This window comes from Amaranthus tricolor, chromosome 5 (genome assembly GCF_026212465.1).
Source record: "Amaranthus tricolor cultivar Red isolate AtriRed21 chromosome 5, ASM2621246v1, whole genome shotgun sequence".
NCBI lineage: Eukaryota > Viridiplantae > Streptophyta > Magnoliopsida > Caryophyllales > Amaranthaceae > Amaranthus > Amaranthus tricolor.
In genome coordinates this window covers 18,986,357-19,058,445 of record NC_080051.1, presented here as the reverse complement: position 1 = coordinate 19,058,445, position 72,089 = coordinate 18,986,357, and the positions used below count along the sequence as shown (strand labels likewise).

General features: G+C 32.4%; 6 protein-coding genes and 1 long non-coding RNA gene across 13 annotated transcripts in view; 4 read left to right on the top strand and 3 right to left on the bottom strand.

The window, feature by feature from the left end:
- The window catches only part of LOC130812887 (U2 small nuclear ribonucleoprotein B''-like), a 9,950-nt gene extending 1,561 nt beyond the window's left edge, over positions 1 to 8,389 (bottom strand). The window contains exons 1-4 of the mRNA XM_057678523.1: positions 8,127 to 8,389; positions 7,467 to 7,639; positions 6,116 to 6,200; positions 582 to 667 (exon numbers count right to left, since the gene is read on the bottom strand). Coding sequence (XP_057534506.1) covers positions 582 to 667; positions 6,116 to 6,200; positions 7,467 to 7,639; positions 8,127 to 8,202 — 420 coding nt within the window. The 5' untranslated portion in view covers positions 8,203 to 8,389. The remainder of the gene's footprint in view (positions 1 to 581; positions 668 to 6,115; positions 6,201 to 7,466; positions 7,640 to 8,126) is intronic.
- A 3,847-nt stretch (positions 8,390 to 12,236) lies between these two features.
- Positions 12,237 to 18,289, top strand: LOC130813236 (PHD finger-like domain-containing protein 5A). Of its 3 annotated transcripts, XR_009042187.1 has the most exons (3): positions 12,237 to 12,450; positions 17,354 to 17,461; positions 17,545 to 18,289. XR_009042187.1 is itself a non-coding variant. In XM_057679022.1 (2 exons), exon 2 carries the CDS (start codon positions 17,380 to 17,382, stop codon positions 17,710 to 17,712), a length of 333 nt encoding a protein of 110 aa, XP_057535005.1. In that variant the 5' UTR covers positions 12,237 to 12,450; positions 17,365 to 17,379; the 3' UTR covers positions 17,713 to 18,216. The 3 variants fall into 3 exon arrangements, 2 of the variants coding, with proteins under 2 accessions (XP_057535005.1, XP_057535004.1); XM_057679022.1 differs by having other exon boundaries at positions 17,365 to 18,216; XM_057679021.1 differs by having other exon boundaries at positions 17,354 to 17,992.
- Positions 18,290 to 19,155: 866 nt separating this feature from the next.
- LOC130812933 (short-chain dehydrogenase reductase 2a-like) lies at positions 19,156 to 21,083 on the top strand. The gene is made up of 2 exons (XM_057678585.1): positions 19,156 to 19,332; positions 20,087 to 21,083. The coding sequence occupies exons 1-2, from the start codon at positions 19,241 to 19,243 to the stop codon at positions 20,919 to 20,921; spliced, it is 927 nt and encodes a 308-aa protein (XP_057534568.1). The 5' UTR covers positions 19,156 to 19,240; the 3' UTR covers positions 20,922 to 21,083.
- Positions 21,084 to 29,051: 7,968 nt separating this feature from the next.
- LOC130812816 (uncharacterized) lies at positions 29,052 to 34,842 on the top strand. The gene is made up of 7 exons (XM_057678428.1): positions 29,052 to 29,522; positions 29,663 to 29,823; positions 32,895 to 33,106; positions 33,258 to 33,512; positions 33,642 to 33,728; positions 33,900 to 34,072; positions 34,633 to 34,842. The coding sequence occupies exons 1-7, from the start codon at positions 29,152 to 29,154 to the stop codon at positions 34,742 to 34,744; spliced, it is 1,371 nt and encodes a 456-aa protein (XP_057534411.1). The 5' UTR covers positions 29,052 to 29,151; the 3' UTR covers positions 34,745 to 34,842.
- A 320-nt stretch (positions 34,843 to 35,162) lies between these two features.
- On the bottom strand, positions 35,163 to 38,182 carry LOC130812817 (protein LURP-one-related 7). The gene is made up of 3 exons (XM_057678429.1): positions 37,638 to 38,182; positions 35,616 to 35,816; positions 35,163 to 35,509 (listed from the first exon to the last, which is right to left on the bottom strand). The coding sequence occupies exons 1-3, from the start codon at positions 37,869 to 37,871 to the stop codon at positions 35,327 to 35,329; spliced, it is 618 nt and encodes a 205-aa protein (XP_057534412.1). The 5' UTR covers positions 37,872 to 38,182; the 3' UTR covers positions 35,163 to 35,326.
- An 8,398-nt stretch (positions 38,183 to 46,580) lies between these two features.
- Positions 46,581 to 62,284, bottom strand: LOC130813277 (uncharacterized). 4 transcript variants are annotated; one of them, XR_009042203.1, is made up of 6 exons: positions 61,993 to 62,284; positions 61,831 to 61,910; positions 55,827 to 55,884; positions 54,709 to 54,859; positions 54,433 to 54,554; positions 46,581 to 46,968 (listed from the first exon to the last, which is right to left on the bottom strand). It is a non-coding gene; the product is annotated as an uncharacterized LOC130813277 (long non-coding RNA). The 4 variants fall into 4 exon arrangements; XR_009042202.1 differs by having other exon boundaries at positions 54,709 to 54,929; positions 61,993 to 62,168; XR_009042200.1 differs by lacking the exons at positions 54,433 to 54,554; positions 54,709 to 54,859.
- LOC130813275 (protein NUCLEAR FUSION DEFECTIVE 4-like) lies at positions 47,786 to 50,515 on the top strand. 2 transcript variants are annotated; one of them, XM_057679078.1, is made up of 2 exons: positions 47,786 to 48,992; positions 49,467 to 50,515. In XM_057679078.1, exons 1-2 carry the CDS (start codon positions 47,842 to 47,844, stop codon positions 49,885 to 49,887), a joined length of 1,572 nt encoding a protein of 523 aa, XP_057535061.1. In that variant the 5' UTR covers positions 47,786 to 47,841; the 3' UTR covers positions 49,888 to 50,515. The 2 variants fall into 2 exon arrangements, with proteins under 2 accessions (XP_057535061.1, XP_057535060.1); XM_057679077.1 differs by having other exon boundaries at positions 49,464 to 50,515.
- Positions 62,285 to 72,089: the final 9,805 nt, after the last annotated feature.

Genomic DNA, 72,089 nt, shown 5'->3' with positions numbered 1-72,089 from the left:
AGACTCACAACATGAATGAATTAGAATAGAGGGTTAAAAAGCTAAGAGTGATAGGCCTTCTAATTTTTTTATTAAGCTATAGTGGCGAAGTGATCTCTTAATTAATCAAGTGATGTTGAATAGTGAACTGGAAAACGTTCACAGGATTAAATTAGAAAAAGTAGGCAAGCCAGAGACTAGCAAGTGGTGCTAGTGAAAGCATATCAAGGACATAGCTTTCCGTATTATCATCAAACCTTTCAAAATCAGCAACCTGAGACCCTGAAAAAGCTTTAAACGAATAGTATATTAAGTAAACTAGCACATAATCTGATAAATATACACAAATCTGAAACTGGGGCCCTTCATTGAAAACTTGAGGAATCGACATATTAAAATATTTCATGAACACAATATCCTATTTGTTATTGCAAAACACAAGCTGTAACAGTTTCTCTTATTAGGGAAGTATGACATAATTGATCCATACGATAAGCAGTCCAGAAAAATATATTTCCTCCAGTCTTCACTGAACTAAGAACAAATTGAACATATCCAACAGTCACAGAAAAGACTCACAAAAGAGCATAGTGTGTACTTACAGATGGGCCACCATTGGTTTGAGAAGCAGTACCATTAGGTGCAGCACCAGTTTGTTGAGCTTCTTCTGTACGTCGCTTCTTTTCAGCTGATCAGGGAATAAATTATTATTATTATTATTATTATTACTATTATTAAATCAAATCAGACTGAAACTTGCAACTTGCAAGAGCTTCATAAATTGTGACACAAAAGTAATCAAATGAATAACACGTATTTGGTCTGATTGAACTTGCCGATAGAGTAGTAAGAACACAGATACAACTAAAACAGCAATATTGAAGTTAACCTCAAATTAATTAGACACTGAAAGAAATTCCTGAGTCCAGAGCACCACACCCAAAAGCCAGATAGTTACATGTTGATTGAGCAAGGTTTGTTAATGCTAGTTTTTCAGACAGACACAACCCAAAAGCCTGATTTTTACATCTTTTACATTTACCAAAAAAAATTAGCAATGGTCAAACACTCACTTCTGTATTTCATAAAGCTCCGAAGGGCAGATATCACATGTAGATTTTAAAAAAAAGGCTCACAAACAGATCATAACCAAAGGTCTTGCTCGCAACCCAAGTTTAGAGGAAGTGTTGTTTACAGCTCATGTCATCAGGGAAAAAACGACAAGCCTTCCCTTCAGATTCTATCAAAAAATTTGAACATCGCCTCGAATGTATAATTGGTTGTGACTAAGAGGGACTGAGTAGGACCATTTTCTATAATGAGTACGGAAAGAGACTTTTAGACCACTAGAATATTTTAACAACCATTGCGCACCAAGAGGTTTTCCAGTTTTTCGACATATCCTTGGTTTCAAGAAGGTTTTCTAAGCTCAAACTAATAACCTATTACTTTCATATGGAAAGAATAATTTCTAACTTATTAGAACTATAGGGTTTCTGGGAGTATGACGTCTCATCAAAACTGTAATAAATGAATTGCATGATACACATTACCATAGTCCCATCACTAATCCATCGCTAATTCTTCCGTTCCTTTTGATCCCTCATTTTATTGGACATGAGAAACTTTGTTCCAGGTGGCACAAAATCAAAGAGACAGAGGGTGTACATAAAAAACGAGTGATAGCAAGCATAACTCAAAGCCTCTAACTGGAGCAAGTATGATCGTACAATATAATTTAATCAAACCCTCATAAAAGCAATATTTGGCTGGACAATTGTCATATAACTCAATGCAGATGCTCAAAGACCTCAAGAACCCCAAGTAGATGTCGTATATGATCTTCATGAACACCTAGCAAGATGTTGATTGGGATCTATAAGGATTTCTCTTTACCTTTTCATGTAAGTTCTCCGTGAAAATCAGTATATAGTCTTTTAAACATAGCTTCAATAGTAACACTAAAAGTGAATTCCCATCAAATTATACCTTTCCAATAAACTGACTTCAAAACTTATCTTATTTAACCTTCAAGAAGAGGGAGTGGATTCATAACTTGTAGCCTTCAAAAAGAGTTGAGAGTCCTAACAATTGATACATGCACCAAATTACTAATGACTAGTGGGACACTCGAGAATCATATACACTCATTCCAAATGCCCCAGTAGCACCAACCAGCCACAATAAGCTACTTAAAACTACACCAAAATAGAAGGTGCCCCCTACTTTTTGTTTAAGCCAGTAATTTGAATTGAGCTACTCAGTCTTTAATGGGGTACTATAATACAACATAGGAGGTAACCCTTAAATATCTGTCAAGATTTCCCCTTCTAGTGAAAGGGCCAAATGTGTTCCAATAACATCCTCAAAATCTGTTCATGGCAGTCTAAAACCCCTCATTGTGAACATTTTACTCTCCTTCATCAATAGAGACCCCAGATGTAATTTAAAATTTTCAAATTATATTTAAAAGATAAAGTCATAGATTTATTGGCATGAAAATGATTTTTTTAGTAGGAAAGCACCAATTAAATATTTAGACAAGCAATACAGCTTTATTCCCTTACATAGAAATACATGTACATATTTTATGCAAACAGTTGCACAAGATACAAGACAATTCCACTTCTATGGCTTATTAACTAACCCTGTATTTTTGCTTCTTATTTGTACCTAGTCTATCTTTTGAAAATAATGGTCATGAAGCAAAGTAAATTTTATGCTCAAGGATTGATACACGAGTGGACACGACCTAAACGATAGAGCTTGAAATAAAGATACAATGGTCTAGGAGTCGCAAATATTAAAACAAAACGAGAGGAAACATTAGTCATATACAAAGATGATCAAAGGAAGCACTAGTTAAATGCATGTTTGAAATTTTGAGAAGCTTAGAAGATAAAATATAGAGCGATGACATGAAAATTAAATATTACAGTAGCATATGACAATAAATAGGAATGAATGGAAGAAGAGAATATACGTGAATGATCATCAAAATTGATTTTCTTAGTAGTAGATTAATATTAGATAGGGACAAGTGAAGTATAATCTTTATTAGCAGCAATTTCTAACATTGATGTGTTTTAGCTTATGTACTTATCCCATATTATTGGGATTAAGGCTTAGGCATTGTTGTGTTATCAAGTAGTGTTGTGTTCTCAAGGATTAATAAATAAACCAAATACTGAAAATGGTTACCTGAAGAGCAAGTTCATGCAGCTCAATAATATATCTATATATATATCACACTTTAGACTTAATAATCAAATGAATCACCAGACACTACAAGTGTAATAAACAATCGAGAATACTAAATGCTACTTCGATTCAAATGCCAAATACATTACCATTGTTCTAGTTATCATAAATCAAAGAAGAGCCTTCAGGATACCTTAAGTTAATCCAAATACCCAAACTGAATCCTAAACTCATGTGAAAGCATAACTTCTCGTCTAACTTTGGCATACCGACTAAAATATTAGATATATTTCAGAATATTCACACTTGGCCAAATATTAACCAATTTTTTCTTAAAATGACTACACCCTTATGACTCAAGTCTCATGATACTCCTTTTCCTTTGTGTGAACATTTCAGTCATTTAGCTAATCTAACTTTTACCAAGTATTCAACATGCTAAAGCGACGACAAATTCACAAAGAATACACACACGAGAGCATATAGCCCATACTGGCATACCCTACATGACAATACAACAAACTTTAGTAGTAGTACTGAAAATTGCTCCAAATCAAGTTTTTTTAAGTGGTCCCTCATATGATAGCATTGGTTTAGGGGGACCCAATCACATAATAATTTAGAGGTTGCTCTTCATTTTTGTCACCCAAATTTAATTCTAAGGGTCACATTTGTTGGATAACCCCACCACTCTAAAATATGGACCCAAGTGATTTAAAGCATCAATTTGGAGTGATTTCTTTCTCCCGAATTTATAGTGTCTCTCCTAATCTCATTTGTGTTAACGTAACACTTCATGTACTCTATCTTATTTCGATTTAACTCACTCTGTAGTCTCATTTACTAAAGTAATGTCACAAACAAACATGTACCAACGCACATCTCCTTGGTATATAATGCTTAAATATATTGAGGTGTTTGGCAATTGGTTGATTCAGTTGGTTTATTAAACCCACTAATTGAATTGTCGTTTTTGTTGATTGTATGAAATTTTTGGTAAAATTAGTTGTGATCATTTGTGTTTGTTTTAAAAAGCACGCCTGCATGAGGCGCAACAAGGCATCAACAAAAACGCCTCCATAACTTAAGGCGCAGCGCAATCCTTAAATGTGCTCCAAAAGCGCACTTTTTTGCGCTTGTGAGGCCTCACTTTTTCGGCTTTTAGTGCCTCTTGCATGTTACATTATATTCTTGATTTCTTTTCCTTACAGCCGCAATTTACCGGCTTTGGGATTGTCGTCTCTTTTTTTTTTCTTCTTCCGAAATTTATTCCTTTTTCTACCTCAATTTTCTTCTTTCTTTTTGTTTTTGGTGGTGGAGGATCAGTGGGGCAATGGTGCTTACTATTTTCTCTTTCTTTTGGGTATTTGTGATTTAGAGATGGTGGTGTTCTTTTAAGGTGTTTGTTGACTAGCCTTTTTGATTTTTTTACAAAATCACAATATATGGTGGTATTGTAGCTGATAGGACAAGGGTAATTGATGTGCCAACGTTTTAATATTTCACCTTTCTAAAGTCATTTGTGCTACGATCAACGTTTTATGTTTGCCAATCTTTCATTTTTATTTAAGCGAAGAAAAAAATGTTATTTGGTCTTTAGATTGTAGGAGTGAGGAGAAAATTGCAAAAATATAAGGAAATCAAAATCGAGACAAATCGCATTGAGGCAAAGTTAAGTGTACAAAAAAGTAAACACCAACTTTGATTTAAGCGAAGGTAGAAAGATCTTTAAAGAATGACTAAAAAGCGATAAGAGGTTAGAAAGGATTATAGAGGTTGAAGAATGTTACGGATAAACAACAAAACATCCTTTTCCAAGATAAAGTAATATAAATTGACAAGTTTTCCAATGGAAGTTAAGGAATACAACCAACTAAATCTTGATAAAACGAGTGAGCGAGAACAGATATTCATGAGACCAATAAAAAGTAGAAGTGGAACAAGTTTGGACATGTAAAATGGGATATGAAACAATAAACAAGCATCTTTAACCTTGAGAAAAAAATAAGTCTTAAAAAATGGAGGAGCATCATAGTGAGTACTGCAATTCATAGGGCATGCACAATATTAATGTGCCTAAAAGGGAAACAAAATTTATGAGCCACATTATGAAGTTTTGGGAGGTCATAGATTAACACCTCAAAAGATGCATAAGCAATTATGAAAATTGGTTTTGATTTATGACAAAACGATTAACCATTACAACAATCAAGTTTTGAAGAAAAAATAAACTAAACAAAAACTATTGAATGGTTCATAATGTTGGACTTCCAAAATTGATTAAAAGAAGATATAGATAGCTAAAACGTGAAGCATTTTTTAAAAAGTAAAATGAATAGGTGCACATATCATAAAGAATGGAATTTGTAATGAACACATAAAGACAGAATGCACAATAGTTGTTACATTAATTTGGTAATGTGCAAAGAAGACTTAAGAATACACTAATTAAAATGTGAAAGTTTCGTGCTTTAAGGAGCTTAGAAGAAGAAAAGGTACATCAAATATGACAAAAGATTAGTGACAAGAAGAATTCGAATTGCACGAAAGAATAATATATGTAGATGATCATTGGAATTAAGTTTTTTATTTGTAAATCATTATTATTATTAAATGAAGTTGAATTAAGTATAATCTTCGTTATCAATCAATTCCATATTAATGGTTTTGTTTTGTTTATGAAGGCGACCCTCTCCATGCATATAGCACGGATTAAACCTTTCGCTTTATTGTTACAGTAGTTGAAGAAAATAGAGAAAAACTTGTTTCAAAGCTATAAGAATACTAGTATTATCAACTGTGGTCAAGAAAAAAAATGCAACATTGAAATTGATAGCTACAAATTTCTCAATTGTTGGTTTCTTGTCCTCCAAACCACATATGAGACCACAGAAGAATCAAAAAAAAAAAAAAAAAAAAGCACTAAGATTATTACCTTTTTCATCTTGTTTTTTCTTCTTTTCATAAGTCCCTTCAGCTTTAGCAATACAATCTGACTTGGTTTTCGCATATTGTATCCGCTAAAAGAAATCATCGAGCATTAAAGGCAGCATCAAACAAGATAGCATGCATAAAATTCTCACGGGTACAAAACATGAAATCTAGATTGAGTCTCAAGTAAGGTAAAGCACGTGACTAGGATAGGGATTGTCATGCAAACTACAAATTGAGAAGAAAATTAAGATTTTTGGTTACATGTCTAAACACTAAAATATGATGCAATGCTACCATCTCAAGATGATTAAGAGGTCTCATCCATTCTCTGGAAATAGTCCTAAATGTCTTCTTTCATAAAAATATGAACAAATCAAGTGCCATCAAAGCACTCATAAATGCCTATACGATGGAGTTGTCCAGTAACAAGTTTGTGTGGTAGATTTTTTCCTTTCTTCTCTTCCCATAAATTGAAAAAGTATAAAAGGAGAAAGATGCCCCATGCATACCAAGAAGAAAATAGGTTGTTCTTGATTGATTTTGTACCACCAATATGAAATATTATTGAAATAGAATTTAGAAGACTTTCTTAGCCATAAACTAGACTCATATTGTTTAGTGAGAATGTTTGATATCCTGGAAAAACTAACACCTTTTTAATGCCAGCGCCATTAGATTGTGGATATAACTTGGGCATATATTTATTCTACCGGACGCAAAAGGCTTGCTCTCTAAATTAGAGGCTTATTGAATAAAATATTGTGAGTCTTGAAAGTTGCATTATCCAAATTTAATGCTTGTTATCACACAAATTCCAATGTAGTCCCAATGATATATAATGCTAAATGAAATAAAGAGAGAAGGAATTAACACTACATACATCTAAACAAAACACATGTCAGCATAATGTTCGGCTAAATACACTTGTTGTTTGCCATGATAGTCTACAATTCAACCCCAAAACCGTACTTCATGGCAAGCAAAAACTTAAAGCGGTCAAACATGGAAATCAAGACAAAAAAAAGATTTTTTTTTAGAAAAAGCTAGACTAATGAGGAAGGGATATGCATGTAAACACCCTCCTTTTCTCAAATAGAAGATTATGTACTACTAGAATAAATGAAAATAACAAATAAGAGTAAGAGAGTTCATTACTTATTTAGGGAGGAGAAAGGGAAGTGATATAGTCATTAAATATTATAAATATGTGTAGCACTTCAGTCTTCAATATCACCTATGATAATTCTAAAATCTAGATAATCCCAAATAGTCAAAAACAAAACAAAGTAAGCAGAAAAATCAAAATACCTAGCATATGACGACCAAAGCAGCCCAAAAATAAATTTACTTACAATGGGTTTATCGTAGAAAGGAAAGTTCTGCATTTGCCGAACAGCATTACTTGCAGCAGTGATTTCACTAAAACATATCCAAGCTTGACCTCGAAGTTTAGGCGTCTTCAAAGCTACAACATCAAGAATCCTCCCAAATTGAGAGAACAAGCAGTATAATGACCGCTTCAATTCTGCTAACATCATAAGAAAAAATCCCACATGCTCAAACGCTAGGATTACCAACTGAAAAAAAAAAAAAAAAAAAAAAAAAACAGAAAACGCATAAAACAATCCAATGTAGTAAGGGAAATTAGTAATCCACTACTTTCTTTTGGCACTCCCATTGATTTCTTTTGTGACAGTAAATGGCAGTGCCAAAATTAATGGTAAGAGCGCCTAAATCAATTTCAATTAAAATGTGATTACAACCCTTGCACTTCTCAGTTATAATCAAAAATTAATACAATTATCAGATTGAACTCACTACAAAACAGCACGTAAAAAAATGAATTAAACAGGATTGTATAATGTTTTGCGACATAAATTAATAAATACAAAAAAATTGCACAAAGAGTAGTTTTAAATCTAAAATCGCCAAACAAGATTTAAATGGTGAAAATAAGAATAAATTTTGCGACATTGAAGCTTAAATTAAGTTATGTTAAAATTAGGGTTTACCTTCTTTCTTGACCTTTTCATTTAGATTTTTAATGTAGATGGATTGATTAGGAGGCACATCGCCCGATATTATCATTTTCGTCGATTGCAGCTGTTGAAGGAAAGAGAGAGAAGTGCAAATGCGAAGAGAAAAAACGGGAAAAATCCCCAATTCTGCAGGAAGGTAGTAAAACTAGACGCTCTCGAACTGGGTTTTTGTTACTGGGTTTTGTTGGGGCGGACGGGCGGTCACGTATCCATTCAAATAGTGCATTTTATACGAGATGAGTCTTAGTGGTCGAAGGTATTATAATCAGAGTTTGATTTTTCATTATACGCATGTTTTTACCCATAAAAATTATATAGTATAACTTTAAATATAAAAAATTGAGTCGTAAAATTCAAAAAACTATAAAAATCATGTAAAGTTTGACTTCAATTCAAACGCAATTAATGATCTACTCAAAACAAATGAAATTGTATTGTTGTTGGTCGAAAATATCTACAAAAACTTATTTTGTGAGTAGATCGTGGTAGACCTTCACCAACACATAGCCCCACCCCTAGTGTGTACTATGGTGATTCGTTGAATCTTTATCATAGTATATACGTATATTTTCCTTTATTTTGGTCCTTAATGTATCGGCTTCGTTGTGTTTCTCTTGAATTTTAGCTAAGTTAGTGACATAATTTTTTGTATTTTAAAATTTTTTATTTACTTTTAACCTTGAAAACACATGCCAAGAAATTTTGGAGGCATCCAAACTAAAGAGAGGAAAAGAATGGACATGAATAATGCAAATGAAAGGTTCAAAGCTAAGCTCAAAAGAAAAAATGGAGAAACCTAACAAGAAATTCATGCGCAAGGTTTCACATAAATTGATCATAGTTACCACCATAATGGCAAATTAATGGTTTAATGGTTGCAGATCGAAGTTGGGTTTCTTGGGGTCGATTCGTCTGGTCACATGTCCAAAATCGATTATTTACGAAAAAAGTTAAAACACTTTCTCAAGACACTGTTAGAGGTGTTGTACATCTAACCTTTCAAACTCGTTAATCGTTTGAGATCTTCTTTCATCTTTTGCACATCATTTGAATGTATCTTTTCTTCTTGCAACGGTAACCCTCCGTATAATGGTTCCCTTTTTTCCTTTAAACTTGCCCACTTATTTTATTAACATACTTGTTATTTGTGTTATTTCCTAACGAGAAATTAATATTTACACCTTTATTAAGAGGTGAAAATTAAATAGAAAGAGGTAAGTAACATATGTTTGTAAATGAAAAGGACATACATTGTACAGAATACATAATCATTATTTTTACAATATCTTATTATACTTTGTAAATCTCGCTTATAAAAATAGTTTCCGAGAAGGTAAATGAGATACAAACCATACACGTACTCTCTCCTATGAAAGGGCAGGAGAAATGCGATCAGTTAGACCCCAAATAGTTAGCTAGATTATATTTTTACAATAATCACAAAAATTTCAAAATTATATTTGATATTTACCTAGATTACCAACTATTATGAGTTAGAATCACCTCATAGTATTGTTAAAACCCATCTAAATATTAAACATCTAATCATATTAGATTAGAGTATTTTAAAAAGAATTATCTTCTTACTAAGTAATTTAAATGAAATATTATAATTGATTGAAAGATTTAATTTTTTTATTAGAATCTATAGCAATTATATTAAATCAAACTCCATCATAGTTCGGAGGTTAAGGGAAAAGGATCCATACAAATTAAGGGGCGGAGCGATGAAAAGGTAATAGTTAACCTAGAAACAACCTACTACTTTATTCGTTGGTTTTAAGAAATTATTTTTTTATGATTCCATCTTTGAAAGATTATATACTTTCCATTAATATATTATAATTTAATTTAATTTGTAGATTTTATCATGTATCATTAATTATTAAAAAATTTTAAATGAATTATATAATATATAAACTGAATATAACATACTACTATAACATAATTTTTGAGCTTAAGACTTAAGATTGTGTATATATGAAAATAGAAAATTAATATTTTATTTTTGTCTTATTTTAATTGGATCACTTTAGTTTCGACAATGGTTTAATGAATCAAGTTTTGATTTTCTGTATGATTTGGGATAAAAAAAAATTATAGGTTTACATAAGAAAATATAGTGTATTAATAGATTACATGTATTTATAGCCAATCAACAAATATCACATGTTTAAATGTTTTAATTGTTTCCTTATATATGGAGCTAATTAGTTTCAAATATTTCCATGTCAATGATAGAAAATAGATGGGAAAGTTTTTTATGAGAGTGTAGCACGTGTCCCTAGTCGTTTCTTCATTAGTATATTTTATTGATTATTGATGATTATTGATTATTGATTATTGATGATTATTGATTATTGATTATTGATTGATTGATTATTGATTTGGGATAAAAAAAATTATAGGTTTACATAAGGAAATATAGTGTATCAATAGATCACATGTATTTATAGCTAATCAACAAATATCACATGTTTAAATGTTTTAATTGTTTCCTTATATATGAAGCCAATTAGTATCAAATATTTCTATGTCAATGATAGAAAGTAGGTGGGAAAGTTTTTTATGAGAGTGTGATATGTGTCCCTAGTCGTTTCTTCATTAGTATATTTTATTGATTATTGATTATTGATTATTAATTATTGATTATTGAAGGTTTAAATGAATAAAGGAGCATCTTGTGAAATCGACGATATCTAGCATATGATTCTCGCTACTTCATTTTGGATTGAATTTTGAATTTTGATGAAATCGGCAAACCGTACTACATTTTGGATGCTTTAGTTAATTACTCATTAATCTCATCAAATTAATTATTAGAAATTATTTTAATTTACGATTAGTTGTTTTGAATAAACTAAACATCATCAATATAATAGGATTTTTTTTGGATGCTGCTTACTACCACTTATATACCTTCAGCCCTTGCATCCTTCACACCTTTATAACACATTGATATTCTAATAATCCTATTCGTATCATCGTTAATAAAATTGTATAAATTAATATTATAAAATTTAATCGTGTAACTTGGGAGACCGGGTGCATAGCACTCTGCTCCATAACTAGTAATAGACAAAAATGAGAAGGGACAAAATGAGTTTATCTAAGAATAAGGAACATTTCCGAGCTATAGCTTCATGGAGGTAGCTGGGTAGGCCAAACAAATAGATTAGCTTGGGTTTGGTTTGGGTTCACATTATATATAAAACAAGTCAAAAATAGAGATGGTTATGAGTTCAGGATCCTGTTGGATTCGCTCCGGACCCACCCTTATTTTTAGGGTCTAAATTTCATTTTTTCAACAGGGCCGGGTCGAATCTGAATCTCAAAAAATTAAACCGAGTCTGGGTCAAGACCCCTAAACTAGAACTCTGACTCAGACCCTACCTCTAAACCTAGACCCTAGACCTGCCCGTTAAACCTAGACATGGGAATTTCTTAAAGATTTGTCAAATTATACAATTTAATAAAAGAACTAAAGAACAAAACATGACGATTTCTTAGAGTTTTTCCAAATATATAAGTTTTAATCTAATAGGACTATAATTGATTGTGTGCATGACAATTTATTTTTCTAAATCATACAATTTAATAAAAGAACTGAAAAATAAGAGTTTTGCCAAATCACACAATTTAATAAAACAACTGGAAAATAACACATGACGATATCCTAGAGTTTTGCCAAATCATACATCATTCAATTTAGTAAAATAATTGGAAAGTAACACATGTCGATTTCTTAGAGTTTTGCTAGATATTAAAGTATTAATCTAATCATACAATTTAATAAAATAACCTAAACGCAATATGTTACGATTTCTTAGAGTTTGCCAAATATTGACGTATTAATTTGATAGGACTATAATTGATTATGTGCATGACAATGTATTTTTCTAAATTATACAATTTAATAAAAGAACTGAAAAATAAAAGTTCTATCAAATTATACAATTTATTTATAATTCAATTGAGTAAATTAAATTATATAATATCATATATTTAAATATGTCATGCTAAAAAATGCACTAATTTCTACGCTAGTACTTTTAAATTAAATAAAAACCTTAAAACCTAACAATCAACCAAATATGCCTCCTCTCAAAGTCAAATCCGCCCCCCCGCCCCCTTTGGCCTTTCCCCATCTCCTTCGGCTTCTCAAAATCAAACCCTAAACCTAAAATCTCCTTCTCCTTCTCAAGTCCCCTTGCTTCTACTTCTCAGTTCTTACCGTGTCGCCAGTTCGCCAATTATTCCTTGACGATTAGTTCAACTGTTCTCCACTCTTTCTTTGGTATGACTTATGAGTTTTCATAGCTTTTTCTTATCCATTCATGTTGATTAAGTTCTATGTGTTATGTGATTCATGAGTCATGATGTTTTACAGAGGTATTGTTTGTTTGGTTCAACTATAGCTGATCACCTTTTCATTCATATAGATTTTTAGATTTGCAAACAAGCCTTTTTTTGATCTGGATCCTAAAAAAAGTCTGAGTCCGGGTCTGGACAGACCCGCCCCATGACCATCTCTACTCAGAAACCCTAGATCCAAACGTAACCTGTTAGTTAATTGGATTGAAAATCACAAGCCTAATTTGATTTGCCACAAATCAAGCCGACCTTATTTCTACCACTTAACGGGTTTAGAGTTTTTTGATTCCATTTTAGGGTGATTTCAAAATTGACTATATCTTATTTTTGTAGCCCTTAATTTTAAACTGTTTGTTAATGAGTTTATTTTGTATTTACTACTAGAAAAATATTAGATGAATTAAGTTCATGTTACACATACTGATTTTACTCGGAATTTACTCGTTTAATAAAATGGTTTATACATGTTTATTTCTAGTTTAAAATTTTGACCTTAACCTAACTCATTTAATAAACATAACTCATTTAATAAACAGATATGTTAGATCACCTTTAATTTTTGTATCTCTTGAGATTCTTTTCTAGGTGGGGGAGGGGTGCTGTGAAGTGTGAGTTATGGCGTATAATTGAAAGCGCTATTGTGTTTTGTGACTTTTGTCCTAGTGATCTAAAGATTCAAAGACAGTGAATAATTGTAGATTAGCTATGGGAAAAGCAGTGAGTTAGTGAAGATAAGTTATGTTGTGAAAGGATTTTGCAATGAGGGGAACATCATGTTGGGTCATGTAAATTTGGAAGAGGTTTAAATTATTTATCATGATATCCTTTGTTATTTATTTTATTTTTTTGGTTGGGCTGATGAGAAAGTGTTGAAGAACTAAATTTATTACTTAAAAGAATAAAAGATATTCAAGATTTCTCATTTTGAGTGTAGAGAGGTTGTGAAATGTGAGTTATGGTGCTAAAAAGATATATTTTAGTAATTTTCTGCTCTAATAGGCTATTGAATATGTTGAGTAAACAATGAATGGGAATGAAGGATTGGATTAAGATGCTATTGTTATTCAATAGCTAAATTTTCCAAAGTGGAAGCTCATGATTTTGTGCGGGAAGAACTAAACAACGAAGATTCGAGTTTGAGAAGTTGCAATGGGCTCTTTTAAGCCAAAGTAAAATTTAGACGAATGATCATGTTTCTTGAGTGATTGAGAACTGAAAATAAATTTGTGGTATCTAATTAATCTATCACTCATACAATTAATGTAATATTCAAGCTTTTATGTCGTTTAAGTTATTTAAACAAGTAAACAACAATCTGTTAGCCTTTTAGTTAATTTCACCCACCACTTTTATACAAGTTGTTTAGATGCAATTGTTATTTAAGATCTAAATTTTCCGAAGAGGAAGCTCATGATTTTGTGTGGGAAGAACTAAATATTGAAGATTCAAGAGTTTGAGAAGTTGTAATGGGATCTTTTAAGCCAAAGTAAATTTAGATGAGTGATCATGTTTTTAGGGTGATTGAGCATGGCGTTGGACATGGCTTTGATGTACAAAGAGGTTCCGTAGTGCAAGAAAGTTTCTTGGATGAGAATGGTGCAAAGAAATGGCAAATTTGTTTTCAAGACTAGATTGCTCTAAGGAGGGCTGCTCGACTGAGAAACAAATGTGCTCAGACAAGCTATGTGAACTGCAGAGGACACATAAGGTAGCATTGGTGCTGCTTGACAAAGCCAACACCATGCTTGGCCAAGCAACAAAGTAATTGAGCATGTAGGAGTTATGGAGTCTTGGTGAAGCTTGCTTGGACAAATATGTGTCATGCCCAAACAATTAGTAATGCTAGGAACAAAATTTGTTGATCACAAGGTTGTTTTCATGATTTACCTTTGATTGTTGTACTCTAGAGATCATAGTGCAAATATACGGTAATAGTAACAACCGACACATTTATACGGCAATAGGGTGATGCGGTTGTCGTGCTGCCAAATTTCGGCCTAAACCATGAAATATCGTGTGAAACGCTCTAAAACGCAGTTTTTTACACCTTTACGATATCAGTAAAATCAAATCGGTGAATTTGAGAATCTTTTCAATACGGTCGATACAATACAATACGACCTTGTTTTTGCACCGTGCTAGATATTCTTTTTTGGGTGTGGGAGGGTTGTTGTGAATTGGAGTTATGGCGTGTAATTGAAAGGTTTTAGGTGTTTTGTCCTCGTAGTGACGTAATGTTTCAAAGGAAATGGCTACTTGAAGATTAGTTATGTTGTAAAAGGCATTCGCAATGATGGAACTTCTTGAAGGTTATATTATTAGTAGAATTTTTAAGTTTTCTTTATGATACCCTGTTTTTTTGTGGTTGGGTAGGTGAGAAAGCTAGTAAGTATATCTTCATATGAGGAGCTCATGAATTTCTAGCTTCTGTTGGTATACATCTCTAGGATATTTGGTTTGAAACCAATTTCACCTCTGGGATGAGAGATAGGAATGCATTCGCAAACTGTTGGCATGTTGCTATTACTTATAGATGGGGTAACAGATGTGTTCATTATTTTATCGTAACCTGCCAAATCGTGCGGCGTTAGCAAGGTGTAAATAGTTTTCATTACAGTGTTCTAAAGATTTGGAGGTTGTGAATAATTGAAGATCAGTTATGCTGCAAAGGGAGTTGCAATGCGGGAAACATCTCGAAGGGTTTTTTAATAAGCAGAAGTATAAATAATTTTTTTTATAATTTTACCTTTTTTCTGGTGGGCAGGTGAGGATGTATACAAGAGGTAGTTATGGTGCTTTTATACTAAATTCTAGTTGTGTTCTATTTATTCTAAGCCAATGAGCAATTTGTTTACTTATGATGGGGTATGAAGAAGGGATTGCAATTAGGGTACATCTTCCAGGTTTGTTTTGTAATAAATGAAAGTTTAAAATTTTCATTAGGACACTTTGTGGTCCGTTGGGTGAGTGATAAGGTGCTATAATACTAGTTTTGTTGCTTAAAGATACGTCATTTTTCTGAGGATATGAAGAATGTTTCAAAGATTAAAAGCAGCAAAGATAATTCACATTTTGGAGAATATTGTTCTCAAGAGTAAGGTTTAAAGCGTTTTTGATGAGTAAAAACTTTCTGTCTCCTGTTAATATAGTTTTGTTTTCTTTGTTCTCGAAAGCTAAGGTGGATGATAGTGTTAGAACCATTTGGTTGTTCATATCATCTTTGTTCTTGGATGCTAACTCAGACGATGGTGGTAGATGATTTGGTTGTTCACATGTGGGATGTCAAGTGCTTTCACGTGCAGTGTGCTATATAATGTTATGCAAGTTCGATTAGCCTATGTTCTTCTATCAATGCATTCAGAGTTTCTGATGTCTTTTCGATTTTTGTGTATTCAGCTTGATCACACCTTATCTACATGTTTCCTCTGTCTTTTATCCTTCAGAAGGGTCTTTGAATTTTGAAACTTTTATCACCATATTGTTGGTGTATGATCCATTTGGTTGTTTTTCTGAGTTGATTATATGGTTCATGTGTTGTATCATATTTGGAAGTTCAATACCTTGTTTTCTATAACTTTTTAATGAGTTTCTGATGTCATGGTGTGTTAGTATATTCTTTGGGCATTCTGTCCAATCCAATCTCACTCTTTATCCCCATGTGTCCCTACCCCCAATCTGTAAGATAGCTGTTTTGAATTTTAATTTGAAACCATTATCATTGTACATTTTTATCCAATAATTCGATTTTCTAATTAGGTCTCTGAAAACTCTATCTACGTGAGTCGACTTATCTTAAGTATGAATCTTTTTGTAATTTAAGGTTTACTTGACTTGTTGTCTGAGCATAGGGTTTTGTCAAGAGATTATTTATCTCAGCTAGCCAGAGACATGCCTTTTATATGTCTTTATATGGGGAATTCATGAATTTCCAGCTGTCAGTGTGCAACTCTAGGATATTTGTTCCAATGGCAAATATTTGGTTTTAAACCAATACCAACATGCACCAAAAGGATGAGTTTAGGACACAAAGCATAGACCTGTTGCAAGTAAGTATAGAAGCAGCAACAAATCTGTTCAGCTTTGTATTATAGCCTGCCAATACTTGGGGCGGTAGCAAGGGTCGGCATACTTTTCTTCTCCTAGTGTTCTAATGATTTAAAGGCATTGGATGAATGATGGAATGTTAGCTTTGTTGTGAAGGGAATCACAATTATGAGGAAATCTTGTAGAGTTTCATAATGAGCAGAAGGTTATCTTTTTTTCATTATGATACACCTTTTATTAGTTCGTGGGCAAGTGAAATGTGTTGAAGAGCTATTTATGGTACTTAAAAGATACTCGGCTACCTTTTTTTGGGTTTAGAGAGGTTATCTACTGTAAGTTATGGCATCGAATTGATAGATTTTAGTAATTTTAATGATTCTAAGGCATTTTCATCATGAAACCCTTTCTTTTTGCGTGCACAGGTCATAAAGTATTGAAGAGCTAGTTATGGTACTTAAATGATACTCTTTCAGGGTAGGGTTTTGAAATTAGTTATGGCGTCTAAATCATAAATTTTTGTAGTTTTTTGAAGATATTAAGGCGGCGAGTAATTAGTTTAGTTATGGGTAGGTTTTGTAACGAGTGAAGTTTTAAACTTTTCGTCAGGACACATTTTTTATTTTTGTGGGTTGGTCGGTAAAAAGTTATACACCTTTCTGGGTGTTTTAAAAAATTTGAAAGAGGATAGATAGGTTATGTTTTGGAGGGATTGTACTACTTGTTCTTGTTTCTTTGTTATGCTGCTGCTTTTTAATGGACCCTTATGAGTTCTAATGTTGCAGAATTACCTTAGGTCTTTGCAGAAGCCATGGCAAAGCATCACCCGGATCTTATTATGTGCCGGAAGCAACCAGGGATTGCTATTGGACGGCTATGTGAGAAATGTGATGGTAAATGCGTAATCTGTGATTCATATGTCCGCCCTTGCACACTTGTTCGAGTATGTGATGAATGCAACTATGGATCCTTCCAGGGTAGATGTGTTATCTGTGGAGGTGTCGGCATTTCAGACGCGTATTACTGTAAGGAGTGCACTCAACAGGAGAAGGATAGAGATGGGTGTCCAAAAATCGTCAATCTAGGAAGTGCTAAAACAGATCTCTTCTATGAACGGAAGAAATACGGCTTCAAGAAAAGATGATTTAGGCTGATTTCTTTAAGACGGTAGAAGGGACTACTTTCTTAGATTATGTTCTACCTTATAGATTAAGTGATTGGTAAATAATGTAAAATTTGAGATGAGACATTCGAAGATGGTAGAAAGGACTACTCATTATTTGCTAGTTTAAAGGATTTGGGTTAATTTTTCGCAATTAAAATATGAAAAGCATTTGGTATAAAATTATAATAATAAACGTCGTTAGGTTGAGTCAAATTTCAGTGATTCAGAACGAGCTGATCATTGGCTTTCAAGTTTGCATAAACTCAATCTAACGTTCTGAGTTTTTGTTAGCTATAGATCAAAACTTTCAACTTTCAATTAATTTCATGAAAAATTACTTAATTCCAACTTTAAATGATTTAGTTCTAAAAATCTTGACTTATGATTGATATTTAAAAATTTAAAATGTAGGGATTGTGTAATTTTAAAATGGTGGACTCCTTGGTAACAGGTAGTGGGAGTTAAACATAATACGGGGTAGTATCCTATTGGTCTACCGCAACTCTCTTGAGAGACTGTTTGTTTTTATAAGAGACAACTCTTAGGTTCAGTCTAACAAAAAAGAGAAAAACCTAAATATTGATGCGCGGGTTTGAGTCTATTTGGAGTTGGTGTTATAACCTATTAAAGTTTATAATATAACCTATTAGAGTTGGTAATATAATCTATTAAAGTTGGTTTTTGGAGTTGCTGTTATAAACTATCAAAGTTGGTATTTGGAGTTGATAATATAATTACTTGGAGTTGGTGTTATAACCTATTAAAGTTTATATTATAACCTATCAAAGTTGGTAATTGGAGTTGACGTTATAACCTATTAAATTGTTTTAACATTAAGTTGTTAACATATTGAAGTTGGTGTTATTATCTATATAGTTGATACTTTAATCTATTAAAGTTAGTGTTTTGACCTGTTATAGTTGATCAAAACGCCAACTTTAAAAATCAACTTCAATAGATAAACATACCAACTTCATTAACACTTTAAATATATAGTTTTCATAACAAAAATTAAATATATCCTTAAAGATAGTTTTCATTAACTTATAAAATATTTTAATAACTTTATTCAAACTAAGCATCATAGAAAAGTACACATTCACTTGTGATTGGGGTGGCATATAGAATATAGATAGTCAAATACAACATTGGACTATGGTGCAAACAAGTGAAATTCCAATTGGTAGCGGCCAGTAATAGCATCCCGAATCTAAATACTAGTAGTTGGTACAACCCCCATTCAACAGACGGGTCTATTAAAAATGACCACAGATCCCTGTAAAGTGGGAGTGTTTACACATAATGTACGTAGTATTCCACAAGGAAGGTTCCTCATCTAGCCAGCTTGTATGAATTTGACCTTCTATCTTTCCTTAATTCTCAACAATGTCTCATTATAAATATCACTTATACTCTCATTTCCTCTTCTTTGTAAATCACTATTAAATTCCTTTTTTTTTCCTCCTTTATATAGTCTAGTCTAGTTTGCTCGTACGTAATCGTGAGTATGCCTGCTACTGCTGTTCTATCGGAAAAATCCCTTCAAGGAGTTCATCTTATGGGTAAAGATACCATCAATTCTGTTCCTTCTTTTAAAAGGTATGCACTTGTCTTTGCAACATTCGTATTACATAAGATTTTTTTTAAAGAGAAATATAACATAATGAAATTTAATAAGTAACACTTAAGTAGTACAATAAACATATGGTTCATGTCCGAGTATCAATGATTTCATGTTCAATCAAACAACACCAAATTACTAGCAATTATGCATGAATTCCTATTCCACCTATGATATTCCCAAAAGAATCCCTTGATTTTATTAGTTTTAATTATGTTATATAAATATTAAAAAGATGCTTCTTAATTAAAGTAATAGTTATATAATTTTGATATAGAACAACTTAAGAGAGTACATTAATTGCTTATATGAATATGCATGTACTAGTTCAATTTCTTGCACTTAGATAGATTATTATTATTATTTGAAAAAATTGATTAATAATCTATTATTTTGTTCATGCGTCGTGAATAATTTTACCTTCGGATTATTTTCTAATAATTTAACCATTGTTATACATTTGCTCATAACATACCATATTATTAATAATTAGTAATAATAGTGTATGCTGTCAGCAAATTAAGACAAATGTTGAATTATTCTTAGCGAACTAAGGACAAACATTATATTATTAGAAAATAATCTAAAGGTGAGATTATTTACAGTGGACAAGCAAAAAGTTGAATTATATTAATGTCAATTTTTCATTATTATTATTATTATTATTATTATTATTGTTTTTATTATTACAAACACCTTAATTAATTAACAAATGCTTTTTATTTGGTATAGGTTGGAGGGAAAAGTTGCAATAATAACGGGAGGAGCAAGAGGAATAGGAGAAGCAACGGTAAAATTATTTGTGAAGCACGGTGCAAAGGTTGTAGTAGCGGACGTAGAAGACACATTAGGCAAGGCATTGGCCGATTCTCTTTCACCATTGGCTACCTTTGTGCATTGCGACGTTAGCCTTGAAGACGACGTCATTAAAGTGGTCGACACGGCCATTGCCTTGCACGGTCGTCTAGACATACTCTTTAACAACGCTGGTGTATTAGGGTCACAAAAAAAGTCAAACAAGAGCATCCTTAATTTTGATCCAAATGAGTTTGACCATATCATGTCGGTCAACGTTAAGGGTGTAGCCCTAGGGATAAAGCATGCAGCCCGTGCAATGATTGCACGGGTTGGTGCTGGTGGTGGTGGTGGTGGTTCGATCATCTCAACCTCGAGTGTGGCGGGTTTTATGGGAGGACTTGGGCCACACGCCTACACGGCCTCGAAACATGCTATCATAGGCCTAACTAAGAACACCGCGTGTGAGTTAGGTCAGTTTGGGATACGAGTTAATTGTATATCTCCATTTGGGGTGGCTACTTCAATGCTTATTAATGCTTGGACAAATGAGGAAGATGTGATGGATTTAGGTTTACCTTGTGAAGAAGAAGTGGAGAAAATCGAGGAATTTGTAAGGGGCATGGCTACTTTAAGAAGTGCTACTTTGAAACCAAAAGACATTGCTGAGGCTGCCCTTTACTTAGCTAGTGAAGAGTCTAGGTATATTAGTGGTCATAACCTTGTTGTTGATGGTGGTTTTACTACCTCTAAAAATTGTGTTGGCTTGTAACATTTGCTACCTAAATTTATGTAATCCATAACTAAAAAGTGTATGTGTTACCCTAATTCTTTTTTTCTCTTTATTAATCACTAATTGTACAACACAAATGAATTAAGATTTGTGGATAATTTGATGATCAATACCAAATTTTATTGCGACTAATCATAGTATTTGGCCCTTATTGTTTCTTCAGCTAGTCTTTTGAGAGACCGTCTCTTTGAGAGACCGTCTCTTTGAGAGACGTATCTCAAGTTCAGTAAGATTAATATCTACTTACCATATTTTTAATGCCTACTTATATTATCCTTAGTGCTTACTTACTATCCTTAATGCCTACTTTCAATATTTTAAATGTCTACTTGCATTATTTTTAATGCCCATTTAGAAAAAGGTCTCTCAATGAGACCGTCTCTCACAAGAATTTGTGTTGTTTCTTTCGTAAAAATTGCTACCCAAAATTTTAAGGTTATATGTTGATGATGGGAAGAAAGAGAGGTACACATATATTTGATTCATACCTCTTTTTGAAAGAATTTTTTGAAAGAATTTATGAGCATTGGTCAACTTTAGAGATTTGAGTCACCTACTCATTGAAAGCACAAGGTTTGAAAATTCAAGGTTATTAGCAAATCTTTCTACGTTTAGATCGTCCTTTCACCAAGTGTTAATGAAAATGTAATCATTATATAGTTTGACTTTTCCACTGTCGAGACATTTGTATGGATGACATATGTGAAACAAATTTTCCATGACTGCCCTACTCGTTTTGAACAACGAATTGGCAAAGAAATATTCAACTATCTCTATATTGCACAATTGTTTGAGGTTTGAATTTTGACTTTGAAATGTGTTCAAATCAAAATTACTAAGTATATGTTGCCTATGTATCAATGAAACTGCAAATGTTTTTTTATGGTTCTATAAAAAAATATGACCACTAAACATTATGGGTCGGATCCTACGAATTATTACATGTATATCGTCTATGTATTAAGTATTTTGAATGGTGTTTAAATCAAAATTATATTAAGATTTAATCACAAAGAAGCTGTTTTGAAGATGATTATAAATAATAGGCGAGTTTATTTTTAGCAAATATACAAATAAGATTGCTTAGTTAAAAATAAACTATAAGTGAATTTATTTTCAGCGCACCAAGTAATAAAAGTTGATTTATTATTGACAATTTCTCCTTTATTTTATTATTATCCATCAAATTATATATCTTAAGCTTTAGAGTATTAATTAATTATGTTCTTTACTAGATTTGATATTAAGTACTCCTTCTAATTCACTTTAGATTTTCCATTTGATTTTGACACATTTACTAATGCACGTTTTCAATCTTAAATATTTCTAATTCTGCTTGAGTAAAAATTACAAAAAGTTGATATTAATAACATTTATATTTATACGAATCAAATAAGATCCCACTTGACAATGTTTTAACTTATAGATTAAAAATAAAGTACATAATAAAAATGATTGATGAATAGTGGCGAAAAACCAAATGGGACATTTGAAGAGAATAAGAGGGAGTATTAAGTAGGAGTATATAATAAAGCTTATAATTAAAGGTAAATTCTTAATAATAAACCAACATTTACTTGATTCGCTAAAAATAAACCCACATATTATTTATTTTTAAATAGATCAATCTATTAGGTATATTTGCTAAAACTATACCGACCTATTATTTATAAAAATTTTCATGGTTGAGTTTATTTAAATAGATCAATCTATTAGGTATAAAAATTTACTCAAAAATTATAAATAAATAATAGTTGAGTTTATTTTCATCTAATCAAACAAAGATTGGTTTATTTTTTTTTACAATTTTCCTATAATTAATAGGGCATAAATAATACCTTAATTAGAATCATATAAGCCTACTACCACTTGCTCACTCCTAGCTAGTTAGTGCTGTGTACAACTGTATACTGTATAGCCAGTATTAGTATAGTAGTCTACTTAATCACTAATCATAAACCAATTTGGCTGTCATTGCAATTTGCATGGACGTTGACTTTTTATTCTACCTGATCTACGAGCTTTTCTTTGACAGTTTTGACTGACTATCTCTATTTCTCCAAATGTCGTCATGAAATAATCCCAATTATTATATTACTTCTAAATTCTAATTAAATTTGATTATTAAATTAAACCTCATGATTCATGATATCTTTTATTTTAAGAGCTATAATAGTTTACAGTTATGCTCCCACCTACGTACGTTCACTCCGCTAATTCAACCATATGTTTGACTTAGCTCACTGTATTGATGATGGTAAGAAAATCATATGTATAAATTTGGTTTACACTATTTTAGCATATACCAATTTAATTATAGTAAGTATTCCTTTCGTTTCTTAATGTTCTTTCTGTTTAGAATATTTTATTGTTGAGAGAGAAATTTGTTTAAGATTTTTTAGACATATATAGATGATAAAATGTATTTATGTGAGATCTCGTTAGACTCGTTTTAATGTATACTTTTTTATTATATTTTTTATAATTTATTATGGTGCGTATTTAGCAATATTAAGTTTTAAAACTTACCTTGAAAACTATGCATAAAGTAAACGAGAAGAATATAAAAAACGGAGAAAGTATTTCACAGTGATTGCATTTTATTGTAATTGTCAGGTAAAAATGACTTTTAAGGTTGCCATAAAGAACTTTCTCATAGACGATTCAAGTTTAGGTTTTGTTTTTTTTTTAATTATTTTATTTTATTTTATTGTTTTACATTTTATTTTAATTTTCCTTTTTTGAGTGAATTACCTATAATTATATGTTGTTAAAAAACTTAATAATGCCGGTGGAAAACATACCTTAAAATTTTGTTATTTATAGTTAATTAATAGTAGATATTTATTTTAAAAAAATTAAAAGGTTAAATTATTCACAAAAGTTTTGCTTAATTCTTTTATAATACACTCGTTATAGAATAGTATGTCACTTGGTTAACTTCTCAGGTAAATGCACGAAATATCATTAGTGTATCATTATTATTCGCTTCTTATTGGAAGCAAATTTTGTTAATTATTTTTTGAATTCTTATTTGTTTTATACTAATGACTGTTGGCTGGAAAAATTATTATGTGGTGATAATTTATTGAATTTTTGTTGTAAGTGTCTATAATATCTCTTGACATATATTGTTAATGCTTAATTTAGTCTTAATGGAGAAATATTTTTTGATGTGCTTGTTACACGTGACAATGAAAGTAATGGTTTTAGTATATATCAGTATAGAAATTCGTGCAATGCATAAATTTGTTATTATGAAATATATAAAATTATAATTTTCAAAAGACGATGAAAATATGTATTATTGTAACCAAATTAAATACATGACTATTTTGAACCAAAAAAATAATTACTTACGTTAATTAAAAGTATTTACCAAATATATGACATTCAATTAAACATATTATATTTAAAGTAAGGTAAAGAGAATTGCATAATAAATTGTATAAAATACTTTTTCTAATTTACCTCCAATTTTAAACCAAAAATCAACTCACTTGTAATTAATTATTTTTTATTAAAATAATTCCTTTTATCAACGCTCTTAAAAGATTGGAGTAATATTTGTTATTTTCTAAAACTTTTATTATTATGTAAGATAGTAAGATAGCTGAACATAATATTAAATCCATCCATCTTCCTATCTTACATCATGATCATCATCATAATATTTTGCGGCATACACTAGATAATGATGATGTATGTAAGATAAATAGATTCAATATTATGTTCCACTTACAATAGAATATAAAAATAAGTTGAATTAATTATTAACTTAAATGTTTGGTCAGTTATTATGGTTTAATTTCTTTACATGGTTTTACAATTGCTCAGCATATAAACTTTGTGTGAAATGTATTATTATTATTATTATTATTATTATTATTATTATTATTATTATTATTATAGCAAAGTTATTTTTATAAAATGCAAAAAAAAGCCGAAGTTTTACATGTATTATTATTACTTATTAATTATTATTATTATTATTATTATTATTATTATTATTATTATTATTATTATTGTTATTATTATCTATAATCTATAACTAAAACTAAAACAAAACATTGCTGACATCATCACTAATTAATATTGCTTACATGTCACAACCTCAACAAAAGTTTTCCCTTTAAAACTTAATGATGATGTCATTGTTATTATGACTAATATTCATATCTTTGACTTTATTACTTTCTAACTATGACTATATTATTATTTATATTGATTGATTTTATACTTTTTAAGTCACATCATTTAATGTATTAGAAAACAATGTATTTATTTTATTTATAAAATCTTATTAATTTTATTTATTAAATGAGTATTATTTAATTAGTGCATTGGATATTTTGAGATGGTTAAAAGAGGAGTAATATACTTTTATTAGGATCTTTTTATTTATACTATTGGTTATTTAAATGCAATGTTTTATTCTAATATACTTTAGTTTGTGACTATATTTATGCAAGTCACTAATGTTTTTTAGGTTTATGACAAACACTATATTTTTTTTGTTTATACTTTTATAAAATAATTTTACATGTTTTTATATTAAAATTTGATTTTGAAGTGTGTTATTAATAGTTGTAACACTTTATAAGAATGATGTAATATTTTATTTTGTTAGCATAAATAGGTCGTATGTTATTTTTTTTTATTAAAAATACTCATAATTTTGTATTGTATACTTTATGTACGAAAAATTTACCCTTTTACATAAAAGAAACAAATAAGGGTATAACTGTAATTATATTAAATGTATATAATCAATTTTTTTCTCTTTTGTTTGATTTATTTGTCCTAGACTTAATTTTCACAATCATCTGCACGTACAATGCAAAGAATGATACAAATTATACAATGTATGTAATGTATACAACTATTCAAAGTGAAATGAGATATAACTATAATATAAAATTTATCTCTTAAAATTTTAATTTCTTAAATGATACAAATATACTGAAAAATTTAATAAAACTGTGTATCGCACGGGTATTATCTGGTTATTATTAAATCAATATTGAAACTTCTTCTGATGAAATATTTCTTGTGAAAATGAATCAAATCTTCTTCAATGACCTAAATATACTAAGGACTACTTGAGCTCTTAAATTAATTAGTACCCTTTGAGAGTATTTAAGGTCAGATCTATTTATAAGATCCATGCTGATTGCAAATTGCAAGTATAAAAAAACACAACATTATTATTTTTGTTCATGGAAGATTGTATGAATCTTCTTTTATCAACAAGAAGATAACCTTCAAATCTGGTTAGATGCTACATACTGTCAAGTATACTACCCAATATATATATACATACTTCTATAAAATCTTTTTGTATATAATTTTGGTGTATTCCATTGAAGATTCTTTGCTATTAATTTTGTTGGTATATTAGATAGCTAATTAAAGTGTAGATCCTTATTAATCTAATAAGAGATTGTTTTCTTCTCTTGAAGCTGATGAAGCTTTTTATTTTACAGAAAAAGACAATTCTACCTAAACAAATAAATTATTATTACTATAGTTTGTTATTTGTTGGACCATCAAAGTAGTTTAGAACATTTAATTCAGTCTAATTAAAAAAATATAATAATATTGTTCAATGAGGTAGATAAGAGACAACAATGATAGAAAACAGTTTTATTACTTTTCTCTTGATCAGATGTTACAACGGTTGTATGTTTTGCGACTAATAATAGTCACATGAAGTGGCACGCCAAGTATTATTCAGATGATGGAGAGATATGTCACCTATCAGACGCGGAAGCCTAGTTAACATTCAACGTTCTATCTCTTTTAGGTATGAGTCTAATTGTGATTTTTTTTTACCTTGAAATCTACAAGTAGGGTATAACTAACATAATCGTCTAGTAAGTTATTATGGTCAAGCCCATTGTTCAAAGGACCGGTAGGAATGCTCGACTCGATTTTATTCCTCCTTCGAGACCTCCAGGGTTTAGTAATTATCGTCCCTAGCATGCTTTGGTAGTTAGACTGCCATTTTTCATTAAGTAGCAAAATTATTAAATAGTATGATTGAACAAAATAAGCTTAAAAGAAACTCAAAAACTAAGCTTGAAAAAAACTTATTTATATTTACATAATAATGACGTTATTACGCAATTTTAATTATATTTACTTGTATTATATAACTTGATGTGGGAGCATATTACTTTTTGCGCTCCTGCTGTCCCAACTCGACGACACATGGGAGATGTCGGGAAACTTATTTTCCTCCATGTTGAGCCGGTGGATCCCACAAAGGACGAGCCGTATGGATCGAGATTGCTCATGCCTCTATCGATGCATCCTCACACCTCACGAGGTGTACATGCCTTACGCGATTAACTCAATCACATGGCCAATGTATAGGTACTTTGATTTGTTTTCAGTTCACAACAATTTATTACGTTTCTCACTAATCAACTAATCATTGTTTTATGTCGTAAATGATATGGAGTCTGTGTCCCACATATAAGGGTAAGGAAGATGAGTGGCGTGTACGAACGCCTGTGATATTCATTGACGTGATTGAGTTCCACTACCCTAAACAGGTCATGCGTTACTACGGTTTGCGCCAGACGAGGCTTGACTCACCCGAAGATCATCACATGTTGCACGAGGTGGATCGTAGGGGGAAGGTCGCGGTGAACTGGGCTGCATATCACCAGGGATACATCAAGGGGTGGGATGAACGTGAAGATTACGTAGCTTAAGGGGACATGATTGATTAGCCGATGAATTACTACGATGACTATCTCATTTGCTAACATGGTATCACCAAACAATTCAACAGCCAAGGATGTTAACTAGAGCGACCACTCCCTCTGAATTACACTCCATTTGATGTGCCATTACATGTCATGGTGAGTCATTTATTTTAGTTTTATATAATTAATATTTAATGTTAACCTAATTTTTAATTGGATTTGGTTTTTATAGACGCAACAAATGTTGCACATTCGTGACTACATGCACTCATAACGACATGTATGGTATGAACAATCAAATGAAGTGCTCAAGATATCGGAAGTGTGATGGTGAGCCTTGGATATGAGCATATGCTTCAACCATTATCGTAGGACAATGTTCCTGGTTCATCCACACAAGTAGATGCTTTGAGGACATCAATCGCCATATACACTTAGTGTACATCCGATGACTCCTAGACCCTCTTAGGACGACTGTTCTTATGTATCTCTTGTTCATCCTACTAACTTTAGGGTTCAAGAACAATCAAATGGTGAGTGTACCCTTGTAGTTTATCCTAGTTTAGATACTATTTATGAGGACGATACACGCACTACTGATTCTTGGACTATGTATATAACTTTGTATAACTTTATATATGTAATGTTATTTATATTGTGTAACTTTTGGGGTTCAAGAACAATTGTATATATTATTTTATCTAATGTTATTTAAATTGTTATAGGTTGGGTGTTGGAATTAAAAATTGACTAAAATTGGTACTTAGATTTGATTTTGCCCCATATACGCATTTATAAGGTGTTGTAAAGCAAAAATAAACATAAGATAGAATAACGTTGTCCTAACCAATATTTTCCTTGTCAATGGCATGGTTAAGATATAGGAATTAAGCTCGAGAAAAAAAATTAAAAACACTGACAAGGGTAGCGTTTTTAGGTCAAACTCTAAAATCAACAGCAGCCCAATGGAGCCTAAAAACGCTGTCTAAGACAATATTTTAGCTACATGATTAGTTTGGGATATAAGATTTTTGTGGCTTTGTTTGGGGAAGTTTTTTTAAGAGAAAGCTTCTTTTGTTCAAGTTTTCTATTTAAATAGAACTCTTATTCCGCCCAATCCTTTCAAAACCTTCATGAATACATAAATTCTTGTATGAGACGGTCTCATCGTGAGACATGTCTTATTTTTAGGTTAAATAGCCCAATAATACAAACTTTTAGTTTATAAGCTTTTTGTTTTGAGATTGTCTTACCGTAAGACGGTTTCATACAAGACATATTGTAATAACAAATTAAGGGCAGGACTAGGGTCCGTAATGGGCCCTCGGCCCAATGCATTGGCCTAATAAGATCCGCGGTAGCAACAAGGCCCAATTCAACTATTATCCCAAAAACCAAACCTCAATCACTGCAATTTGCAGTCTCCACTGCTCCCTCCTCGTTCAGCGACACCATTTCTCCGACGCTCTTCAGCAAACATCTCCGACGTCCAAATGTGGCGGCGCTTCCTTACCACCGCGTCAACAACCACGCGCCACCATCAGCTATCCAATCTCATTCCGATCGTCGCTTCAGTATCAAACCACGCTTCATCCTTCTCACGGTTCTTCTCTGGGAAACACTCGAAATCATCTCTCACAAAATCGAAGAAAAAACCTTTTGACGTAGTCGATGACGTCACTGCAGGTTCATCAGCTGATTTGGATGCTTATGCGGTCGGAGAACAACTTCGATTGAAGTTGTTAGCCGAAGATGAAAAGGATAAATCTCTTGATATTGGTTTAAATGGCAAACCCATATTTACCTCAACTACTAAACTCTCTAATCTCTCTCATAAAGATACTTGCTCCTATATGAAATTCAGGTTTTAGTTTTTTTGAAACTTTTTTGATTCTGAATTTTTATGAATCATTTTTGTTGAATTTCGGAATTAGAACTTGTTTTGATTGTAATTGTATATTTCTTAGCAATGTTATTGAAATTTGGAAGTGAATTTAATTTTAGTAAGGAGGAGTTGAATGCGGTGTTGCCGGAGGGATTACCGAGTGGAATGTTGAAGGAGTTTGAGGATACGAAACGATGTGCTTTGCTGATTCGACAAAGTTTTTTGGATCTTCGTGATAATTTTCGGCGAATTGTCGATCCTCCAACTTGGTCTTCTTCTGGTAAATGTGATCTTTTCTAAAATTATAAACCCTAAACCCTATGCTCTTTTTTTTTGTTTTACTTCAATTTATTTTTTTCTTAGTGCAATGTGAAATGTGCATATAATGGGACGAATCAAGTGTACTGAACTTGCCTTAGATTTGTTTTGTAAATCCTTTCCATATCAGAATGAGTGGTATATAGGAAGTATGGAACAGTGTTATCTAGCTTACTACCTAATTCATTGTATGGATTTAAACTCCACTAAAGCTTCCTCAAAGTTTGCCTACAATGGCCTAAGTTTTGCTTATTTCAATGCGCCATTCATAGGGGAGTTAATATTATCTATGAATTAGATAACACTAAGGGCGTGTTTGCTATGTGATATGAGTAGGAGACAAAATGGAAATGGTTAAGAAAAGGACAGGGTAATGATAAGCCTTAAAAGTTATTACTTGTTTTTGGCATAATCATTATTAGGTAAACACTGAACTTTAAAATAAAACAGCAAAAACAAAAATAAAACTTTCGTGGTAATATCTTTCCAATAGCATTCATTGACTGTTGAGAATCAATTAGCAGGAAGGAGCTTTATTAGAGTTTCACACAAATTTAGAAGATATAAAACAAACTGTATTTGTTACTGCCAAATGAAGAGCTGTAACAATAGGGGGTAATGATTGATTGCAATTAACGGTAACACTTCTTAATTTCAGCATACCAATTATTAAGTAATGGTTTCACTTGCTTTAATCTGTTTCTAGCTGCCATTTTCCTCAAGCCAAACGAGCGCTAATATGAAAGACTTTTTGTTTATTTAGCACACCATCATTTTCAAATTGTTGCTCATTTTATGTGAATGAGACGTTGAAGGTTGTTGATGCATTTTGCTTCATGAAGCTTAAAGATGCATTTTACAGTGTACTTATTTTCAAAAGCAAAAGAGGAATTTAAAGTAGTTATATGCATAAACATGTGTCTCTAGAAAGTTCATATTGTGCCGATGACTTCATATTGTATCATGGTCCTGGCTAGAATAATGGATTTTTCCAGGTCAACTTTCTATATACTTCTGATTGCTTTTTAATGAACCACTTCTCTTGAAGATCTAGAGCTATTTTGTGGAAATGATGGGAAAATACAGCAAGCAATTCATTAACGTATTAGTTTGTTTGCATATAGTAACTTAGCTAACTTGAACTTTCATAGGAAATGAGCACTTGTATATTCAGCACCACAAATTGGAAAACAAATTTTCTTGGATTGTCATGCAGCTATGGATTTATTGACATTAACAGGTCTTGTTGATTCTGTCTATAAGATGTTCCTTGAAGTACGAAGAGTCGAAAATAGTTATTAGCCATTTAATTACGCATGTATTTGATAGAAAAAATTGGGTATAGCTGTGAAATGCTATATATCATTTTTAATTATTTTTAAAAATCCACCTTTTGTTTTATTATTTTGTTAGAAAATAATATGAAGCGATATCTTTCCTTCCACTTTTAGCTATTTTACTTGGAACTAATACTATGTGTCATCAACTCAGGATCGATGATGTAAACTTGCCCTCAACTGTGAGGTTGTCTCAGTTTTGCAGAGACAGTGGGAAAAATGATTAAAGTAGTAGTTATTGTGAGGTGGTGTTCTGATTCTTGGAGGTGTTATGAGTTGTTCTAACGGATGGGTGACAACTACAAACTACATGTTAACTAGCTAGGGGGCGCCTGAGGTCCTTCTGGGGTCAGGAAAACCACCCTAGAAGGACCTCCACAATAAAGAGGAAATAGTGGTGCGTAGAAGATGAGGAGGCGATAGTCCAATTCTCTTAAGTGGGGATGATTTTGAGGTTGAGTTTGACAACCACATTACTTTAGTGGGAAGCAGGAAGCTACTTATTTAATATATTTATTATGTCTTTTAACATTAATCAGCTTTTGGCTATCAACTAAAATTTATCAAAAACTTTAAAATAATCTGCTAGTAAAATCAGTTAGATAAATTGGTTGTTCATATCAGCTATCAACTACCAAATATCAACTATTTGCCAAATTTCCCATACTCATTAGTCATATAACTTATAAAGGTTCGTATTTATTCGAGAGTTTGATGCCTAAATCGATGTATCTGTATTGGGAGCTATTAACCAATCAATTTTAATTTATACTTTTTTCTTACTTTACATGTTAAAACACAGTCAAATGAGATTTGGTTGATTTGTCGATGTAAATTTTGTAATATCAACTTTTTTTAACTTTTTATTATGCTTGATTAGAGGTATTTAAGGTTGGTTTGGTGCATTGAATTGAGTGTAAAAAAGCAAATGAAAATTTAGTGCCAGAAGAAAGGGAATATATTATATATATACCTAAGGCCAAGTTTCTCGCTAATAAGATAGTTTAGCGGTGCTAGCATAGGCTTGGTCTTCGGTTTCAATCATGGACATTTAGTTAGCCGACCCAAAATTCCCTTGAAGCTATAGTAGTTCCATTAAGTCTCTTCCTGGGGTTGGAACTTGGAATGAGCACCTCCTCAACCATAGAAAAAATTCGCAGATGTCGTCACAATGTTGCGGATGGGGCACCTCGCGTTGTTACAACTGGTTTCGTGGATATTGCCATGTGAATTTTTAGTTTGAAGTGTATCCATTTAATTGCAATAAAATAGGTTTTCTAGAACATATATATTTAAATGAAAGCTTATATTACCTTTTAGAACCTAATACCCTTTTAAAGAAACATAATGAAGGCTAAAATGTAGAATGACAACTTATAATGATTATTACTCCAACTTGTTACATAACGGGGTTTTGTTGTTTGATAAGCTCAAAATCTATTATAAACCGCTGTTATGTAACGGAACGATCTCATTTTCTTTCATGTCCGAAACTAAAATTATTAGGATGCAAAGGATCTTTCTTGTAATGTTAGTGGTGACATTAAAGTTGATCAAAATCCATACCCATGCACTATGATATACTGATATGTGTGTGAGTACGATGTTGGAGCAAACGAATTTTATCCTGCTAATATATAGTTGGCTTGTTATTTTTTAATGGCTGGAAATTTACTGTTTTTGTTGATACTTTCAGCACCAAAAGTTAGAAAGCAGATTGTCTTGGATGGTCCTCGTAGTTGTGGCAAGAGTATTGCGCTTGCAATGCTTGCTCACTGGGCTCGTGACGAAGGTTGGCTGGTATTTTATGCCCCTAAAGGTCGTGATTGGACGCATGGAGGATTTTTCTATAAAAACCCACAAACTGGTCTTTGGGATACCCCTGTTCAGGCTGAAAATATTCTGAAGGCAAGTTTTGATGATCTAATAAATTTTATAAAAGAAATTCTATAAAGAAATTGCAGTGGATATATATGATTAAGATGCTTCTATGTTGTTGAAATTTATTTTTCTAGTAAGATTAACATTTACTAGATTTATTCCTCTGCCTTTCTCACAGGACTTCGTCAAGTTTAATGAAAGCTGCTTGCAACAACTCCCTTGTCAAATATCTGATCCTATTCCATTGGGAGAAGGTGCTGGTGTGGGATTTATGAAAGGAGCAGATTCCATAGCAATGCCGGAGGGTTCAACTTTATTTGATCTTATCCAGACAGGAGCTAAGCAGACCCATGCTGCTGTTGGAGTACTAGTCCGTTTGCGGCAGGAGTTATCGCTGGTGAAAGATGTTCCTGTGCTTCTTGCAATCGACCAAGTAAGATATTTGTGCATTAGCGAGCTATTTCTGTATTCTATGCGACGTTTTGATTGATTTGCAATTTGCTTACATATTGGAAGTTCATCTTAAGGTAATTAATTTAGCTTATTTTTCTGGCTTTTGCAGTACAACAACTGGTTTACATTTAGTGCATTCGAGGAGGTTGTTACACCCCGCTCTTCCAAACCAATTCATGCCAAAGACATTGCCACAGTAAGAACTCTCAATTTTCCTTATATGTGGGTTTGGGTGCATGTAACCTAGGTGGGTGCATGAAGTTGCTAACTGATATTCTCACGACTTTCACCCTGAATCATGTAAAATTGCATTATGAGAAGTTTGTCTTCGTGTTAATGTTAATCAATGAAAATCTCTCTTGTGCAGGTAAAGGCATTCAGGCTTATGACGCATGATGACATGATGGTCGGGGCTTTCTCACATTCGACCGCAGTCGGGAAGCTGCGTAAAGACTTGCCTGGAGTACCAGATGATGCTCGTATCAATTTCCCTCGATACACCTTGGATGAATCTGCTGCTGTTTGCCATTATTACCTTAGGTATGTCTTCATCTTAATGCTATACTCTGAACTTCGATGATCGTTCTGTAATCAATCATCTAGCTAATCTAGAGATTATGGTTATTATATATGGGGTTATTCTTAAATTCTGCATCTTCTCTTTTTTTAACCGTAGTTTGATCCCTTTCTACAAATGTAAATACGGGAAGTGATGTGTGTAGAAACAGGCGAAAGAAAAATTGTGGTATAATTGCTTTGGATTGACATTTGTTTTTGGCCATGGACTTGATTGCTTGATTTTGGTGTTTAGGTCAAGCACTATTGATTCATGGATATATTAGGACATTGTGGTTCACGTATTGGTTCTGCCATTTGTAGCTAAATTTAAATGTGTCAAGCAATATTGATTCATGGATATATTAGGACATTACCTAGTAGTGCTAAGCTAATCTGTATTTCCAATGTATTTGTTTTTTCTGGTTGCAATGTGTGTGCTGGTTGCTATTATTTTGGTTCACAAGTTTTTGTCATACTTGATTGTGGATACCATATTGGCTGATTGGCTCACAATTCCAAATTTAACATATGTGCAAATACAGGCAAAGGCTTATCCGCAGAGAAGTATTCACAGAGGAGAAGTGGAAGAAAATATATTATCTTTCAAATGGAAATGGAACGGAGATGAGATGTTTAGCGCCCAAAATGTGGTGAATGATGCAATATTTCCATTCTCAGTACAGCCATTGCAAAAGATCCAAGTTGACATTGCTGTACCTTGCAAATTTTGTATTGCGAGCTCCAGGTATAATGTCCTGTTCGTTTCTCATAAGCACCATGGATTTGCAACAGTTTAGTCATTCTTTTTATTTTAATCTGTTTTCTTTTATAGTAACTTCATTATGTCTCCTTTCTTTTGGAGAGGAGGGCTCAAGAAAGATGGAGAACTTCACTGCCCTCAAATTTGTAGGCGCTTAAGTGCATGTTATGCGATTCGTGATAGATAGATATGCTTTTTAGTTGATCAGTTTTGAATCCCATGGATCACTGTAATTCCGCTCTTGTTTGTTTACTTCACTGTAGCTTTTTTTTTTGTCATTCTGTTTCTTCCAGTAACGAGCTATTGAGATAATTAGAAAATACAAAGAACCAAAGCATCATTTTTCCAGGATATATTGCAATGTTTTTCAAATAAATGAAATTTTTTTGCTTGTTACAATCAGTAATGAATGGAATATTCTGCACCTTACAATCACGGGCAAAAAATTAGACAAATTTCCGGAGCATAAAAAAATATCATTCATCATCTTGAGATTTATGTTCATGATCCAAAAAATGTCGATGTTTTCGTCCTTCCATGAACACTAAAATCAACGACGCAATAAGCGTATAGTCGGTGTAACCAGGAAATATGGTTACTCTGAATCTGCTTCTTCCCACGAAATGCTTCCTAAAACCAAGCTTGTACATGAGATTTGTCTACAACCAATGAAAACTCAAGTCATAATCTAAGAAGTAAGAACATATATTTAAGTAAGAAAAATAAGCGACTTATTCTGCTAGCACAAGTACCATAGGTCCGTACCTGAGCTACAATGTGTTTATCCTGATAAATGGTACAAGTTCTCCAGAAACAACAGCCTCTCAATGCAAAAATGAGGTCTGCCCCATTCTCTCCGGTAAAGAACACATTAAACTCGATTTTATTGAATGTATTCAGCGTCTGCTCCATCTTGAAAACCAGTTCACCACAACCATCTCCTTTGAAGCCTTTCCAAGTCCCATCCTTTGTATAAAAAAGCCATTGACTAATTAGCAACAGTTCTGCTTATTATTACGCATGGTTGGTACTTGGTACCAGGAGCTGACTAAGGCTTATTACTTTATTAGTTAGTGTTTAAAGGAGTTGTAAGCCTAGCAAACTAAACTTCAGCTTGAAATACCTACTCCCTCCGTCCCAAACAATTGTCATATTTTTCTTTTTTATAGAACATCCCATTGAGTAGTCCAATTTCTATTTCAAATTATGATATGCGCTTTTTTTTAGTTTTTATTTATACATTTAACTTATCTTTTTCATCTCATCTTTATAAAATATATTTTTTTACCACTTTTACGTACTTTCCTTCATTTTGACAATATTTGTACTTGAACCTATTTCTTTAAAACAAAGAAAATGTTTACAATGAATTATCTATTCCCAACATGAAGTAGTAAAAAATCTATAATTCTTTGGTTTTGAATTACAAATTTACAATCATTGATAGCAAAATATCTCATTAAGATTTTTTATTTTGTTAGTGATGCTTGCTACTAACGTTAGTCGAATAAAATCTTTTTATTATTGTTCTAATGCCCCTCCAAACCCTGCCTACGTAGCACATTTGTTGAAAGCAATTAATTTCATTTGTTCCATTAGATTTTGGGATATTTTATATAGTAAGTACCAACTATTGTAAAAGGCGAGTGGTAACAATTCTTAAAATTTTTCTACAAAATAGCACTCAACTCTTGAAAAATTTACTACAGTATAATGGAGGTAAAAACGTTTAATTTCTCTAATAAAAGTCATAAGTTTTGATAAAAGTCATAAATGTTCCTAATAAATCCCAAATGTAAAGCCCAATTTAACGAAAATTAAACTTAACGGAAATGTTATCGTAGTTAATTTTTCAAGAGTCGAGTGCTATTTTGTGAAAAAAATTTGGGATTTATTAGGGGCATTTATGAATTTTGCCAAAACTTAACGAAAAATAAACGTTTTTACCTCCATAATGTTAGTGATGTTAATTTTCTTAAAGTTAGAGTGCTATTGTCATAATTAATGCTAACCATATAGAATATCCTTTGAATTTTTTATGACACGAAAATTAAAATGAATGCTTTTTATACGTATCATAGCAAATTAAAGAGATTGTAGGAAAAATTATATAATTGAGACAACAAAATATTGTAGTTACTCCCTCCGTTTCTTGGGATTCACTAAATATTCCATTTTAGTATGTTTTATGATATTTTGCTATATTTTTTATATTGGCCATTCCCTACACTTTATACATCATTTTGATTAATACATTTAAATTATCTTTAACATAAGAAGTAATAATCAATAAAAATTGCTAATTTTCTAAGAATTTATTTCCTTAATTAAATACCAATAAGTAGGAATTTATACTTGTTAGAAGTATAATAATTCTAGGAGATATAAGAAAAATTGTGTGAAATTCAAAGAAACCTTCATATTTAACGTCATTATCGTACTCAAAATATTTTGCTCATAAAAATTGTGTCTAGACTTTAAAGAAAGATAAAAGATAATAACTCATCCATAAAATAGAATGCAGTAAAAGATATAAACTCCCATTTTCAGACCTGGAAAGTTGATAAAAAGTTGTAAAACCTTGGGAATTGAACTATGATCACCATACTTTATAATATTGCAAAGCAATTAAAAAATTTATAATATTGCATACAAAATTTCACAATATGATTATCCAACACATCAGATTTAATCAAGAAACTCAGTGGACCAACAATTTCGACCTCCATTACAGTAACAGAACAAAACCCGTTACTAATTGAAGGATGAGGAGAAAGAGAAACTAACTTGAGAACGGAATATGGAGACCAGCGGATTTCCAGAAGCATCCAACAACCTACGCCCATGTGAAATCGAAGAAGCGTCGGCTACTTTGTAGATAAGATTGTGAAAAGCGTCGGAAAATTGGACACTTTTTCGATTCTTGTTCACAAAGAGATCGATAGGTATTTGTGGAATCCCTTGTTTGATTTCAACTGCTTCGGTTTTTCTCTCCTCTGGACTCAATTTGGATTGGGTCATCCCTTGAATTTTATTTATTTATTTATTTATTATTATAATTATAATTATTATTATTGCGAGTTTTGACAATCATGTTATGTTTTTGATCAATAATTTTTCTAAGATGGGAGAAGGAATTTGGCTTTTTCATTATATATACCCAAGTCCCAACCACCAGTTCCAAACTTGCGTCTTTTTAACGTTTTCTTTTTATTTTTGAGTCTAAAAAAAAGCTGTAAAAATCCAATGTAAAAGGTTTAACACTCATGTTGTAGCCTGTAAGAACTAGACCAATCAGTTTTCATTTTAGCAACACTAGCAAAAATTTTATCGCTTCCTCCGTTTCATTATATTTGCTACATTTTATTTTTTACACAATCTAATATTTTATTTTGATAATTTTTATATTGAATTATACAAATATAAAGTTTATAAAAAGTTAATTTTATAAAAGTATGCGATTTAGATGATTCAAACAAGATCTCACATGATCATATTTTTTCTTACATATTAGTCGCAATATATAAAATAAGCTTGAACGATGAATAATGTCGATAATAGAAATTTAGCGAGTATTTCAAAAAGGAGGAAGTAAAATTTAATGAACTACTCTTGTGAGAGACTGTTTTTCAAAGAGACACGTCAAAACAAGAAGCCCACTTTTTTTTTTCTCTTTAATTTGTATTAATTGGGCTATATAACCCATACATTTAATGCCTCTCTCAGCGAGACCGTCTTTCATAATAATTTCTAAAATTTAATACCTTTCATTTGTCTGCTACTTCTATGAACAACGAGGTGTGCTTTAAGATGCTCAACCTCACCATTAGAGAGAACGTAACATTACGCTTGAGAGCATTTATCTTTTCTTTCATAGCTTCACATCATCGTGGATTTTTAATTTAATAGAACTGCCACATTGTCTGCTGACAACTGGAAGACGGAAATAATTGTGTCATAAGGTATTTTTGGACAATTACTAAATATACTTGGGAAACTATTTTGGAAATGATAATTGTGGTACATTAGTAATAAATATTTATGATAAAAAGGATAAATATTATAATTGGTCCTATAAATTTGAAAAATAACTAAAGTTTCCAATTTCTAAGAGGTCACTTGAATTGGACTAAAGCTATTGTTGGACTAAACTATAGTTAGGACTTTCTTATTCCTAACCTTATACTTTCTCTATTCTGTTTTTGTTGCTACATTTGTATGGGCACAAGAATTAAGAAAAGGTAGACACAATATATAAAAGACGATTAAATACTTCATTTTAATTCTAAATTGAACATGAAAAAAAGGAAAACAACTTTTATACTAAAAATAAGGGTAAAGTAAATATTTATATAGTAGATATAAAAGTTAATGAGGTATAGAGTAGGATAAAAGTAGAGGTAAATTAGATTTTTAAAGTATATATTGAAGATAAAATATATTCATGTAAGATCTTGTTAGATTTGTCTTACTATATAGTTTTTCTATATGTAATTTTTTATAATTTTTTATGATGCGTACTTAGGAATATTAAGGCCTAAAATTTGCTAAAAAATACATGCAGAAGGTAAAGTGAACAAACAAAAAGAAACAAAAGGAGTAATTGAAATTTCATTTATGGACTCAATATAGGGAATAAAATTAAATTCTTAATGATATACTTGAAGAGATTGTTAGAATATTAGATAATACTTTAAAAGTAGGCAAAATGTTAAAAAACTACCTAGTATATACCCCATTTTGCAAAAACTACCTTAATTAAAATTTTTTGCAAAAAACTACCTTATATAATACAATTGTTTGCAAAACACTACCTTATAACGGATTGTGGCCTTTGACCGCTATCTTTAACCGTTGACCCGCATGTGACACGCACGTGATGCATTACTGTATTTAATTCTTCTTCATTTCAGTTCAGCTTCGAAAATCCTTTCTTTCTTCCTCCCGTTTGTAGCGATAAACCCTAATTTGCCTTTACTTCTTTCTTTATTTCGCCTTTCTTTCTTTCTCCCTGCATTCCAATCCCTAATTCATTCAAAGATCATCTTTTTTTTTCCAATTAATTAGTTATGTCTTCTTGTTCTTCAAGCGAAAATTCGTTACCTGAAAAATGTGGGTGTGGAGTTCCCTTTGCAAGGAGGGTTTCATGGACCAAGGAAAATCCTAGAAGAAGGTTTAAGACTTGCGTTTTTTATGATCCTGATACAAATTGGAGGGGATGCAAAAAGTTTAAATGGGTTGATGAACCTGAAATGGTTGTTTGGCAAAGAGAAGTCACTAACAAGCTTGTGGAGGAGAAGCGACAATTGGCAACCGAAATCAAGATTTTGACATCAAGGATTTGTTGCTTGGAACATGAAAAGGAACAAGCAATTTCAGAAATTAAAAGGATTAAGAAGAAATGGATGAATGAGAGGAAGCATAGAAATCAGATTACAAGCTTTGTATTAGGGTTTTTCTTTTGTTTTTTGTTGGTGTTTCTTGTATTAATCAAGGCTAGTAATTGAAGTTTAGGACCTATTTAAGAATAATTGTAACAGTGATTTGGGTATTGTAACTTGATCATGATGAATGAATGAATTAAGCTTTTATTTTTTCCATTTAATTTCTTTGCAGGTACTGTAAATACTCTTGTATTTATGTAATGTGTGTTGTGTTTGCTGTGTTGTGCTTGCTGTGTATGTTGTGTTTGCAGCACCCAAACTTAAAATGTAATTGCTGTGGTTGCTGTAAACACATTTGATTTTGGTGTGTTGTTGTGTTTGCAGCACCCAAACTTTAAATGTAATTGCTGTGGTTGCTGTAAACACATTTGGTTTGGTGTGTTTGCTCTCAGTTCAGCTATTACAAGTCTATACTTGACTATTTTGATCCATTACACTTGAAGTAGATGCAGCATTTTGCGTTTGTTGTTGACCACTGGAGCTAGGCACATTATTTGTTGTAGATTGTTGAGTAGAAGAAGATCCCATGTTAGGCCTACCACCCTTTGACTTGGTCTTTGTTGGTGGTGATTTTGGTGGATTCTTGCAGCCTTTTTTGTAGTGACCCAGGTCACCACAATTACCACATCTCCGTTGCTTGAATTCTTTAACAGCATATACAGCCTTCTTACCTCCTTTACCTTCATCAACTTCCTTCTTTCTTTTCCACTTGTTAGGCCTTCCAGGCATCTTTTCCTTTACCTTCATTAACCTGTTTCTTAAATGCCTTTAATTCCCAAGTTGGATTGTCCCTCCAATCATCTATGTATTTCTCAGCTAAATACAAAGCAGTGACTTTGTTATTTTGGTGTTGGTGACCACAAGTGTGCTTAGAAAAATAACTCCTTATTTGAAGTGTCTCCTCATCTTTCAACTTCACAGCATGAACCTTAAAATAACACTTCTTCTCCTTTCCACAAACATAGTTCACAATTCTAGCTTTCGATTTCTTGCAATCGCATCTATTGTAGCAATACACACTGATCCTATTTGTACCATTATGCAGGTAATAATAATTGTAACCACATTCAATAGCATGGTACCTTAGTGCTTTTCTAAACACATATGTCGAAGGAAACTTAAGGCCTAAAGACAAATTAATCTTACCCTTGAAATCAACCTCAGGATTGAATGTAGGATAGCTGCATATACCTTCCTCATCATCATTCAATGCACCCAAATCATAACCATCAGACTGCGGTTCATCATCATTAAAGTATATGTCTCTATTGTTTTCTTCATCAACCTCCTTATCTACTATCAACCTAATTTCCTCATCACCTATAAACACATCATCAAGACCATAAACTACATTTTCTGCAAACAAATCAGAATCATCCTCATATTCATCTTCATCACCACAACTATAATCATCATCATTACTATCCTCAACCTCATCAGCATCAGCATCTACATTTACTGTTTCCAACTCAGAACTTTTAATCACCACCTCATTTACCCTTACATTACCCACCTCAGTTGCCAACTCAGACTGCTTCTTTTTCGAATCACTGGCTTTTTTACGGATTGTCAATTTCTTCATCTTATTGATTTAGCTAATTTTAAGAATCCTAATACATTATTCAGATACAACAACAATCAATTTACAAATTACAAGATATGAAACAACAAATTCAATAGAAAAATCACCGCAAAAGGAAGCAAATTTGAAAAACAAAATAAATTTTAAATTATACCTAAAATACAAAAATGAAGTACAAAACCATAGTTAAGTAGTAGTACATACCGAATTTGCTTAGAAATTTCAAGGAGATGAAGTTACGAGGTGGATGGGAGCGAAATGAGAAGCTACAACAATGGAGTTGTCGCTGGAAATGTAGGGATTGAAAGGATTTTCGAATGGGCTGAACTGAAATGAAGAAGAAGTCATACAATTAAAGTATCACGTGCGTGTCACATGCGGGTCAACGGTTAAAGATAGCGGTCAAAGGCCACAATCCGTTATAAGGTAGTGTTTTGCAAACAATTGAATATATAAGATAATTTTTTGCAAAAATTTTTAATTAAGGTAATTTTTTGCAAAATGGGGTATATACTAGGTAGTTTTTTAACATTTTGCCTTAAACGTATTATTCCCTCCTATTCACCATATGTGTTCAATTTGAATTTGCATAAATTTTAAGAAAGTCAAATTGAACCACATGGGTAAGAGAGAAAGGGTAGTATTTTTAAATTTTGAAGGGGTAAAGTGGGGACTATGGATAAAGGTTATAAGGTTAATTTTTTAAGAATAAATTAATAAAATTAACAACCAAAAATAAAATTAGAACATTTAGGATGACTTAGCTAAAAAAACATAAAACACATATTTTGAATAAAAGGGAGTATTTCTCCTTCGGCCGGTCAATTCAAGCACTCACACATAAAATATTGTAATTTTGCTTTTTGTCTCTTTTGTGAAAGTCATATAGAAAAAAGTTTTGTTTAACCTAAAAGGTTCTCAGGTCAAATGTAACTCTCTTACTCGGATGGAGGATTATGTTATTAGAAACTTTGACATTATCTCATAAAGGAGGACAATGTATTTCTTAGGGGCTCGGATCTGGAGTACTATGAATTTCTTTAAAAATTAACACCAAAACATATATGATCAAAATTAATCCAAACTCAGCCACCTATGAATTAATCCACAATCAATGTTAGATTCATTTTTAACCTATCTTATATTATTTAATTTAGACTCATGTGAAATTTATATACAATCTAAATAACTATTCTAAACCTATCTAAAACTCTTCAACATAGTAAAACATGAACAACTAGATTAAGTTTCATATAGGACCCATTTAGGTCTAAATTTAGTTGCATAAAAGATAAATGGGTCTGGATCTAGCTAGATCTGACTTTAACCCGACCTTGACCACGATCATAATCCCTAACCGACACTTTTTCAAGGTTAACGTACTTTGCCTCATAATAATATGTACTCACTAAGTGAGATTGTGACTTAACACCTCACTCAACTTTGGAAAATATGAAACTATAATGCTCAAAAGTTTTGTGTATAATTGATGTATAATTTCTGTGCTTAAATCGCTCTTTTATAGGTCATTCCTAACAATTAGAAGCTCATTTTTACACTCCAATTAAAGAGAAATTGGAGTTGATCACGAATTGGATACTCGCCTATGTCAGCCTCTCCTTTAAATCATACTTAAAACATACGAATTCCATCAACTAAATTGAGTTCAGATTAATTGGTGATACCAATCGTCTTTTAGGTCATAGGTGAGATGACGTGCGCTTGACAAATGAATGACTCGCTTGATGTATTCATATTGAAAGCGCAATCCTCAAAGAGGTTCAACAAAGAAAAACAAAAGAAAATATAATGCAAAAATGAACACAAGTGTTTATGAGGTATCTTGAATACCTCCCCCTCAAATGTAGTTTATTATAATGAATTCAACAATTACAAGTATAATAAACTCCCTTATCTTGAGAACAAACTCTCAAGATCACAAATACTAGAGCAAAGTAGAAACACTCTCAAGTTTCTAACAATGCAATAGCCCTCTCAACAATATGTGTGTTTGTGGTGTATGTTACTATGGGTGATGAATCCTATTTATAGGCAAGGTATTCATCACCCTTAGTATTCCCTCATAAATCACCATAAACTCACAATTAACATCCTAATTAACTATGACAATTAACCATAGTAATAAACATCACAATAAACATTACATTAAACCAAGCAAGTAATGCACCTATTCAATGACTACACAAACATTCTGACCAAAACAGAATCCAATGCAGTCTTCTGATCTTCCGCTCGACCCGAGCCACTACCTCACTCGGTCGAGCGAGCTTCCAGAGAAGCTACTGACCTGTTCTGCATACTTCGCTCGACATGTTGCTCGACCGAGCCACCTCCGCTCGACCGGTCGAGCGAGCCCTCACTCGATCGAGCGGCTGGTCGAGCCACACACAGCTTGTTCCTCTTCTTGTTGCTTCGATCAAACAACTCTCATCAACCCTTCCAAACCTTAAACCACCCATATTCGACACATCTTTATCGACCCTCTCTAAAGTACAAGACAAAGCATGTTCGACTATATGTTTAAAGTGAACGTCATCACTAAGATTATTGGCGCTTGTTTTAACACATATCAAACATACATGAATTCAAAATAAAATTAAATAATGTCAATAATAATAATGAGTAAATTACAATCGACAATATAAGAGCAAAGTCGGTTCTTAAGCTATCTGGTTAGCCGACTGCCTAGGGTTCCAGAAATAAGAAACCGTAAATATTAAATGGTGCAATTCAAGATTGATTTTGAGCAACACTTTTTAAGTGATTTGTTTGTGAATTTTTTTATATTTGAAGTAAGATAATGTTACAATAGAATTATTTTTCTCAAAAAGGAAAATTTTTTACCTTTTAATATAATAAAGAATCCTATTTTAAAAGACATTTCAAAAATAAATATCACCTTTAAAATTTTTGCTTCCTCACTGCATGTGAGAATAGGATGATTGAGGAAACAGCACTTTTGCATGTCTTGGATGATGACCATATTTTATGGGTTATGTATTATTATTCTTCATTCATTGAACTAATTAACCACTAACCCTAATATCTGCTCATAAACCTCACTTCATGACCAAAAATTAGGAAGTCACAAGATCGTGTCATGTGTGTTTCACTTATACAATACAAGTATTGGGCTAATTACCATGTTAGGCAATCTCAAATATTACTAATAATCTTGTTAGACCTATTAATTTTACAAAAATAACTTGAAATATAAATTAGCTATGTGTTGGCCTATATAGGAAGGACTGAAGGAGATTATTTTTTTAACTTGTTATAAGTGCTATTAATTATATTATATTTTTCGCTTATAAAAAATAATCCAATCACATAGATTTGTTTCTTTCAAAATGTGAATTATCAAAATTGAACATAATTTATTTAAAATTAACAAAATTGAATTGAACCTAACTTATTCATATTCTAATGTTGTCTTTTTACCTACTAAATTTTATCAAATTGAACTAAATTTAACTAAAATGAACTTATTTTAACCGGATATTGTACATTTTTTTGGCTAATCTGTATCTAATAGAACTATAATATAGAATGTTATAAAAATTAAACAAGCCTTCTTTTAAATTAAATCCTTATACCAGTGATCAGTGTGTAAATTAAATAATACATCAACAGACTCCTATGAGATTTTTCTCATGTGAACCTATTATTCAAAATTAATATTTGATATTCAATATTATAAAGTACGGCGATCAACTCTACAATTCTACTATTTTACAATTCAGTAATAGGCTAGTGATTTGGATCATAGGTAGAGTTGAAATCGTACAAATTTATTTTGAGATAAAATTTTAAGAGGTAGAATATATCATAACTCGATTCCTCCTACGATCCTACGATTGTGTCGAACATATTTAGTCTCAATTATTATTAACTTTTTCTATGTACTATCTTTCACTAATTTTTCTCCATACACATATGTTTCAAATATTTCATCATAACAAATTTTAAAAATAAAGTTTCTTTTAGGTTTACACCCTATGATTCCTCAATTAGTATATCACAATTAAGTTTTCTTTCATTGATTAATTTACTTTTGGTTGTTGGAGTTTGTGGTGAGTTTGGAGCTTAGTGTTATTGGTAGTGTTTGATTCAAGTAATTTTATGGTCTATATTTAGTGACTTTAAAAATTAATTGAATAAAAATCCTCCAAAATACCAAATGCAGCAAATTAGGTAACAGATGAGCAATATCAGAGGCTTTATATACCTTTAATTTTTTTTTGACATATGTTTGTTGGCATGATTTTATTAGTTGTAAGACTTATGCTAGCATGAGTTAAACCCAATACAATGGATTGTATATCAAGCTGTAAGCTATATAGCTTACTCTGATCATAAATGCGCATCTAATAACAGTAGAAAAATGTTCATCAAGCAGGTAAAGATTAACAATGTATTTCGTCCTGTTACTTGATGAAGTTTTTCGATAATAAATATATTATTTTATTATTAAATAATAAATTCAATGGAGGAAAAGTAAAGGCCATAAACAATAAAAAAAATATTTTAAAAACGTTAGTGGAAAAAATATGAAAATCACAGTTAATAAAAAATATTTTTATAAAGTTAGTGGAAAAACATTGGAGACCTTAAATATTATTTAAATATTAAAATGAGAATAAACAAAATTATTTGTCTAAATTTGTGGTATCAATAAAAAGATTGTTTATGAGAATAACAATTGAAGCACAAAAAAATGGCAAATAAAAACTTTTATAACGGAGGGAGCAATTAGGATCATTGTTAGCCACATAATTAATGCAGCAGTGAACACCTGATTGAGTCCTAGCTTGACAATTATAGTTGCTTCTCATCATTTAGTGAAGGAAAAAAAATGATGTTCACATTGTTACATCACAATAATTAATACCATTGACAAATCCGAGAAACCAGAATTATCTATTTTGATTTGATATTTATTACAATGGTTTTGTGATTTTGTTTGTAGCTTTAATCAGCAAAGTTAAGCCAAGAATTAGATCTCCATTAATTGTGGGTCCTCTCTACACTGTGTGCATGGTTTTGAGTAATCTTGTGCCGTCTAAGCATCCTGCTGAAAGGGACAAATTATGATAAGCATTCACATTAATCATAAAAACTTATGTGCAACCAATCACATCCATATATGAACACATCGGAAACTGATAATCTCGCTATCAGTAAAAATGTTGCGTACATTCGACATGGTCCAAGTCTTGTTTAGATGGAAGCCACTTAAAAACATTTGGGTAACAAAATGTTGTGTTGAAAAACACATTGTTAGGACTTGAAATTCTGTCGTAAAAAAGGCCAATAGTGATGAGATTTTATCGTAAAATGGGTTGTCGTATCGAGTAATCTCTTTGTAAGTTCGCATTTACAACGAGACAATACAAGACTGTTATTGTCGGACCGGATGCACTCAATAACTATGCAGGGACGCTAACATTTAAGAGTCCTTTAATCGTGTTAGTGACCATGACAAAAAAATACTCCAGATACTACTATCTATAGTAAAATTACCCAAATATAAAAGCATCCCAGCCCCAAGCAAGAAAGGAATTAAATTAGTTGGACAAACAATATGTAACGAATGCATGCACATATCTACACTCACATCAAATATAAATGCGTATATATGATGATCACATATGTATTTTCATTAAACAATCCGTACAAACAACATTAAAACTAAAGGGGGTGGTAGATACAAATCCACATTTTACTTGTTGTAGCCACAATATATAGTTTACTGCCAACATTCTTCCTATACCTCTCTTTCATATCCTTTCCCTCTCATAGAGGTCTGATTTGAATTCTTCCTCTATATAAATACAAGAAGAATTAGATCGAACATCCAAAAGAGAGAAAAAGAGAAAGAGAGCAGACAGAAATCGAGTCTTGTCCACAGGAATTAATAACCCAAACAGCCCTGTAGTACGCCATGCCTAGAGACACAGCTCTTCAGTGGCTTAGCTTGGTAGGTGTGATATGGCTTCAATCAATAAACGGAACCAATTCTAATTTCCCTGCTTATTCTTCACAGCTTAAGCAACTCCTCTCTTTATCTCAACTTCAACTCAACAACCTTGCACTTGCATCCGATGCAGGCAAGCTTTTTGGTTGGTTAGCAGGCATTGCTGCAGTCTACCTACCTTTGTGGTTGGTCCTTTTGATCGGTTCTACCCTTGGTTTCATTGGCTATGGTTTGCAGTATCTCTTCCTCACCCACTACATAACTTCCCTTACATATTGGCATATTTTCTTTCTCACAGTTTTAGCAGGAAACGGTATTTGTTGGATAAACACAGTTTGTTATCTTGTTGCCATTCAGAATTTTCCCTTTCACCGACAGGCTGCTGTTGGTCTCGCAACAAGCTATTTAGGGTTAAGTGCTGTGGTTTATACAGCTGCTGTTGGTGCCTTTTCTTCTAAACTTTCTGAAAGAGCTGAACAATATATGCTCTTCAATTCTCTCCTTCCATTTACAATAAGTGTCATAACTGCCCCTTTCGTACGACATGTCGACACTAAAAAGCCAAAGAAGGTGAAATTTGGGTTTTTTGTTGTTTTAATGATAACAATAGCCACCGGGATCTATGCTGTTGCGAGTAGCTTGGGGGCAATGTCAAGGTCTGCACCATGGCTAAAAGTGGTTGGCATAGGAGTCTGTTTAACATCACTGTTGATAGTTCCTATGGCAGAATTTTTGGTTGGAATACTAGATGAAAAATGTTGTATCAACAGGGAAGTAAGAGTATGTAATCTTACAACTGATGTTGATGAAGCGGTAGAACATCAGAATGTCCAGAATTGGACGAAAGATCAAAATAATGACACTGTTGAAGGTAACAGGGAGGAGATATGCACCATGGAGGATATTGAAGCCAAATCGATGCTGCAGAGACTGAATTTTTGGCTGTATTTCTTCATATACATATCTGGTGCTACGCTAGGACTGGTTTACCTCAATAACTTAGGACAGATAGCAGAGTCTAGAGGGTATACTAGAACATCTTCGTTGGTCTCTTTTGCTTCTGCATTCGTGTTTTTTGGTCGTCTCATGCCATCTATCCTCAACTATGTCTACTCAAGGTATGCTCCTACTAGAAAATAACTACTTTATTCTAGAATATATAGAAGAATTGAAAAATACAATATCTGTCCATCATAATCATCACACTTCCACTTGAGGGTATTCCTAAAGAACTTTATTTCCTTCTATCACTCAGAATTCCCTCTTTTTTCTCTCATCAACTATTTTTTAACTCCTCCAAAATTTTCTCTTTTCTTTTCTTTCCTTCCTAGCTACACAATCTTGAAATTTTTCTTAACTATTTTATAGCAACTAATCTAACTTGATATGAAAATCATTTTGAGATGCAGGATTTACTAATAAGAAAACTAAGCTTGCCCTTAAAATCCTCAAAAATAACTCATGACTTATTTTCTCGCTCTCTAGTGGTCATTTTTAACCATTATTACCTTTATGTGTGTATTTGTAAAGAGTATTTGGGGGGAGGGGGTGTGGAATTGACACATACTTACAGGGGAATTTATGTTCAGCAGGAGTAAATGTATGGTCCCGGGACCAACTTCCATAGTTTTAGCAATGGTGCCAATGGCTGCAGCATTCTTCTTCCTTATTAACGGAAGCAACCTCTTTCTTCATGCAAGTACAGCAATCATTGGCTTCTCCACAGGTGTTATCACCGCAATTTCAGTCTCCACAACAACCGAGTTATTTGGGCCTAACCATTTTGGAGTAAACCATAACATAGTGGTAGCAAATATCCCTCTAGGATCCTTCATGTTTGGAAGTTTAGCAGCGGTTATGTATCACAGAGAAGGAGATGGACAAGGCAGATGCTTCGGTCTGCAGTGTTACAGTAAGACCTTCATAATTTGGGGATCTCTTTGTTCACTGGGTGCAGTCCTCGCTTTAGTACTTCATTCCCGAACTCGAAAATTCTATTTGCAGAGATTGTAAAGGCAGAGAAATATATATATATATATATATATATATATATATATATATATATATATAAGACAGCCTGGTACAAAAAGCACCCCCTAAAGTGAGGATCCGGGAAAGGGTCCCACCACAAAGATGTAATGTGGGTAAACCTTAACCTGCATTTTTGCAACCGGTTGCTTCCAGAACTCAAAATCACACAGCAACACCTGAAGCTGTGCGCCATGGCTCCTCTTAGGGTCAGTAGTAGATAGCACAATGTCTATTAATAGTGAGGAACATAAAACTAGACACCATTAGGGTCATTTGTCTTTTCGACTGCCCAAGATTAATAACCAGGTGCCTTAATTTTACTCTTGGCATTTTCTGGGCAGTGCATATTGTAGTAAGCTTAAATTTTGAAGGATCTAAAAACAAATATTTGTATCTTAAATTTACTTTAATTGTGATAAGTTGGGAGGAGAAAGGGAGGTTGTTAAAATAAAACGCTGGTGAATGTCTAGTAACTTTTTCTGCTATCATGATGGATCCATAACTTGGAATTTGAAATTCAATAGCAATTTTCAACAAAAAAAATGCATAAAGTTGAAGTAAAAAACATAATTATCCATCCATGGACCATTAGTTTTATAAAATCTAGAAACTTTATGCACTTAGTTTGCTGAATTGGTTTCTTGCTGTTATTGTTGTGTGGGTTGTTGGCTTTAGCTTTTCTTCTGGTGAGGTCCTCAGGCTGTTTGTTTAGGGATAATCGGTCATCTTGCTGGATGGGCTCATTCATCCTGGGTTCTTGTTTTTCTTCCCTGGGATCTTGTGTTTGGTTTTTTTGCTATAAGCTTGGCTTCTTTTGATTCTTTCCTTTTTTGGTGGTTCTTGTCTGGGGTTTTTTTGCCACTAGTGGGGGTTTCCCTTGTACATTCTAGCTCTTTTTGGTAATATAATTACTTTTACCAAAAAGTGCTTGTGGCTCAATAGATAGAACATCTGCATGTGGAGCAGAAGGTTTAGGGTTTGATCCCTACCTATCGCAGGTATCAATTTGGGGGTTTCTTGACTGCGCGCATCTCTCTTTACTCCCTCCTTAGGGGAACGAGTATGACTTGTCTGCATCTTTCAAGAAAAATAAAACCCACCACTCGGACCTGCCTTGTGCGGAATACTGGAGGTGTCATTTACCTTTTCAAATCATGGAGATGTGATCTTGATATTTTTTTCTTTCATTTCATCATCTACCATGAATGGGAGCCTTGGCGCACTAATTTAGTTGTTGTGTGACTAAAAGGTCACAAGTTCGATCTTGACACACAAGATTGGAAGCGCGACTGTATCAGAATGCCTACTAAGGTTTGGACATCCTCATACATATCGCCACCTTTAAGGAAACTCCACTTATACATCAAATTCTCTAAATTGAAGGCCAACCTCTATGACACCGAGATGCGTGAAAGGGCTCGGACAAGAAAGGCTCATCCAAACAATTGCAACCCTTTTAGACTAAATGTACAACATTCAAATGCTTGGATGAACAAGAGCTCGGCCGAGCAGATACAACCCTTTTAAGGCACATGCTTATCACATGATGATCAATGCTCAACATTGACGCTTGTTGTAACAAGATGGTTGTTTGAAATGAAAATGTGTTTATAAGGTGTGTTTTCTTTTAAAAAAAAGTCAGGTCTATTTTTGAAAATTAAATACATAAGATAATGTAGTAAAGCTTTTCCTTTTTTATGTTTGTACACATTTTGATATAACACTGACTCTTTGGGTTGAATCGCTTGAATTTAACAGAGTATCTTAGGCTCTTAGTTACTTACCATGCATGGTGTTAGGTGTACCATGAGTCCATGACCAAGTCCAACTGGTTCCGTGTTAAAGAGAAGGGAACTGACGTCCATGGTTAGCTTTTGGTTGGATATTGTGCTATATAATTCCTCGGTTCTGAAATACTAGCTACATTACGGTTACTGACACTATTTCGTTCAAGTTTATTTTATATATTGCGGCTAATGTGTAATAAAAAATATAGGGAAGTAGAATCTTATTTGAATCGTTTAATCGCATATTTTTATGATATTAACTTTTTATAATTTTTAATTACGCATAATTTAATATATAAATGATCAAAATAACGTATTGAATTGAGTAAAAATATATGGAGGAAGTATTTAGATGGTTGCAATTCAGCTTATTTTCAAATTAATTATTATGTCCATTACTTCATATGTCACATTATCTCTGCTCATTAGTTTAGCTCCAGAAAAATGCCCTTGATGGTACCAATCTACCGAAGTCGAGTCAACGAAATTAGCTTCCTCTAGAAATTTAGTTGGTGCAAGTTTTAAGGGACGTAAAAACTAGAGAAGAGTGAGAGGACAAAAGTGTGACACTAATTTATTGGAGAAAATGTAGATATATAGTAACCCGTTATTATAATTACCATCTGAAGTACTCCTATAATTTAATAAGGACACATACCCTTTTGCATCTAAAGAAAATGTCTTTTGTGAGATTGTTTTTCTCTTGCTCTCTTCATTTACAAATATTCTTCTCATTTATAATATTTCATCTTAATGAAAGAGAAATTTAAATAGAATTTTAAAAAATATATGAAAAAAAATTAAATTTATATAAAATCTTATTAGATTTGTTTTAATGAATTTTTATTGTACAATTCTTAGAAATTTTCATGATGCGTATTTAGAAATATCAAAGTTCAAAAATTACGTATAATATTGTGCAAAAATTTAATGGTAAGAATAAAAGAGAACGAAGGGAGTCGAAGAACTCTATATTAACGCTAACTTAAAAAGCAATACTCAAGTCTCAACGTGTCTCATTCTTGACACAAGCTTCTTAAGGTATGGTTCTCTAGTAGGATAGGCCTATCAAACATATTTGATCGAACCAAATTAGAGTTCTAGTCATAAATAAATAAGTCAGAAACCTCTAAATTCGAATCTAATTTGTTTGGTTGATTGGGTTAAACCAATTAGTCAACCTGATCTCAACTCACTTAAGCCATTTAGCATTATTTGTTTACATTTTAATTGACTATAAACTCAATTTTTAAATTTTTAGTTTAAGTTGTCATTTTATATTTGCTAAAAAAAAATTAGAAAATACTAAAAGAACTAAGTTCACGTTATATATTGATAGACAGACTCAAAATTAACTTGTTTAATTAAATGGAAAGGGTGACGCTAGGCTGGTAGGGAAGGAGGTAGAGGGGGAGGAAGGGGAAGGCTAATTTACCAAACATACAAATCCATATTAGGTTTATTTATCTTTGGTTTCTATCTGTTGAATGATGTTCTTTATACTTGAAACACTCGATTGATTAATAAAAATGTTGATTCAAAATAAAGACTTCAAAGGTCAATTGAACAAGTAAACAATTTTTAACTTCAATTGACAGTTGACATATAACATTTGACTTGGCCATTCCAAACGTCATTGCGATGCCAGAATGAGATCACCATGCCAAAATAAACTTTGGTCCTAAATAATGTACCCCACATGGACCAACACGCTTGTGGCTTGTGGGTGCCTAAAAGATATGGGCCAACCAAATTTAAACGCCGGCAGATAGGTCGTGGGCATGCGAGACTTTAATGCAAATAGTGGCAAGAAATCCATGTTGAATACCGAATTCTCCCGTGCATATTACAATTTACATGTCCTTGTCCAATTGGTTTGATGAGCACTATTAGGGAAACTTGGGGATGGAACAAGAGGCTTTCTTCTAACTTTTTTGGAGTTTGTAAAGCGATGAAAAACACTTTTCCGACCAAAATTTTTATTTTAATTAGCTCATCAATCCAAACAAGAGAGGGTTATAAGTAGGGTTTGAGCCGAATCCAACCAAACTCGGATTCAAACCCATTAACTTTTGGTGGTTCTAGAATCATCCCGAAACCTTAGGATCATGGCAAAGCTAGGGTGTGGTTTAGGTCAATCACAAACCCCCTCAATCATTACATTTTTCCTTTTATGATAGTAGTTATAAAGAACTTTAATGAATTTTAGCATGTAGAACTAAAATTTTGTCTTTAACCCACTCTCACCTTAAATTTTTGCTTCGTTACTACTTAGATTTGAAAATTTTGGATCCAGACTTAACAAGTATGATGATTCTACGATCCTAAAATTCATACTTGAACTTCTTTATATTTTAGAAGTTATATTAATACTAATTTATGTATATAGGTTGTATATAAGTCTAAATCAAGTCTAAATAAATATAGAATATGTTTAAAACAAATTTAAATTGATTTTGAATTGTGATATAGGCCGAGTTTAGAGCAGGTTTGAGACAAGTTTTGCGGGTTTGGTTCTTAAATGGGTTCAAACTTCAGAGAGACGGTCTAGGGTAGGTTTAGGTCTAAAAACCCTAGACATAGAGCTTTTTTTTTGGACTTGGACCCAAACTCAGACCGGTTGGGTATTAAAATATTAAACTCGAACCCTAAAATTAGATGCAGGTTTGGAGCAGGTTCAATAGGATCTTGAACGCATGATCATCCCTTGATTAAACAATAAAAATGGGGAAAACAATACCTGGGAAAACGTCTTTTCACAAACCAAACACCACCGCCCCCATGACTAGAAGGTTCTTTTCTTTGATTCATAAATTTTGGTTGTGGCTGTGTATGTGTATGGCTGGATCTAGGAAAGATAAGCTGAATACAAGAATTCTAATTGTTAGATAGGTGAAAACTACAAGACGTTTAAAAAATGCATAACGGAACTGGGACGGTAGTTGAAAGAGGATTTAAGATGATTATGCAAAGGTCAGAAAATGAAAGGGAAATAAGTGGAGAATGATGAACCAACCATTTGGAGAATCTCCATTCAATAAGGAGAGTCTGTTGTCTTGCAACTTTGCAAATTCTGATGGAATGGTTAAGGTCCTTCAATGTCACTTTGTTTCTGTAGCAGACTCATGCGCATCGAATGCCGAAAATGATGGATTCATTCTAAGGAGCTGTAGCATGTTTGCGTCAATCATAAGAAGACCTTTTATGATGTGTCTCTTAATACTTTCCATTTGATGTCTGTGTTATAAGTTATACCATCAACTAAAAAATATCCATAATCATGGAACATGCATAGCTTGTAGGTAGTAGCTAATTTTTGCCATCTCCACTAAAATTATTAGGGTGTAGAAATGAGCAAAACATCTGTTTGAAGATTGAAAACCGAACGCTATAACTCTTAGATACAGAACCAGTTGGTTCGTGATTCAGAGATCACTTGTTGCAAATTGATGCATGTACGTTGTTCCTGCAACTAAGTTAGCAATTCAGACATGATAACTGACCGTCATTTAAGTTCATCTCACAATTAGTGACCGACTCTTGAGCCTTAATTCTAAATATCTATCAGAATTGTACTACTCGTGCAACAAAGCCCTCAAGAAGCACAAGAAACAGAATCTCCCACGTAAGTTTTTGTTGTGTCATAGGCACCTTAAGATACAATGATTTTTTTTAGTTAGATGTAATTATAGTTGTAGGGCCAAAAACTTTAACTTAATCTTGAGCAGAAGACGGCCAAAACCAGCAGAATTTGGCTCAAAAAGCATCACAAGCCAAAACTGCCTAAAGTTGTTGTTCTCATTGGACCACAACCCAAAAGGTTGGCTATATCATCAGACAAAAAATAGCATACTAATGAACAAAATTTCTGTGATTTTGGTCAGATTCAATTAAAACAAAACCACAAGAGTGGTAGAAGAAGGACGAAAATGCTAGAAAAACATTCCACTTTAGGCGAAATCTTAATTTCACATAATAAATTAAACATTAGACAAGAATCAAAAAGGCCAAACTAAATGTAAAATAGCTTCGTTATATGCGATATATAATGTTGAAAACTCGTTAGCACTTCATGATGATTAATGGAAAGAGCAAACAGATGCCAGGAAAGAAAAGAGAAATCAGTGATTTTACCTGTAGCAAGATTGTCAGGTAGAAAAGGTTCCTGATTGATAGCACAATGAATACTTTCCTATAATTTGCAAAGTAGAAGATTGTAGTATTCATCTTAAAGACAAATCATTCATCAACTACTCCGTTTTATGCAAGTAAGCATATTACAAAATGTATTAGCAATGAATCCATCAAACATTCCAACTCTATTAGTTATATTTACTACTGAGAGAATAAAATCATCTAATGCTAGTGTTTGGTAAATAGAGGGTTGGTTGAATCAACTATTTTTGAATCATCTAATGTTAGTTTTTGGAAAATTAGTTGGTTGAATCAGCCATATTTGAACAAGCTGCTACTAGCAATGGATTCAAAATCAGCTAGTCAAACTAGTGGATAAAATCAGTTAATCAAATCAACCACTCTAATAAGCTACCAACTATCAGCAGTCGTTTGCCATACACCCCCAATATTAGGCTATAATTGACCTCTGAGATTAAAATACAAATTTGGATTACTAATTTGCCAAAATACCTAATGAGTTAAAATGAAGAGAAAATTATTTTTAAAAATCCCAACTTTGGGTGATTTTATTCAAAAAATCCCAATTTAAAATTAATATTTAAAAATCCAAACTTTGACAACAATTTAATTTTAAAGTTTTTAGTGACCTATAACCAGTTGAACAAGTTAATTTGATATTTTTAAACTTTGAAAAAAAAGGCCCTTAAAACTCACCCCATTTCCCACCTCTTAGCTTCCCACCACTAAACCACCTCTCCTTAGCCGCGCCACCACCTTAATCCACCACTGGGCCGATTTCCCTCCTACAACCACCGCCCTTAGACAATGAGTAACCTAGCCCCACCACTGCGGCGTTCGAAACCCCTCCTCTTCCTCCACCATCTAAATTCCATTCACCAAAATCACTAAAAACCACCATACTTGAACCCAAGGAGCCTAAAACCGCCACCTCCTATGCCGACTTTCCCATCTCCACCAGACCGCCACCATGAGATGACGACCAACCCACCTCCACCCCTGCACTGCTCGAGCCCCCCAAGCCCTTTTCTCTCCGTTACGACCACCATGAGACAAAATACCACTTGAGAGGAGAGGGGAGGAGAGGGGAGGAGAGGGGGAGGTTGTAGAGTGGTGGTGCTGACGACAGTGGGGAGGTAGCTAGGTTGACCGTGGTGGTGGCACTGGTGTTAGTTACGAGTAGGGGGCTGGAAGTAGGAGCCTTTTTCTTTTTTCTTTAAAGCATACTTTGCAAATTACAGCCTTAAAGTTTAAAACTTTTGCGAATTACGACCTCAATGTTTATTTTTTGCAAATTACAGCCATCAAAGTATCAAATTTTACAGGTTCAGGCCAAAAACACAAAACTCCGACCACTTAACCTAAAATTCCAATCACCAAAATGGTCGGAATTCTGTGTTTTGGCGTGAACTTGTAAACTTTGATACCTTGGTGGCTGTAATTCGCAAAAAATAAACAGTGAAGTTGTAATTTGCAAAAAACCTAAACTTTAAGGTTGGTTTTTAAAGTTTTTATAAACTTGTGAGCCATGAGGAACATGACTTGTCATGTTTAACCTCTTATACAGGTCACAAACTGGTCGAATGCTTTAAAATAAAATGTACTTTAAAGTTCGAATTTTTAAATATTAATCTAAAGTTGGGATTTTTAGAATAAAATCACCCAAAGTTGGGATTTTTAAATGTAATTTTCCCTAAAATAAAAACATATGAATGTTTATATCATCATCAAAATGCTATTATAATATATTGATATGATTATATGACTCCTGCATGGTCAGTAAGGGTAATTTGGTGATTTGTAGGCTGTTAGTTTAGTTCCTTAGGATATGTGTATATGTATTTATAGGTAATAGGTGGATTATTAGTGGGCGGAGAATTATTGTAATGAGTTTTTAACTATTAGAAGAGAACAAGCCTCTCGAAAGCTTGTAATACATTTCTAATCTTGCCATTAATCTCAGTTTTCTTTTTAGTTTGTGGTTTTGTTTTTTATAGTTCAAAAGTTTGATCTTGATCTCACATATTGCACGCATAAAGCAGATTCAAATTAATGTATAGTCGAGTGAGACCTACTAGAACATATAAGGTTAAAACAAGATTAAAAGGGTTGATAAGGGTCGGTTCGTGTTTGGGAAATGTTTGTGGATGTATCAGGCTATGATTTTAAGCGGGTTTTGAGTAGGGTGATGAGATTTCAAAGTGGATTATGAGGTAGAGATATCAATGTTGTGTAGATAAAAGAGAATAGGAAAGGAATGTGTTTGCGTGTAGATGGACTTTGTTGACGAAGACAACATCACAACAAAGAACAAATAGAAGAGGCATCGTATGATGTAGAAGAGGGATACTTGGCTAACTCTAGAATCAATATTGATATAGATACACAACAATAAGAACCTAAAGACTTTTACGGACGCAATCACACAAGTGTACCGCCAATCACACTAAGCATAGAAACATTCCTAGCTTGTATTCTAATCCAAGAACATAAGGAAAGAGAAGGATAAAGCAAGGCTATGATTTTATTAAACCTTCAACTGAAGAACTCTAATACATTTGTCCCCTATTTAAAATAAAACCTTAAAATTCAAAACGAAAAAACGAAATTTGAAACAACTCCTAGTTACAAATGATACTCTTGCAACTACTTCATAACAAGGTTATGCAATTTCCTTCTTCGTCCAAAAGTTTGGAAGGAAAAACGTCTTCTTTAAGTTCTTCTATAAAGTGCACGTCTAAGACTCTTGAGTTCAATTTCTTTTAGATGGAATTTAAAAGATGGAAGTTAGCTAATCTATGGAGGGAAATTTGTAATGGAAGCTATGTAACTTCCTTTGAATACTTTCAAATGTTGTTGGACAGAAAGGACTTTCAGATTGGCTTTGCTTTCTACTCATCCAACCTTTCCTTAACTTCTCCATGCACACGTTTTCTTGACTTCTTGTAACATCCTTAACTTCCTTATATTCAAATAGCTTTAAGAGGGAAAGAAAACAATCTCCCTCCTTGCTTGTACGTTTAGGTGAATGTACGTCAAGTAAGAACTTGTGAGTCTTTTATGTAAACTCCATTGTTTTAACTTCCTTTTTGTAACCTCCATGCAACTTTCATAGGGTGTGTTCCTTAATAACTAACTTGACTTCTCCTAACTTACTTTTGTTGTACTTCATGTGCAATCAAATTAATTATAAATTTTTGCTTCTTTTACAGCATTAAACATCCTATGCAAACCCTTGCAACATACATATTTAATTAAAGAGTTTAACTATTACAACATTGCAAAACAATTTGAAAAATATTAAAGCACAAAAATTAACTTTAAACAATTGAGAAAGACCTTTCACTAAGATATTCTCTCATTAGATGTCATGGGCGGAACATTGATGGTTGAGGGTGGGATGACTTTGCTAACAGAAATAAAAGTGTGTTTATTGAATATTCATGCATTCATTGGAGTTTAGAGATTCTATGTTATTAGGACTCTAATTATTGTGACTAAATTTTTAAAAGAAAAATATTTCAGAATTAACAGTTTTTTTTATAGGATTTAGACACTTGAATTTAAGTAAAAAAATTTCAATTAGCTTTGAATTTTAGCAAGAGTTTTTCACTTAGTTTTTTAGTCTACAAAAATTTCAAACAAACTATAATCCACCCTCTCTTATAGTATTCATCTATTAACAACTCCAAACATCCCTGCTATTGCATTTGTGGAAGACTGGTTCAAAGAGAAGGTTTGTGGTTCTAGCTTCAGTCACCAAAATTACTATCACGGTCCACAATTGCCACTTGCTTTAAATAAAAAAATTTCCAAGGATTCTTCAAATGTTCCACTACACTGATGGTTAAATTGGAGGAAACCCAGTATGGTCAACAAATAAAATATTCTTAAATGCATCAACTCGATAATTTTGCATTCTTTATAATTTTTGTTTTAATTAGTTCTTTAAAACTTTTTACATTTTCATTCATTCCTCTTTTAGTAAAGTGTTTCTTATACATTCTCTCTAGTTTTAAAAAAGCCTTCTTCCGTCTTCTCCACTTTTTCTTTGTCCTTGCACTTTTTCAGCTAAACCTACTCTTCCAAATTCCAACAAAATTTTAATATAATAAAGTCATTTTAATATAATAAGTTCCATTCAGCACACATCACTTGTATTGCCATATTTTCAATACTTAACGAACAATTACAACGCCAAAGTTAGCACTGGCTACTCAATAGGTTAGAATTAAGTTCAATTATAAAGTTTGAATCAATTCGATTTAGCCTTGATACATCCAACACAAATTATTAGAGTGAGTGACTTGAGTCAACCCTTTTAGTGTCTCAATTTTACTTAAGTTTAGCTTGTCATGTTTGTTGTACGCTGATCACGAAGAAGAGAGTCCAAGGTGCATAATAGATAGTAGTGTCTTGCATGGGAAGGTTTGCTTTGGAAGAGCACGCTACCCAAGAGTTAAGTACAGTCTCACCTCCTTTTGCTTTTCTGAGATGAAAAATGTGTTTGGCCGCAAAGGATGTGAGACAAAATCGTACACCATTATAGCTTCTTAGGCGAGCAACAAAGTCGTTAAGGTGCGGAGGACGCATTAGCTCCTCTTCAAAGGCCGCTAGGACGATTTTTAGACATGCTCAAATAAGCAATACTCCAGCCCAACTTTAGTTATTGGCCAAGGCTTTTGTATATATAAATGGGCACTCATATCATATGTATTGTAACTTTTAAATAAAATTATATATATTGAAACTTAAATGGCGAGCAACCACTAGAGTGTTGTGTGATAGGAGTTTTCCGACTAGATTAAAATGTAAAATTAATCGAGTTGTAGTTCGACCTGCGTTTTCGTATGGGATAGAGCGTTGGCCAAGCAAGAAGATATATAGCATAAGATAGAAGTAATAAAGTTGCAAATATTAAAGTGGATGTGTGAAGAGGATTAAGAATCAGGTTTTAAAAGAGAGGCTAGAGGTTGCTCCTTCCTTAAAAAGGTGCACGAAAGTAGATTAAGATTGCTTCGATATGTGCAAAGGAAGAAAAATGACGTGCAGTGAAAAGTGTGGAAACATCATGGTTTATGGAAAAACACCGTGGTAGGCCAAAGAAAACATGGGAGAAGCAAATTAGTAATGACATGAGCAAGATGAATCTCTTTGGCGAATTCATGTCTAGGACCATAGGTACTTTATCTTTTCCATGTTTATTGCTTGTGCATGTTGCTTGTTATTTATTTTCTTTGATTTAAGCTATTAGCCTTATTAGTTGTCTTAACGTGTCTTGTCCTACTGCCAACTACTTATCATGTCTTACCTTTGCTTCAATTTTTCTCAAGCCGAGGATCTCTTTGGTCCTCGATAAGGGTATGGTCTGTCGTCTTCCACCCCTTCCCATACCTTGATCGTAGTTTTTATGAGCGAGATATATTGAGTATGATGATGATTATCTATGGTAAGTTAAGCCAAGACTTTAACTTATCATTTTGAATCTTGTTTTGCATGTACACACACACTCTCTCTCTCTTTTCTTCTACACATGTAAATTCCACTGCAATATCTTCACCAGTGAGGTCTAATATTTGTTTGTACTCTCTCTATCTTTTCTCTTCTACACTCTTGTAAACTACAATATACCTTCATTAGTGAGATAATGGTCTATCCTTAAACAACACTAAAACAAAACACAGGCACTAATGGAGGAGTAGCCAAGTTGACAAATCTCGTTACATTTTGTGATATGACTTCTTATTTTGGTTTATTGCATTGTGTTTCATCTTTTTACTTTGTAGTTCATTAGTTACATATGGATTTTGCTTACCACCGCAAATTATAACAGAAATGCAATCAATCAGGCATTGAAACTGATGAATAATTGAATGAATTTGACACAACAATCAATCATCAACGTACACGAGCAACATTTACATTATAGTACTGGAATATGAAGTAAAGTAGAACAAAACTAACGCAGAAACTGCAAACTTACCGCAAATGTTATCCTCCCGTAGTTTCTCAAACCGCAAAAACTGCAAACTTGCAAACTTACACACACACAACAGCGAAACACTGAAAAAAAAATATCAGAAAATTGATTCATCGTGAGAAATTTTTAATAGAGTGAAGAAAGAAAATCAAAATTTAGAAAAACCTCTTTAGTTGGAACCGACATAGCCGAAGCAGATTACGAGTCTCTTCTACCGAAAACCGTTCAAATTCGAAGGAGAAGTGATTAATTCTTGAATTTGTGAAACTTGATGGCGATAGTGAAGCGGTAGAAATGGAGAATAGTGATGGAGTACAGCCAAGTTTTATACTCGACTCGTTTCTAAGAGAAAAAAAGGACGAGTATGCCATTATTATTTATTCTTTAAAACTTAATTTTTATTTGAGATCGTCTTTATAAGAGACAGTGAGACACGTCTCAAATGGGCCGGCCCAATATTACTTAGAAAAAAACTTTAAAAAAATATATGTTATGTAATCCTATTTGGAGTTGGTGTTATAACCTATCAAAGTTGGTATTATAATATGTTAGAGTTGGTGTTATAATTAATTAAAGTTGGTATCAATACCAACTTTAATTAATTATAACACCAACTCCAAATAACAATTTTAATAGGTTATAACACCAACTTCAATAGGTTATAACACCAACTCCAAATATGCTCAATCGCGCGTGTTAGTTTTTAGATATTTTTTAATTTTTTATTATTGAGAATGTGGGTTGGGCTCTTTTGGGAGGCGTCTATACTATAGACGGTCTCTCAAGAGAGGGTCTAATTCCCAAAATAGTGTTATTATAGGTAAGAAGTTTAACTAGCTAAAATATTGGGTTTGAAAATCCCATCATAACAATTAACTTAATAAATTTTAGTCATAATGTTATTTATCTTGTACTTATTGTCTTATATTTTTAAATCTCTATGGATAAGAATATTATTGAATGGCTTGTATAATCACAAATCACGGTAAACGTTTAATGTTACTATGCTATGTCAATAAGAATATTAAAATGTACTATGTTGATGTTTACGTTGTTAGTCAATCTATCAATAAGAATATTACTATGCTATATTGATGTTTATTTTGTTAATTAATTTATCAATTGACTTTGTTATGCAATTTATCAATTGTTAGTTAACAATGATTACTACTACACTTTATTATCCATTGTTAATGCACTCACAGTTTGTTGGAATGACAAAGAAGTTGATAGCATTCACATCAATTGCTACCACACTTTTATCAAAGCTTATTATTCACATCAAATTGCTACTTTTTTATTATCAAAGTTTATATCTTTTTTTTGTAACAACAAATCACAAGGATAATGTTATTTTCATTTAGAGGTAGCCTTGCACACTGCATATTTGTGAAATTGTTATATTTTTTTGGAAAAAGTGTCAAAAAGTACCAAATAAATTTTTTTTTTCAAAAAGTACCTAATAAAAAAAGTTTTATCAAAAATTACATAACAAAATTTTTTTCTTTTCTAAAAAGTATCAATTAACGTTTTCCTTCAATTGACCGTCAAATATAATGGTTGACTGGTCAAAATCAAAAATTCTTTTTCCTCATCTTCAATTTCTTTTCCAATTCAATTTTCTCACTGTCTTCTTCCTTTACTTTTTACTCAAAATCGAAGTTAAATTGGAAAGAAATTGAAGATGAGGAAAAATAATTTTTGATTTTGACCAGTCAACAGTTAAATTTAACAGTCAACTGAAGGAAAACATCACTTGGTACTTTTTGGAAAAGAAAAAAATTTTGTTAGGTATTTTTTGGCAAAACTTTTTTTTATTAGGTACTTTTTAGAAAAAAAAAATTATTAGGTACTTTTTGACAATTTTTCCTTATTTTTTAGAGAATGTCAGTTGAATTTGATAATGGTAAATGTGGGTTTTTGCTTTGTTTGACAGGTTTTTTTGGCTTTAGTCAGGGTTAAGTCACATAAGTTTTATGGCAGCCTCAACCAATTTTCAAATAAGGATAGTAGTTTCGACAAACATCTTTATTGATTTTAATTTTTGGACTTGGTTGAGCTTTTTGGTTGTATGTAGAAGTATTTTTTGGATATTTGGCTCTTTCTTTAAGACTTATGGGATTTTTTTGAATTTTTTAACACATATATTTGCTTGACAAAACAACATTATCTTCTTGTAGGTTTGGAATTACCAAACAAAAAAAATGTAGCTTAGTAAAACTATTTAATTATATGAGCACTATTTTGGGAATTAAGTTTTAGGAAACACCAAAGTTGAAATTTTTCAACCCCAACTAGGCAAATCACTCCCAGAATAATCGCATCTATTGTCCATCTACTGTGAATAATCTCTACTATTAATTATTTTTAAATAATCCAATCTTTGGATATTGTTTGCTGACAGCACTCTTTTCCACAATTTAACCAACTATTATAGGTACTGAACATCAAGGAGGAGTAGGATAAGACTAACGAAGAAGCATAAGGGGGATGACAAAGTAAGTATAGCGACTAGTCTGTACCTACATTAGTCGGTTAAAATATAAAAAGGGGTGCAGTCAGCAAATAATATATAAAGGTTGGATTATTTAAAAATAATCAATAGTAAGGAATATTCACTGGACAATATGTGGGATTATTATGGACAATTTTTCCTTATTATTATAACTCTAACTATTGTATACCCGTGTAATGCAAGACAATTTTAATATTGACATACTTCATATAAATATCTAATCTAAAAAGTAAAGCAAAAAATATTATGCAATTGAAACATACAATTTTAACAGTTAGATGTATAAATTAAATATGTGATTTTGAAAATTATCAACAATATATTATACAATATATATATATATATATATATATATATATATATATATATATATATATATATATATATATATATATATATATATATATATATATATATATATATATATATATATATATATATATATATATATATATATATATATATATATATATATATATATGTATTCTAATTACTCAATTTAACTATAAATAAATGTTTCTCAAAAATACTTTAATGATAGAGATGTTAATTTTGATTCTGATCAAATGCCTTGTCATTTTTTATCCAATAAATGAGTTTGATCTCACAAACTCTCTTTAAATGTGACACTTCAAAATTTTCAAACTTTTTAATATAATGTATAACTACTTCCTTCCATTGATATAGTTTGAGGTTTTGATTTTGTTTTATTATTAGAAAAACTATCCATAAAAATTTGATTTTTTTTGAATTTCTTATAATAATCTTATCTTTTGATTAAACATGATTCATGAATAATTAGGGTCTTTGGTTGGAGTGATCTATGGTAACTCAAAATTGAAAATATAAACTATTTTTTCAATATAAGTTAAAATTAAATTAAAAAATTAAAAAAAAAGAAAAAAAATTATGTTTATCCCTCCCTAACTCCCTTCCCTACCCTATAACCCTAGGAAGGCAATGACCACAAGATTCAAATACTCACGTTGACATTGCCACCTCCTTCTCCACAATTAATAGTTTTTAGCCCATCTAAATCTGTTAAACCACCTAATAAACCTCCTTAGCTAGTAGTCTATTTGTATATTCTGTTAGTTTATTTCTTATTCTGTTTTGGTTAGACTTTAGTTAGTTAGCTTTTCTAACAGCCTTGTACTTGTTGTCCCTTGCACTATATTAGTGCTTTAACTGTTTTGCCTTTCATTTTGATTAATAATACACGATCATTCAGTATTGCTTCCATATATTTCTTCCTTCCTATTCTTTCAATCCAAATATTATCATGGTATAAGAGCGGGAATTAATCCGCTAATTTTTCTGATCTTCTTTTCTCATTTCTTCTTTCCTGTTCTTTTATTTCTTCCTGAAAATGATGACCAAATCATCATCTTTAGATTACACGCAAGATCCTTCTTCCATGTATCACTTGCATCCTGCGGATCTTGCAAACACTAAACTCGTTTCTGTTCCTTTTGAAGGTAATGGCTTTTGCGATTGGAAACGTTCAATGATAATATTTGGATTGCAAGAAAAGGAAGGAAGAAATATCTGGAAGCAATACTAAATGATCGTGTATTATTAATCAAATTGAAAGGCAAAACAGTTAAGGGACTTATATAGTGCAAGGGACAACAAATACAAGGCTGTTAGAAAAGCTAACTAACTAAAGTTTAACCGAAACAGAAAAAGAAATAAACTAACAGAATATACAAATAGATAACTAACTAAGGAGGTTTATTAGGTGGTTTAACACCACCACCACCCCCCCCCCCCCCCCCCCCCCCTCAAACATGGCAGTGTAGAAAACATGCCAAGTTTAAATCCTTGAAGTGTTAGAAGGAAGAATCTTTGTGAGCACATCCGCCAATTGACTAGAATTAGGGAGGTACGTGAGTTGAATGAGACCTTCCATAACCTTTTCCCGGGTGAAGTGACAGTCCACCTCAATGTGTTTAGTTCTATCGTGAAGCATAAGATTATGGGCTATGTGCAAGGCGGATTGGCTGTCGCAATGTAAGGTGACAGGCTTGATATTGTGAATGCCAAGGTTTTTAAGAATTCTGACCATCCAAGTCATTCAGAAGTTGCGACGAACATAGCACGATATTTTGCTTCTGACGATGATTTAGAGACTGTGCTTTGCTTTTTGGATCGCCAACTGACAGGGGAGTTACCAAGAAGCAAGAGATACCCAGTGACAGACCTCCGTGTGTTAAGACAAGCAACTCAATCCGAATCAGAGAAGGCTTGAAGGGTAATGGAATTAGTTGCTTGAAGGGGAATACCTTGGTCAATAGTGGAGTGGACATAGTTTAGGGTGTGAAGCAAGGCTGTATAATGGGCTTGTGAAGGATTTTGCATGAATTGGCTTAAAGCTTGAACAGAATAAGATAAATCAGGGCGAGTATGAGTTAAGAAATTTAGTTTATCAACAAGAGACCTATTAAAGGTTGGGTCAGAATAAGGGGGTCTAGTGTCTATGTGTAGTTTCGTATTTAAGGGCAATAGAGTGACCAAATTTTTAAGACAGTAAGGTCGGAATCACGAAGAAGCTCTTGAGCAGATTTACGTTGATTGAGAGTTATACTAGTAGGAAGGTGGTTGACTTCAATGCCAAGGAAGAAACTAATTATGCCTAAATCTTTAATGCTGAAGGTATTATGTAGATGACCCTTGAGTGTATTAATAGTGGATATGTCATCACCAGTGATAATAATATCATCCACGTAGACGGTTACTATGGTAATGAGATCATTAAACGATTTAATGAACAGAGAATAATCTTGTTTGGACTGATGGAAACCCAGGCGAACAAGCTTAGAGTGCAACTTAGCAAACCATTGTCTGGATGCTTGCTTCAAACCATAGAAAGACTTTTTCAAGTTACAAACCATAAAAGTAGGACAACTCAATCCTTCAGGAGGTTGCATATAAACCTCCTCTTATAAGCGCCCATGAAGGAAGGTGTTATTGACGTCAAGCTAATTTATATTCCAACATTTAGAGGCAACCACTGCTATGACACATCTAACCGTGGTCATTTTAAGAACTGGAGATAAGGTTTCAAGGTAGTCCACACCATACTCTTGTGTATAATCCTTGGCCACCAATCGAGCTTTGAATCTCTCTAAGGAACCATCTGTTTGGAACTTGACTTTGTAGATCCATCGACATCCAATAGTTTTCTTTCCTTGAGGTAAGGGAACTTCCAACGTATCATTAGCAACTAATGCTTGAAGTTCTTTTTCCATAGCATCTACCCAAGAAGGATCCTTGGTAGCCTATTTATATGTTGTAGGTTCGACCCATTGTATGATGTTGTGTAGAAAAAGAAGAGACATTAACCAAATTGTACCAATGACTCTGAGTTTGACACATAAAGTCTTGTAGATGGGCAGGTTTCTTGTGAATTCTAGTAGACCGTCTCAAAGGAGCTAGATCAAGATGTTGTGATAGGTCAACAACTTGATTGCTTGTAGAGTAGGCTGCTGGCTGAGTATGATTGTTGCGTTGGGTAGAAGGAAAAATAGGTGTTGTAAGAGTAGAATTAGGAAGAAGAGCAGATTTTATAAAAGTAGTTTGAATAGGAAGGTAGGAGGTGGAAAAAGGAGAAGAAAAGTTAGTTTTGAGATGGTAAGGAAAGTGTTGTTCATGAAAGGTTATATCCCTGGACACATTAATCTTATTTGTGGTGAGGTTATAGACTTTATAGGCCTTTCGACCAAAAGAATACCCAAGAAAAACCGTTGGATCTACCCGTGTATCAAACTTGCTATGTCTCTGTTTATTAACGGAGACAAAACACAAACAACCAAAAAATTTCTTGTCGTTATAACCAATAACCATCTCCCCTCCCCGACCTTTAAAGCCCTCAAGGCCTCAATCCACTACCTATCGCAATTATACCGTCGTTATTTCGATGTTTTCTTGTAGTGTACGTACACCAGTGGTTTATAAAAATTTTGTTCCTAAATTTGTCAGTCTCTAATATACTTTTTTGACAAGTAATTTAGTGTATAAAAATTAAATGTGAATGTACTAGGTAAACCTTCCATTAGGATTTAAGACTCAAATAACGTAAAGTCCTAGAGAATGTTTATAGGCTAATAAGAGTCAAGAGAGTTATAATATACGACAAAAAAGGCAATGGCCAAGACAACAAGTTTAAGTTGGATGCAAAAGGAGAGAGGTGTATTGATATTGTAAAGGCTAGGTGTAGGAGGAGGCGGGACATTGAGGCAGTTAAGTACATTTATGGATGAGGATGAATGTGTTTTTGTTGAGGCATAAGGACAATAAAAAGAGATGACGAAAATGTTTTTCTTAGCATTGAACTAGGGGCCTAAAGGGGGAATGAAGAGAAACTTCCAATTCACAGTATCGTCATGAATATGTTCATTGGAAATAGGGGCCTAAAGGAGATATGAAGAGAAATTACCAACTTCCTTCATTGAAAAACCAACCAACGAACAGCCTCGTAAAGTAAGGCTAGAGATCAATAAAAACAACCTAAGCAATGCTAGCACACGCCACAAGTGCCCAATGACAATAAAAACTGCAAAATAATAAACAAATAGAGCATCGGGTATAAACCAATCAGGTTGTCACTAGTACAAAGCTGTTCGAATGATACTAATTTGGTCGATTGGTTCATATTTTGTGGGCAATTTCTTTTTGAACTTTTTACATGTTTTAACTCCAATTTTTTGCAAATTGCACGGTTGAGTCCAAAGACTAAGCTCGACTCCACATTTTTTGGCACTTTTCTTCATTTTGTCACGTGGGCCCAACTCTTGGTTCCCTTGGTCCTTTTTATACCTAGAAAGTGTTCTGGTGCAACATAATATCTCAAAATGCTTAAAAAACACAAAAATTACTTTCAAAGCATAAAATCATAGAATATTAACATACATGGACCGAACCAAACAAATAATAGCATAGGTAAGAGATCGAACATCTCTAAAAATCCAATTTCTTCATATTCTTAAAGATCATACTTTAATGATCATTTCCAATTTGTGGCATAAAGAAGAATGATCTTCTGGTTCTAGAACGGCGGATGAGAAAAATATTAGGAATTCACTATCAACTATAGTTATATTTTTAATAATTTAAAATTGTCAATGTAACATAAGATTTTCTCTACCAATTTTTTTTCTTATTTTTGCCTTATGGAAAAAATTAAAAAACGGAGGGAGTATATAATATATAATTCTATAATTTTTAAAACAAAAACGGTTCTCCAAGATCTATGGATTCGGGTCCAAACATTTTTCTGAGACGTAGACATGGACTTGTCAATTCAATATGAATTCAAATTTGCGTATGGTGGTTCCAAAAAATAGGATTCAGACCCTCCAAAATGGATTAGATCCCACAGATCAGGCTGAATTTAGAATCCGTTGCCATCCCTAGATGTAACCAACAAAATAAGTGTGAGTGGCAAAAAAAAAAATTATGTTTGCCATATTAAATAACAGAGACCTACCCATAACGCTAAATTACATGTTTTATCGAATGATCATTAGTCCAACACTTCTATATGAATAAAAAGGTTGACTCTTATAAAGAATCATATTAGGAAGATGTGAGTCATGAGTCATGAATAGCCATATTTTAAGGGATTGAATATGAAAATAAGATATAAGAAAGGATTTAAGAGCGACAAATACGAAGAAAAAGTTGAAAAAAGAATTGTTTAAAATGAATTGAGCTTCTGGACGGGATATAGTGAACCGGTATCAAAAGGGCATGAGTGGAAAGATATACTTGTATAAATGATTTAGACTTACAGCTGCCTTAGAAATCATCATATCTAATCTAATCTAAACTAATCTAACTTTGTTAAAATAAGTCAATGAAAGACTTGCTTGCATGAACAAGAAAGTATTCAAGTCATTTTAAAATGATGGGTTAACAATTAATTAAAAATAAATCTTAATTTCCTAGCAATAACAGTATGAACTCGCCTGTGTAGATCCTACACACATCAGCCATGATCTGCTGTTTCCCAAGTCTATACTATATATAATTAAAACTCCCAAACCAGCAGCTGTATTATAGGCTGTTTAATTTAATGACTAACATTATTTAACTAGATTTAATGGTGAATAGTAGAAGTAGAAGTAGTGTTATTAATGGAGCATTGAAATTTGCTAATCACTCCATGTGATCACCTCCTCCTCCCCTTTTTGTGGTTTCTTGAAACTTCTTTTGCAAGAGTGTAGTCTTGCTTTTATATAATTATATAGTTCATTAAAACATAATTGTTAATTATTACTCAATAATTTGAATTTCCAATACAATATGTAAGACCAAGTGAATGATTTTTTTAATATAATTTTCTCTTTTTATTTCATTTTTCGTTATATTTGAAATATATTATTAATTATAGAGAAATTTAAACATGATTTTTCAAAAGATATGTAAAAATTATAATATATTTACATTGAATTTTATTAGATTTATCTTAGTGTATAGGCTTTAATTATATACTTTTCATATGTTTTATAAAGTGTATATGTAAATATTAAATTTTGAATTATACTTAAAAATGTATAAAAAGTTAAATGTAATCAATATTGTGAAACAAAGAGAATAGTAAACTTAAAGGGACATAGTAAGTCGGTGAAAGTCGATAGTTTTCCAATTAGTGTATTATGTGATGTTTTGAAGGTTAAAGGTTTGGAGAAAGTCCTAGAAAATAATGGTTATTTGTGAGGTTAATAAATCACCCTTATGTGGTAGAATGTGATAGGCTGAGAGTTTTGTTGTTTTAATTTATTTTTTTGATTTTATTTATTTTAATATTATTCTTTTTGTCTTTTATTGTGATTTGTAAATCACGATTATTAATTAGGAATTTTTAAAAGGTTTGATCCATTTAAATTTATTGTCTCTTTCGTTAACATATAGAATATATTTTGAAATACGCTGAATTAGAAAGTATATTCACTTCATTAATATTTGTTTGAACATATATTTGTGTGTGACTAAAGGACTGTAATATTATTACTTAGGTAATAAACCGAAGGATTAAGAGACTTCTCATAAGAAGATTCCTATCTTTCTTAGTATTCTTACCTTTAAAAAATAAATTAAGTATTTAGAAAAATTAATTTATATAAAAAAAATATGTAATTAGGACGTGTAGAAGTATATTAATTTAGTTATCCGAGATCCTACCGAAAGTGAGCTTACGCAAAGCAAACTTAATTTAGATAGTTTAAACTTAGCTTGCCATATAGAATTTAACCCCCTCAACTATATACACACTTATTTACCTTTGTAATTCAATTTATAAATAATGATATACAACTCAAATTTTGTAGTAATTAAAATTTTATAGTAATTATAATCTCATGTACGTATTTGGTTAAACTCTCACATTGTTTGTGGGATGTGATTATAAGATTTTTTTAACATTTTTAACAATGATTCATTTTAAGGGCCGTAATGAGTAATGACCTTAACTTTTAAAAATAAATACATATGTTAATTACTCCCTCCATTTTCGTATGTGCTTCTCAAATAAAATTTATGAATTTTAATGTCGAATTTGACTATGATCTCTCATCGATTTATATTAAAAAAACATATTCATGTGGGATCTTGATAGATTCGTCTTAATATATATTTTCTAAATATTAATTTCTTAGAATTTTTAAAACTTATAATTAAAATTATTTGACTTTTAAGTTTATATCACTACAAAAACAAACTCAGATTGAGACAATTTGTCGCCGAG

Bases quoted from the DNA above. Each gene is read 5' to 3' on its own strand.
- LOC130813236 (XM_057679022.1), top strand. From the start codon at position 17,380: ATGGCAAAGCATCACCCGGATCTTATTATGTGCCGGAAGCAACCAGGG.
- LOC130812933 (XM_057678585.1), top strand. From the start codon at position 19,241: ATGCCTGCTACTGCTGTTCTATCGGAAAAATCCCTTCAAGGAGTTCAT. The intron at 19,333-20,086 runs GTATGCACTTGT...TATTTGGTATAG, and splicing joins TCTGTTCCTTCTTTTAAAAG to GTTGGAGGGAAAAGTTGCAA.
- LOC130812816 (XM_057678428.1), top strand. From the start codon at position 29,152: ATGTGGCGGCGCTTCCTTACCACCGCGTCAACAACCACGCGCCACCAT. The intron at 33,513-33,641 runs GTAAGATATTTG...TGGCTTTTGCAG, and splicing joins TGCTTCTTGCAATCGACCAA to TACAACAACTGGTTTACATT. The intron at 34,073-34,632 runs GTATGTCTTCAT...GTGCAAATACAG, and splicing joins GTTTGCCATTATTACCTTAG to GCAAAGGCTTATCCGCAGAG.
- LOC130812817 (XM_057678429.1), bottom strand. From the start codon at position 37,871: ATGACCCAATCCAAATTGAGTCCAGAGGAGAGAAAAACCGAAGCAGTT. The intron at 35,817-37,637 runs GTTAGTTTCTCT...TTTTATACAAAG, and splicing joins TCTCCATATTCCGTTCTCAA to GATGGGACTTGGAAAGGCTT. The intron at 35,510-35,615 runs GTACGGACCTAT...CATTGGTTGTAG, and splicing joins ATAAACACATTGTAGCTCAG to ACAAATCTCATGTACAAGCT.
- LOC130813275 (XM_057679077.1), top strand. From the start codon at position 47,842: ATGCCTAGAGACACAGCTCTTCAGTGGCTTAGCTTGGTAGGTGTGATA. The intron at 48,993-49,463 runs GTATGCTCCTAC...ATTTATGTTCAG, and splicing joins CTCAACTATGTCTACTCAAG to CAGGAGTAAATGTATGGTCC.